The sequence below is a fragment of the Dasypus novemcinctus genome, chromosome 8 (genome assembly GCF_030445035.2).
Source record: "Dasypus novemcinctus isolate mDasNov1 chromosome 8, mDasNov1.1.hap2, whole genome shotgun sequence".
Taxonomy (NCBI): domain Eukaryota; kingdom Metazoa; phylum Chordata; class Mammalia; order Cingulata; family Dasypodidae; genus Dasypus; species Dasypus novemcinctus.
Genome location: NC_080680.1, coordinates 6,923,621 through 6,995,709, shown reverse-complemented (window position 1 = coordinate 6,995,709; position 72,089 = coordinate 6,923,621). Strand labels below are relative to the sequence as shown.

The 72,089-nt window shown below is 40.4% G+C and overlaps 1 long non-coding RNA gene across 1 annotated transcript; it reads left to right on the top strand.

The window, feature by feature from the left end:
- Positions 1-14,240: 14,240 nt before the first annotated feature.
- LOC111763566 (uncharacterized) lies at positions 14,241-34,329 on the top strand. The gene is made up of 5 exons (XR_009186718.2): positions 14,241-14,403; positions 23,483-23,591; positions 24,460-24,666; positions 26,517-26,633; positions 33,836-34,329. It is a non-coding gene; the product is annotated as an uncharacterized lncRNA (long non-coding RNA).
- The last annotated feature ends 37,760 nt before the right edge of the window (positions 34,330-72,089 follow it).

Here is a 72,089-nt window from a genome sequence, read left to right as displayed (position 1 = left end):
GGTCTGTTTCTGTGTCCACAGCACCTCCCTAGCCCAGGGCTCTGCCTTATTCACCTTTATGTCCATAGTATCCCAACAAAGTACTTGACTTATGCTTAATTGATGTTCACAAATAAAGGAAAGAAACAAGCATGATAGGAAAATGGATACACAATGTTTGGTTCATCAGTGATACCACGGCATTTAGGCCTCGAGCTCTCCTTTTGATTTTGGCACAGTGATCTCGTCAGGTCAGGAAACTGTCTTGGAGACAAAGAGTTTGCATGACTGTGTGAGCTGGTGGTAATGGAATGGAAACCTTGTCAGAGATTTACAGATTGAGACTGTCTCCATTTTTTTTTCTTTTTTCTTTTTATCTATTTCCCCCTCCCCCCATTGTCTGCTCTCTGTGTCCATTCGCTGTGTGTTCTGTGTCTCCTTGCATTCTTGTCAGATGGCACTGGGAATCTGTCCTTTTTGATTGCATCATCTTGCTGTGTAAGCTCTCTGTGTGTGTGGCTGTGCTTTTTTTGCACATGGTGGCTCTCCTTGCGGGGTGCTCTTCTTGTGTCAGGGGCACCCCTACGTGGGAGGCACCTCTTGTGGCACAGCACTCCTTGTGCATAGCAGCACTGCACATGGGCCAGCTCACTACACAGGCCAGGAGGCCCTGTGTATAGAACCCTGGACCCTCCATATGGTAGGCGGACAATATCAGTTGAGCCACATCCATGTCCCTGTCTCCATCTTTTAAAAAGCTGCCATTTTTGGAAGGAATTATTGGAATCATGCCTCTATTTATGGATCCTCTAACTGCTAAAATCTGGAGTTTTGTCAAAGGATTTTTTCCTGCAACATAAAAATATGGGTTTATTGTGTTAGTCAATGTCAACAATTGAACAACTATCAAAAGCAGTAACTAAAGCCTATCTGAGTTTTGTGGCTAAGAAACTAGAGCCAGCTTTCCCACAGAATTCCCGTCTTGATTTCCTTTCCAATTCTAACCTGCAGCTACATTAGATCATTTGAATTAAGGAATCATTCATGGGATTTCTCAGCCTAGGCAAACTGCTGTAACAGCAATCCCATATTTCTCTCTCACACTGTAGCCCAACATAGGCTGTACTCACCACCCAGCTTAAGGAATAAAGCCGTCCCAGAAACATATGCCCCCATGAACCTTTACCCCCACTGAATCAAGCCCCTCCTCCTAGGAAGATTGTGTTTAAAAATCTGTATCACAATATTTAAGCTTCTGAGGTTTTACAATATGTTTATTCTCTGGTAGCAATAGTGACCCTACTACTTTTGTTTCAGAATTATACTGAATATTTCTGTTTGGTGATTCTTCCACATGAACTTGAGAATTGGTTTGGTTAGTATGTCTCACCATCAACTAAAACAAAAACAACAAAAGCAAAAATGGATATTTTAATTTGGATTCCATTAAATGTATAAATTAACATAACTGTTACCTTAATGACATTGAGTTTGTCTATCTAAAACTAATTGTTTAAGTCTTTCACATCAAATAAAATTTTCTTCATGTAATTTTTGTACATTATTTAAAATTATCTTATACTATTAAATCGTTTGTTGTTGATGATGTTATGCAAATGGAGTAGTTTCTTCCATGTATTGTATCAAAGATTGTTGATATCAAATGTATTTTTTGCATAGTGTAATCCAGTCTACCAATAAAATTCTGCAAAACAGGCAAGACAACACAACTAGGCATGCAGTTTGCATAGATAAAGATTCTCTTTTCTTCTGCAACTTTAATGTAGGCTATTAACTCAAAGCTTCTTATCAGAGGTACATTCAGGGCAGAAGTATATTGGACATAATTGTACTGAAGCTCTGTTGATAATTACAGAACTCCAAGAAGGCTGATCTCCCTTCATTCATCTTTTTATATTCTAAAAAATCCATGGTTTCCTGAAAGAAAAGTTACATCTGTCAGTGTAGAGGTTATGTAATAATTCTGTAATAACTTATTCCTTAGAGTCAAAAATTTTTTTGAGAATTAATTTACTAAAGTGACAGAAGGGAAAATAACATCTCTTTCAAATTTGGATCACTAGTGAAAGAAGCAAAATTAAAACCATGATGTCCACTGTGCGTGTGTGTGTGCTTAACAGCTTCACTGTGATTTAATTCATATAGTGTAAAATTCACCCATATAAAGTGCTCAATTCAGTGTTCTTTGAATTGAGAACAATTCAACAATCTAGTTTCAGAACATGTTTATCACACACCCCCAAACTCTATACCCACCAGCACAAACTCCACATCTGTCACTTGCCACCTTGACTAGCCCCTAGGTACCAACTAATCTACTGAGACCTCTGTAGATTTGCCTCTTCTGGAAATTTAATATAAATGAAATAATATACTATGCAGTGTTTTGAGACTGACTTCTCTCATTAGCATAATGTTTTCAAGGTTCATCCATATTGTAGAATATATCAATACTTCATTCCTTTTTATAGTTAAATAATATTCCAGTGCATGGATATACCACTTTTGGTCTATCCATTCATCAATTGATAGACATTAGGGTTGTCTCTAATTTTTACTTTTTATAAAGAATGTTAGGAACATTTGCATGCAAGTTTTTTGTGTGAATATATGTTTTAAATCCTCTTGGGTAGATATCTATGAGTAGAATTGCTGGCTCTTTTATTAACTGTGTTTAGCATTGTGACAATCTGCCAAACTGCTTTCCAAAGCAGCTGCTCTGTCTTATATTTCCATCAGCAATGTAGAAGCCTTCCAATTCTCCAGACCTTCACCAGCTTGATATTTTCTCTCTCCTTTTTTCTTTTTCTTTTTTTTAGGAGGTAATGGGTATTGAACCTGGGGCCTCGTTCATGCAAAACATGTACTCAACCACTGAGCCACACACACTCCTGGCTGTGTCATTTTTATTTTAAGCATCCTAATAGGTGTGAAGAGCTTTTCATTGTGGTTTTGGAGTGCATTTTCCTAATGACTAATGATTTTGAGTAGCTTTTCATGTGCAAGTTGAATATATTTTTTAATATATTTGGATATAGTCTTTGGAGAAATGTCTATTCAAATTCTTTGCCCTCTTAGAATTTGGTTTTTTTTTTTTTTTTTTTTTTTGGCTTTTTGGCTTTTTGTTATTGATTTTAAACATCTTTGTATATTCTGAATGTAACTCTATTACCAGATGTATGCTATGCAAATATTTTCTCCCACTCTGTGGTCTGTCTTTTTACTTCCTTGATAGTATTGCTTGCAGATATATTGAATTCCAACATATCTGTTCTGTTTTTGTTGTTGTTGTTGTTGCTGATCCTTTTGATATCATATCGAAGAAACCGTTTAGTAACCCAAAGTCAGGAAGATTTCCTCTAATGTTTTCTTCTAAGAGAAAAAACTCTTTTTGAAAATAAAACAAACAAAAGATTATGTATAAATGCTTAAATAAACAGTATTTATACTCTACTTAAATTTATGAAGAAGGAATTTGAAGTTTATTCTTATTGGCTTAACATTTGTCGAGCAAAGTCAAATCCTCCATATTTAACTTCTATAAAGTGCTTGAAATTTTCTGACAAACTTAAAATATGACTTTATACTTCTTAATACTGAAGACTGATGAGAGGAATTATTGATGTAGAATAGACAGTGGAAAAATTGTGTTGTATGTTTTCCTCTACTTTGAAAAAGCCATTATATAGAAGTCCAATTTGTAAAGTGTTCTACAAATGTTACTCAGATCTCTTTAAAACTGCGAGAAGCAAACGTCCCACATTCTTATGATTGTTTTGGTTTGTGTGCTCAGGAAGGAGACTAGAAGTCCCATGTAATATAAACAATGGGTAGAGAGTTTAGAAAGCACCTGAGTTCCTTTGGAGGTGCTGTGTGTGGAATGTCGCCCCTACCCCGTCACCACCTTGATGACTGATATTTGTGTATAATGAGACAAAACCATCTCAGAATAGTCTGGGTCCACACTCCATCTGTAAAGGGGGCAGCTGACAGGCAATCACCTGCAGGACCACAGCCTGGGCCCCTAGTTTAGATGGCCTTTCTCTCTCCCCCTTTCGGTTATTAATTTATTTATTATATATATATTTAAAGATACATAGATCACGCAAAATTCAGTTATTAATTTGTAACAATATTAGAAGTGGTTTTATGAATTTCTTGGTTGCCAAGCCTTCATGCTTCTCCTCCTCTCTGGCAGCTTCCTCTGAGTCAGCAGCCCATTGGATTAGGCTGGCTAATCTCCTGACCTTCCAGCAAAAAGAGAAACTGACAGATTAGACCCATGTGGCAAAGTTCCCCTGCAGGCTGAATTAGATGATTGTGCTGACATTTGTAGCCATTTCACTGTTGATGGCTCCAGACTATATGTTACCCAAGATACCCCTATTCGTGTGCTGTGGAACTGGAGCTTGACTGCCATTTTCTAATTCCAGATCCCATTCGATAGGATTTCCTGAGCAGGTACGTGTAACCCAATTCAAATGTGTTTTATTCACCCATGGAATTAAACAGAGTAAAATTGCTCCTGGTGATGGATTCTGTTATCACATAGCAACAGGCAGACATCTGTGACAGAGGCATTGTTGAGTCTGCAATAGCTGAAAGTCAGCTGATGCTGGTGTTAAAGAAGAATGTGAAGCTGGAAGGAAATCGCTCTGTGCTGATTTCCTTGGTGAGACACAGCCTGCCTCGGTGTTTCAAATTTCATTCCTGTTCCCTCGGGCTGGAACAGACTCCAGCTCATTAGTGAGTGCCTGCTTGCTAGGTTATTCTAACCAGGCAGAGCTCCCTCCTGCTACAGTGCTCAGTAATGAAAATGCATATGGTTTTTCCTGCCTATTTGCTGAAGATAGTATGGCCTTTCTGGCAGTAAATATGAAAACCAATAATTGTTTAAACATTGCATAGGCAATGCCAGTATGAAGTAGAAAGAATTATTGATCCCATTCTGTTATTTGTGATGGTTGCTTTTATACCAGCAGTAGTTTGCTATTCAATGTATATGATACATAAAGTATTTTGGGCCCATATAATTTTCTATAACAAATGTTTGCAAGTAGAACTAGCCAGAATTGTGAGCAGTTCATGTTTCTTATTAAAATCCTGTCTTCTCTCACTCAGGTAACTGATTTCTAATTCTTAATTTAGAGACTATCCCAACATTTTCAAAAAAACAGTTATGAATGACTGATAGCCACTCTTTCCAGCCACCAATATTCTCCATTAATTGGTACTTCTGAATAGGTACAGTCCAGTGTTCACTGAAGTCCTGAGTAGAAAATCCAATAAATATTTGCTGTACAAATGATTAAGTTGGTTAATGATTATGAGGCACTATAGTGCTTTCTGAATACTCAACTTTTTAAAAATTATTTCTTTTTGTTTCAGTACGTGTTTCTTATTATCTCTCTTTTGTTAATAGCTGTTTGTATGAAAATTTTTGTAATTAAATATTTAATTTTTCAAAATATTATCCTTCATGTATCAAATCTACTCATGCCAGTAGGACACAAAGTACAAAAAAAAAAAAAACAAAACATAAGAAACACAATAAATTTTGGAGTCATTGTCACATTTTGAAATTTCTAATTCTGAGCAAATGTAAAAATCATGCTTCCTTTGTTCACAAGTCATAAGAAACATTAATTTATTGACAACATCAGTAGACTCTCGGGCTGAAAAGCTGTGAGGAGGACAGTGTAGGTGCAGCTTTTGAAACCGTGAATAAGAGGAGTCAGTGATGAGGCTGTCATACTTTGTCTCTTCTTTTTGCCCAGGAGGTGAGAAATATGAGATATCAAGAAAATGAAACAAAAGAGAAACTATCCCATGTAGAGGCTCCACACCTAAATGAAGAACAGTAAAAAATAAGAATAACTTCAGAAGTATTTGAGAAGAATGAGAGCGATTTCTTTAATCTGGATATTGAAGAATTAGTAGCTACAACACACTGGAAACATACGGAACACAGTATCGTGATCAAAGAACTGACCACCGCAAAGACTGAATTTTACTGTAAGCAAATTTTTTAAAGAAATGAGGTGGGAATAGACAGATTCCATGTTTGGACTGAAAAAGGAGCCCTTTTTTGAATATAGATAATGATGTGGGCTATGGGTGGAAGGCTCTTTGTCTCTTCAGAAATAACTAAGCTGTTTGACTTGTGTCTCTTCAGAAATAACTAAGTTGTTTGACTTGTGGGTGTGAAACGGTAAGAGGCTGCAGTCCTGCTCTTAGGGACCAGCAGGCTCCAGTCCCAGGAAATGTTTAACAAAGCAAGGGCTATAAACTTTAAGTATTTAGGGGAAATGCAAAAACCAAGGCTTATCTAAAATGTCTGGAGTCCTTGCTAAAAGCTTACCTAAGATGTGAAAGAGATATATGCTAATTGAAGCCTATTGAGAACTGAAACAAAGGGACCATTTGGCCTTTCCTCTCTGTATAAAAGACGTTTGAAAATCTTGTTCCGGGCTCGGGATTCAAACAGAAAGCTCCCGAGTCCGGCCGGCCGTCAATAAACCATTTTCCTTCTCAAAATCATTCCTGAGTCCTGGCCTCTCTATACTCAAATAATTGAACTTCTCTTAAATTCCACAACATTAATGGCAACCACGAAGGGACAAAAATGAAGGCCAGAGACGGTAGCATTTTGCTGCCCCTTCCAAATCCCCGAGGAAGCCGGGAGGACTCGGGTGAACCCCAAATCTGGGCGCCCCTGGATTAAATTTAATCCAGAAAAGATGTGGGCTCCACCAGAATCTTCCCGACAAAATCAAGGGGCAATGGAAGGTCTGAAGAGAAAGATTCTGGGAACGAAAAAGAGCTCCGAACAGGGAAGAAGGTAAGACGCCCCCCCGGGTGAGCAGAGTCTGGAAGGCCCTAGCTTTAATTGCTAGGAAGGGGAGGCTGATCACCTCCCGAGAGAACCCTAGTAGCCCCAGAAGGCTGGGGGGAAGCCGTTCTCTCTAGGCTTGGGAAAAGGAGGAAAACCAGGGAAAAGCCCTGGTGTTTTGGGTTTGTCTAACTGCATGTTAGAATCTGGTACTGGTCTTATATCCACTAAAGGAGTGGAGTCTCGATTTTAATAGGAAGGGTATTTATAGGTTCGAGTCCTAATATCCTGGAAATTGGTCTAGATTAAGGAAAACAAAACTTGGTTACAGGAAAATGGATCGGCTTGTGGAGCTTGGTCTGGGTGTAAAGTTTAAACAGTGGAAAAGTCTAGCTGAAATCTTTTGTTATGGTGCTAATTTGTGAATGAATTTGCTTTATACCAAATGTTAAGTGTTCTGAGGTTTGTGATGGCTGTGGGGGCAGCCATGGTGAAAATAAATATATAAACTTGTGAGTCAGATTAGTGACCTTTGTGCTTCTGTCTGTGTCAGCTCAATGTTAGTGTTGGAGTTGTGTCCTTACATGAAGTAGAATTACAGCTGAGCTGGAGCCCTCCCTTGCCATTGGCAAGGGGGTGAAATGATTCTGGGGCAAAAGCTGAGGAGTCTAGATGTTTGTGCATGTTCTGGTGTCTTGTCTCTGGTCTGGCCCTTTGCCGGGGCTTGGAGGCCATCTGTGTCCGCGCCAAGCACCCAAGTTTGTTGGGGATGTCCCAGTCAGGGCGGCTGGGTTCCTGGGAGAGTTGCCAAATTTGAGTAGGTTCTGTCTGCCCATTTTGGCTGAAAGCTGGAAAGGGGGGAGCGGCTTGCCCATTTCCAGTGAGTCCACCCTTCTATTCATAAGCCGCATTCCTGTTTCTTGTGCACCCGACTGCCTGGAAGGGGGGGAAGTGAAGGAGGTGAAAAGCAGAATCAGAATAAATGCAGTAAATTTCCCTCCTTAGGGTGTCAAAGCCAAAATACGTTTGCATTCTGCTCAGGTTCTTAGAAGGTATTGTAGTAACCTTAAGTGAGAGAATGTGTTCTGTGAAGGTAAAATCTGTCTTAAGGGTATAAATATAAAGGTTTTACAAAGCATTGTTTAAGGTATTTAAGTGGCTAATTGCAGAAAGTCATTATTTAACAAAACTGAATTGATAATAATAATAATAAAAGGCAATTTTATAACAAACTTATTCGGCAGCCAATCTCCCCTGCTAACTTGCTTCCAAAAAAACTGTTTCTGGTATTACATGCTACTAAGTATTTAAAGAGAAGAAAAGTTCATTATTTTAACAAACTTGTTTAGTATTAATGGCAATTATATGTTGTAAGAAGTTTGCCTGGTAACTCAGTATGTGGGATATATGGAGTGTGTTTTTATTGTTAAGGAAACAGAAGATGATTTTGTCCTAAGATAAAATGATTGATTATTGGAAAGAGTAGAGTGTGGGACAGAACCTGAATGAATACTGAAAGTGTAGAAGGTTTGTGGAAGGGAAATTTTTATGATTAAATTGAGTAAGATCAATATATAAAGAAAATCTTTTATCAATAGCTTCTTGTGCTTTAACCTCATCATATCCTCAATGTTTGAAGAAGAGTCTTACCTCTTTTAAAAGAACATTTTATGTTCTAGAAATCAAATCCTGAAAAGTAGCCTTTTATTTCAAACTAACTGCAAGAGATTTATTCTTTCACTTTAAAGGAAAAATTAAAGTAATGGTTAAGTTCATTTAATATGTTATAAGTTGAATGAAAGGTATTTAAAGGTGTTATAAAATTAATAGGTTTTAAAAAATTAATAAAAACTGTAACTAAGAGTTAAAATCATTTATAAATGCATTTATATTGTAAAACAGTGGAAAGACAATAACTGAGATTATAGCTGGGTGAATTTAGCCTGAAACTATTATTTAAGTGTAAATTCTACACTAACCTTTCCTTTGTTTATGGTTACTTCAAGCCTAACCTCACCCTTTGCCTTTGCCTACGGTTATTTCATAATTGAGAAGAGCTGGGACAGCACTGTCTCCTCTCCTGGTATTAGTAACCCTTTCTCTCATGAATTCAAGTGTAAACTAAATAAATTGCTGCCTGATAGAATAAGGTTAAATGACCACTGGAGTTTTATTATCTCCAAAACCAAAAGGGGGGTGGAGGGGGAAAAGTCTCCTGCCTTGACGGTCAGTGTTCCTAAGAGTGGCAATTCATGAGAGAAAGCAGTCTGTCTCCCTGAGGCTTCAAATAGCCTCAGTAAATATATATAAAACTAATCTTGTTGCTTATCCAAAATTCTGCTAATTTCAAGGTAAAATATAAAGTTCTAAAACAAAATGGTGCTAAGGCATTGAGAACATTTTGGTTATTACAATCCATTAAGTAAGAAAGAAAATTCTTGTGGTAAACTGCATGGTCATAGTGCAAATTAAGAAGAGTTTCAAAAGTCTTTGAAAAGTTTAAAGTAACTAAAGTCATGTTGTTGTGTCAAACTATTCATGTCTGCCTATTTGCTCAAATTGTTAAAAATTAAATATGCAGTTATATTTATAAATATTCTTAAAGCCCAAATTGAACTAAGCAGGATGAAAAAGTCATAGAAATCTGATTATGGAAACAATTGGGAAAGGGCCTCCTCTTTGCAAGAGCTTTTAAGGCAAGACTAGGTGTGGCAGATTAAACCTATCTACTAGGCTAGGGCATTAAGAATCAGTTTGCCTGGTAATTTCCCAGTTTAAACCTTTGTCAGCCATAAATTGGAAAAAAAAAAAACAAAACAAAGATTAGGTTAATTTTCACAGAAGAAAAATGTTGATGTAACCCGGCGGCCTGCTGCCTCAGTCTCCCACTCCCGGGTTGGACAGCAGTGGAGGAGACCAGTTTAGGCCAGTCCTATGGGCAGTGGAAGGATGCCCAAGAAGGAGCTAACTAAGTCGGTGCCATTTCAGCACTAAATTCTATTCCTTATTTGAAAAAGGGGGGAGCAGGTAAAAACTAAAATGGTTGGAATGTGATAGAAGAAGCAGTTAAATCAAACTTTTGCGTGGGAAAGTTAAATCTCAGATAAGCTGTAACTTCTGAAGTATCCAATCTATGGAAAAACAGGAAGAGCTTGCATGCTAGGCTTAGGGGTATAAATTGTGTCATTTCTCTTTGTTCGTGGCACCAGCCATATCTGGCTCTGCACCCCTTCTTGCAAGATTGAGAATAAATTATTTTCTTCTCCACAATCTGGTGAGCCTTAATTCTTCCAGAAGATTTCTTTCCAATGAAATAAAGGTAATTAGTGGCTCTATTAACAAATTTCAGTAAGTAAAGGAAAGTCCATAAAAACTATGGAGAGATCTTTCCTGGGTTATGATTTTTAAAAAAATTAAGTAATTGTGTAATGTGTTTTGAAACCTGGAAGTCAGTATGCATGTGTTTTAAAACCTGGTAGTCAGTTATGCTTTTAAATTAATAATTTTCATAACTTAAAGAGAAGAAGTTTTTAGCTTCCTGTAAGGGAAAAAGAGAACATTCCTTGCATAAACTATTATGGTTTCAATTTTATTTAACTTGAGTGTAATCTCCCATAGTTAATTTATAAACTAAATTAACATATGTACAAAATCTTTACAGTAATGGAAATTGTAAGTGAAAATTGTAAGTTCACATTGGTGAAATTAGGCTAAAGGGAAAAGATTGTAGATATGCTCTCTTAAATAGAGAGTAAATTTCTTTCATTGGTAATTGTAATTTAGTAAGTTTATTTAAACATGAGGTGTCTAGTCAATGCGGTTATAGTCAATTATAAAGAGTTTGTAAAACATCTTCCAAACTGAAAATGTTTAAATAATTCTAGTTGTAGAAGTCATTGTTAACTAAAGAAACTTAGATTGGTATTGGTAGCAGAAATAACTTCATGATAATAAACCTGTCTGAAGGCCACTGCAAAATACACATTTAAGTAAATGGTAATAAAAAGTTGTCTTGATTCTATTGGAAAAATTGTTTTCATTCTAACAATGAAAAATAATATTTTTCCTCTATTACTAAAGTAAAGCACCTACTGTTATCTTCATAGTAAAATTGTGTAAGTAAATAGTCATTTGATATATGTATTGCGTTAAGTTGTTTAAAATATATATAAAACAAGGAATAAACTTTAACATTGTCAAACTCTTGTGCATTCGAACCAGGCCTTGTATACATTACAGGTGGCCTCTCCATGTGAGTTATTGGCTAGGCTGGTCACTGACCCCTCAATTAAAAATATGTGCTATATCAGTCTCTGGTTCTGCTCCTGAAGTCGATGGAAACTATATTGCAGTTTCAAGCTCCTGCAGCCAATAATGACTCGGTACAGCCAAGTGTACAATGGATATCGCCTCCAGACTGGCACTGTTCCATGGTGCCAGAGAGCGCTATGCACCGGGCTAGTAGAATACTGGAAAATCTCTCTAAGATGAAGGATGCTGCAACTTGCTCACTGCATTGAAGAACATGCTAAGTGGAGCCATGATACCAGGAGACTGTAAGTAAAACTTGAGCACAATTGGCATTATGGCCTGCTCTCATGGAGAGATAACATGTAAAGTATTACAAACCTGAAACTCAAAACTAATAATGGCAACTCTGAATCCTTATGCATTAAGTAATACATTAGTTAATATTAAGTGCTGTACTTTTATCCTGTACTAAATATATGCCTAATAATTGTAATGTTATCTTTTCTATTTTGGATCAAGTGCAGAAGTATATTAGACATGTTAAATTCCTGGTAAAATCATTTTCTAAACAGTTAATAACATGTCTATAGAATAAGGTGGCAGTCTCAGCCAGTCTCAGTTAGCAAAAGTGAGGCTTGCTTGCTGATGGTGAGTCACCTATTGAACAAGTCAAAATTGCTAGAAATTGTACAATGAAAACCAAGGTGTAAAAATCTTTATTCTGTAGTTCTGATCACTCCCACAGGTGAAAACTAAGAATATTTCCAAATTAGTGTTCTAATCCTGAGTGAAGCCAGTTGCCCAGGGAGTGCCAGTTCACCAGGAGCATCTGACAAAGCAAATGAGTGTCGATCATTGAACAGCTTGGAATGTGTCTTCAGACAAAGCTAAGTGTCTGTTGCAATTTCTCTCTAAAGATGGATAACTTAAAAAAGAGCGTATATGCTGTTCCCACCAGCTTTTGGGGAATGCCATCTTTATAGGCATCTAATCTTGTCTATCTCTGTAATCCAATGTGTCCTCTTTTAAAAACGGGTATTCCAAATTTTTAATTAAGTTTGTTTCTTTCAGAGTGAACATCTTATTAACCATATGAAAACTTCATCCAACTTCGTACAGAATGCCAGATCCATCTTCCTCCAGTTAAAATAAATTAGTAAGAGTTTTACACCTTATTAGACAATGACTACAGCCCATGGCCAGCAGGAAGCAGTTACAGAAAAGAGATCCTCTCCCTTCAGCACCCCTTTTAAGTTAAAGGTGTAAACTCTTTAAGAGTAAAATAAAAGTAATAGATGGATCTGGAACCTGACTGGAAATCCACGTGAGTGCCAGTGGCAACAGAATAACTGCAGGAGGCCCCTGCCCAAGATTCTGCTGTCCAGAATGAAAAGCTCTAAACTTCTAAAAACAGTCCTGATGCTGTACTAAAGACTGATAAATAATCAATCAAAACAACAAACAGCCATCCACCTCATAGCTCCAACAATAATTATGCCAAAGCTTAGCAAGTTAATCTTTGGCAGAAAGGGGGGAATGATGTGGGCTATGGGTGGAAGGCTCTTTGTCTCTTCAGAAATAACTAAGCTGTTTGACTTGTGTCTCTTCAGAAATAACTAAGTTGTTTGACTTGTGGGTGTGAAACGGTAAGAGGCTGCAGTCCTGCTCTTAGGGACCAGCAGGCTCCAGTCCCAGGAAATGTTTAACAAAGCAAGGGCTATAAACTTTAAGTATTTAGGGGAAATGCAAAAACCAAGGCTTATCTAAAATGTCTGGAGTCCTTGCTAAAAGCTTACCTAAGATGTGAAAGAGATATATGCTAATTGAAGCCTATTGAGAACTGAAACAAAGGGACCATTTGGCCTTTCCTCTCTGTATAAAAGACGTTTGAAAATCTTGTTCCGGGCTCGGGATTCAAACAGAAAGCTCCCGAGTCCGGCCGGCCGTCAATAAACCATTTTCCTTCTCAAAATCATTCCTGAGTCCTGGCCTCTCTATACTCAAATAATTGAACTTCTCTTAAATTCCACAACAATAAGACCTTTTGCTTTTGGGTGGGATGTCATAGTAATGAAGAGCCAATGCTTCCACTACCAACTAGAAGAAGTAGAATGAATGATAAAAAATTACATGTTTTATTTTACAGAAGAGAGATGAGGAAGTGACAGGATTGGATGAACTAAAATTGCAGAAAAGGGGAAGCTGTTCCCCTTTGAACTAATGATCTGTAATTTTTTTCCTGTGGCCAGGTTTGGCTAAGCAAAGGGCTGCTGCTGGGTAGAAGAGAAACTAGGATTTCTACAGCTCTCTGGAGCTCAACTCACAAAATTGGAGACTCCAAGGGGCCTAAAACATATAGCCAATTCTCCCCAGAAGAACTTGGCTGATTTCTGTATGAAAGGCTAAAAACTATACCATACCAGAACTTCTGAAGGGCACAATAAAATCTCCACTTGTCTCATGCTCTTAGGAAACAAAGATGGCCTCCCTCCCACCCTTCCAGGTGAAGGTGAAGCAAGCTTGAAGATGAAAATTGACCTAAGAAGAAGGTTCTAGGGGGAATGGTGAATTGGTATTTAGGAGCTCCAGCTCTTTTTCACATGGACGTATTGTGAGCTTTTGTCAGAAGGCCATCACTGGGGAAGAGAGGAATTAGGAGAGATTTTGGCTCTTGCATGGGATTGAAATGACAAAATTGGAGTCCTCAAGGGTGTTAACATACCTCCGGTTTCCTTGTCAAGAACCTGGTCATTTTCTTCAACATTTTATGTTAGAGTAGTTTTAGATTTAGGGAAAAGGTGCAAAGATGGTACAGAGAGTTCTCATATATCTTTGCCAAGTTTCCCTGATATTAATATCTTATATTACCATGGTACATTGGTCAACACCCCAAAGTTAACATTGGTACAATAGTATTGACTAACTTACAGGCTTTATTTGTATTTCACTGTTTTTTCCAAGAATATCTTTTTGTTTTTGTTTTTGTTTTGAGACCCAATCCATGATACCACATTGCATGCAAACTTCATGCCTTAATCTCAGAGCTGAAGCAAATTCTCTTTCTCTGTTTTATGCAACCTTGAACATTTTGAAAAGCACTGGAAAGTTATGTTTTAGACTATTCCCTACAGTGAGCTGATCAGATGTTTTTCTTAAGACTCAGGGAAGAAGACCATAGATGGCTATCCTTTCTCCTTGCATCTTACAGGGGTATAAGACATTAGCCTGCATTGCCTCTGGCAGTCACTCGGCTATGTGGCACCTGCCAGGTTCCTCCAATGCAGTTGCTGTTTTCCCAGTCCATACTTCATTCTTTGCAGGTGAGTTACTTAGTCCAGTCCACATCCATCTTTCCTTGACTACAAAGGAAAGGTGCAGGGAGAACTTAGGATGGTGAAACTGTTTTGTACAGTACTGGGTGGTAGGTACATGACTCCATGCATTTGTCAGGACACACAGACTGGCACACCACATTGTGACAAATGACTGTAACTCCCTCCTGGAGGATGGAATAGTTATATATATTATTTGAAATTCATCTGAAAGGAAGATGATTAGCTTTCCTCCATTTGTTTTCTTATTCAGTTATTAATTTATACCTATATGGATTTGTGTATATTTATTTTATTCCTTAGGTTATCATCCAGTAATAAGTTTTTTTTTTTAACTCAAATCATTCCAAATTTTCCCATTGGGGGCTTGTTCAGGCTACTGTGTTCTTAATGACATGCCATTATTATTCTTATTTTTGTTATTATTTGGGTACTTCCTTACTTTTTTGGCATTAAGAGATGTTCCAGGCTCACCGTGTATTTTCTCTGCCCCAGACCTAGAATCAGCCAAATCTCCAAGGAGCTCTGGTTCCTTTTATTGCAGGATGGTATTAGAAACCAAGAACTAGGCTCTAGGCATACTTGTCTTTCCTGGAATATTGGTACTCCTAGGCCATCTCAGCCAACAGGGCTAGAAAATATATGTATGCCTTCTACCTTTTATGCACACATATCTATATTTGATTTTTATATTTACTCATCTGCATATATATTAAAATGAACTTGGGTTTCCACTGATATCTCCAACTCTAATTTGGGACCCCAAAATTCATTCTAGCATCCTTCACCCCACTCTTTTTCTCTGATTGTGGGACACCTAACTTCTATCATCTGTAATTTGTTCAACCCTAGCAAACAAGTAGTTCCAGAATTAGTAATCCCTATCCATTTGTAAAATAAATTTACCAACCAGAACACAGTGTTTATGTACAGTGGTTTTGTCCTTTTCTTTATAAAATCTAGACAGAACACCATTATTCTCAGTTCCTTATATATCAGATGGTTTTCCCACCTTATTCATTGAGATAGGTCATACATTTGAAATAGAGTTGCCGTAATTTGTCACAATGTAGTATACCAGTCTGGATGCTTTGACAAATTGCATAGAGTCTTATATCTACCACACAGTATCATGCACATCCATCACACTAAGGGTTTCCCCGTGCCTTTCTTTTGTTAGTCAAATACTTACCCTCTCCCAATCCATAGCAATCATTGATCATTTTTCTTTCCCTCTAGTTTTGTCTTTTCCATAAAGTCATACATAAATGGAATTACAGTATATAGTATAACCTTTTGGGTTGGGCTTCTTTCACTTAGCTAAATGTATCTAAGATTCATCATGTTATTCTGTGCCCCAATATCTCATTGCTTCTTATTTCTGAATAATAGTCCACTGTATGGGGAAGAAATGCTTACCCATTCATCTGTTAAAGGACATCTTGGTTGTATGGAATTTTGGGTGATTTATAAGTGAAACTATCACAAACATTTATGCACAGGTTTTTGCACCAATACAAGTTTTCAATTAACTTGGGTAAATACCTAGGAATGGGATGACTGAGTTGTATGGTGAGTGTATGTTTAACTTTAAAAGAAACTGCCAAACTGTCTTTTCACATTCTTACCACAGTAAATGAGAATTCCATTGTTCTACATCCTTGCTAGCATGTGATATTGTCATTTAAAAAGTAACAATACTAATTGTGGTACCTCGTGGATAGTTTGCATTTCCATAATGACCAGTGACGTTGAGTCCTCTGCTATACGCCACTAATATGTGTATCCCTACTGGCTAGCATGTTACCAGTGGGGGTTGGGGGCTGGCAGGGATTTCTGATTTTTGCATTGATCCTCAGTCTTAAGTACTCCTTCTGAATCTGGAGGAGAGGATATGGCCTTCGCTAGTGTGTCACCTAATGCCCCAGTTGTCAGGCTGGGCCTGGCACATATTCACGGCCCTCCCCCAGAGGCAGGACGTGCCCTTGCCCAGCTTTAGGGAGTTTCTGTTTAGCACCCTGGATCAGGCTTTGACTCTTCCCTCTGCAGCGCAAGGCTTTGTTCATCCGGGCAGATGGGGGAGGGATCTGAGCAGAATTTTGTGGTGGCCTCCATTCCCCTTGCCCAGCAGCAAAAGGATTCCACCAGCGGCAGCTTCATGTTTGACTGATATTCCTTCTGCAGGTTAAGACCCATCCCCCTGGGGGTCAGGTGGGATTCTGTCAGTAGCTGCTGTTCCTCCCCTCCCGGCGCCTTCTCCAAGACTCGCCTCATCTTGCCCGTGGGTGTCTGGTGGGCTTCCTGAAAGAAAAGCATGCAAAGGGGCAAACCTTCCCCCTAGAAGCAGCCCCCAGGGGCCTCACGCTCACCACACAGCCGAGGCTTTAATTTGTGTAGCATTCCTTATTTAATCTTTCTGTTAGCGTAGATGGTGTTTCCTGACTTTTGTCTCAGGTAAGCGAATGTTACGGTCAGTGGAGTGTTCCTCCCTGCAGGCATTTGTCTTTTTAGATTTTGGGTTCCTTGTTTGAACTGTGTCCTCAGTTCTCTCATGGTTTCATAAAAATTCATTAACCTCCAGTTTTTCAGTTTTGTTTTAAACCCCTCTTGTAAAGATGGGAGCAATGTGCTATTTCTAGCTCTCTATAACTCCTAGCTAAAACCAGAAGTCCGGTTGTCAAATTTTGAAGCTATTGGCTGATAGGCTACAGGAGTAAGCTAAAACAAAACAAACAAACAAACAAAAAATTAATTTCTCAAACCTATATTTTGTAATTTTAGGTATTGCAGTATTTTTTTAAGGCAGTAGAACCAGTATTTTTTGTTTATTTACTTATTTCTCTCCCCTTCCCCCCACCCCACCGTTGTCTGTTCTCTGTGTCTATTTAGTTGCATCTTCTTTTTTGTCCGCTTCTCTTGTCAGCTGCATGGGAATCTGTGTTTCTTTTTGTTGCGTCATCTTGCTGTGTCAGCTCTCCATGTGTGTGGCACCACTCCTGGGCAGGCTGCACTTTCTTTTATGCTGGGTGGCTCTCCTTACAGGGTGCACTGCTTGCACGTGGGGCTCCCCTACGCAGGGGACACCCCTGCGTGGCAGGGCACTCCTTGTGCACATCAGTACTGCGCATAGGCCAGCTCCACACGGGTCATGGAGGCCCGGGGTTTGAACCACAGACCTCCCATGTGGTAGGTGGATGCCCTAACCACTGGACCAAGTCTGCCGCCCAGGTATTGCACTATTTAATTCTATAAGGTTCACTTCAGGGCTATGATGTTGAAGGCCCACCCATCTTTTAACTGAAGTTTCAGGAAGTCCTCACCTAGGGATAGAAATGAGCTGGAGTGAACTGAATCTTACTCAAATTGAAGTTTATTATGCATCACCAACAGCCCTGGATCAGTTAATGTCTGCTGCAGTTTCCACTGCAAATGCAAGAAGAAAGTCCTGGCGCTTTCTGTCTGTCTGATTGTGGCAGCCAAGATTGAATGGGTGAAGAGAGGAAATTCTGAAAACATGGGGAAGGGGAAATAATCTTTGCAACTCAGAAATAAACTTAAAAACAGAAAGAACAACAACAACAAAAAAGAAATTTACTAATTGGATTGAGGGGCCACTGTCTCATTCTTCCTGCCCAACAGAAGTGGATATAACTCAGTGATGAAAGACGCTGTCTGAATTCTTAATTTTTCATCCAAAATATGTGGTATATGAATAAAAATGGCAAGACATGCAAAGACATAAGATAGTGTGGCAGAAAACCACAAGAAAAAGTAAGAATGGGTAATAGGAAAATTCCCACAGGTGATCCAGAGAATGACATTAGCAGGTAAGGATTTTAAAATAAGTGTGAGTAATATGTTAAAGAAAATAGAGAAAATTATAGACTAAAAGATGAATGAATAAAGATTTTTATCAAAAAATTCCATTTTATATAAAAGTTAGTTTCTAACTGAAAAATATATCTGAAATTATCAACAAAATGATTGGTTTACCAGCGGATTAGACAAACCAAGATTACTGAACTGGTCAGTAGAAAATACCCAAAGTAAAACAGAGAATAAAAAATAGAAAGAAAAAAAAGAATAAAGAACATGAGAAACATGTGGATCATGTACAAAAGGCCCACTGTTCATGCAATTATTGTCTCAATAGAAGAGAAGAAAATGGGGCAGAGGCAATATTCAAAGAGATATTCTATCTATAAACATTTCTTATATTTTCAAAAATATACAATTAATATTTCTACTAAATTCAAGGCAGAATTAATAGTACTTTTATTTAACTGAATGCTTTTTCTACCATAGAGCAAATGAAGCTGGCTATGTGCTTTCAGTATTTCTTGAAATTAGAGTCTCTATTTTTTTACTAGAGCTGTAAGTTATGGCCTTGGAAAAAATCTAAGAAAATTTTATTGTTTTTAAGTCAAATGATAATTATTTAGAAAGAAATGATTGTTGACATATCTATTATGAAAGCATGATGGTAATTAGATCTAAGATTTTTATCCAGGTCCTAATAAATGGTATGCTTCTGAAATAATCAACAAAACCCCATATTGACCATTGTAAATCATTTATGAGCAAAAATAAAATCACAGAGCTTAGATATATTGAAATTAGCAATAATATAAATGAAAAACTTACATTTGGTAGAGAAAATCAGCACAAAATAATATTGACAAAAGACAAGAATTTACCTGACAAAGATTTTATTGAGTAAAAGTTGTCAGATGAATAAAATATTTTTCAAAAAATATATGAGATCCTGAATAACTGCATTTAATTGAGGTAATGACCGTAGATTTAAAAAAACAGTACTATAAGTTAGAGAATTAAATTTGATCAGTAAGTGAAATCTTTCTGTAATTATTTCAGAAAGTCATTGGAACTAATGACAATGCTTTCAGTGGAATAAAAACAACTATATGGAAATTGAAAAGATTTTAACTGCATGGAAAACTTAAATCAAGGAATAGGAAATATTAATTAAATGACAATATTTTTTATGAAAATGTCTCAATTTTGAAATAATTTTGATTAAATTTTTCTATTCATATGATATAATATGAAATAGCAGGATCAAAACATGAATTGGATCAAAATGACAGGAACAAAACTATGGAAACAAGATTATCTTGTAGCAACAGACTTGTTATCCTTTGCCTTGAAATTTGGAAGACTTTCATCCTTCTCTGAAAATTAAACAGAGAGACAGTACATTAAATTTGGGCCCAGGATCTAGCTGTGAAGACTTGTAAATCACTGTTTCAGGAAAATTCAGCACTTTATATCAATTTCCTTTCCCTTTAACAATCTTAGCAATTCTCAAGTCATTTTTAGGGTCTATTCTATCTTAAACAAGTTACTGTGAAACTTCCTCCACACTTAAATTCCCATTTATTTCTCAAATCCATTTGAGGAAATCTAGAAGTATATTTTGGTATTTCAGAAGTGGCAAGATCACTTAAAAACAGTATTATACATCTTACTAGTTATATGATTTTAAGCAATTATTAAACATTGTTGTGACTTAATTGCTTTACCTGTATTACAGCTCAAACATTCATTGTAAAGATTAAATAGAAAAGTATTATAGGACACTTGGTGTTTTAGTTTGTTAAAGCAATACCAATGCAAAGTACCAGAAATTGTTTGGCTTTTATAAAGGGGATTTATTTGGGGTAAAATTTACATTTCCAACAACATAAAAATCCAACTCAAGGCACCTTAAATAGCTTCTCCGCAAAGTCAGCTGCCACGTATTGAAGCAAGATGGCAGGCAATCTCGGCCAAGGTCTCTGCCTTCCCCTCCGGGCTGTACCATCTCCAGGAGCTCAGCTGAGGGCAGCCAGGTATAGAGCTTGTCTCTTACCAGGCTTCCTCTCTCAGGCTTGGTGCTCCACTTTCTTCCCGAGTTCAGCTGCAAGCCATCTGGCATATGGCTCATCTCTCCCCTGGACCTCAGCTTTTTGAGTCTCTCTTTTCTGTAACATGCCAGAATCAAATATGATGCCTCCCTTTTTCTGTGTCTCCATTTTTATCAGACCATAAAGAGAATGGAGACCCAATCTGGCTCATGCCTTACTGACAGAATTAAAAGGGTCTCACACCCACAGATTCACCAACATAATCTTTTTCTTTTTGGGATTCATAAATAATTTCAAACTACCACACTTACTATGTAATTAATATCCATTTGTCATCCTTCCCATAGGATAAATTGTGACCCAAATCTAGTTCATTAATTCTTTTTTTTAATAGACCCCATTTATTTTGCTTCCAAATGCCTTTCTATTCATATTCTAATGACAGTATTTTAACTCATGAATCCAATTGTTGAAATCATGGTATCTTACATGTGTAACTCTCAGTGAGATGGCTCTTTGAATTGTAATGAATAAGGTCAGTCATGATACTTCAACGGCCGTGTGTTGTAAGGACACACATCACACAGAGAGGCAAGATTATCAGGGAACTATGAGGATCCAGCACAGGTCAAGAGCCTGAGTCATCTCACGGACTCCTGTGTTGGGTGACTACTGACCTTTCCCACAGTGTAAGACTTTCAATGGCCATATGGCAGCATCATAAACTATAAGGATGACTTTTCAGTCCATAGTTATCTTTCCTTTTATACTGTGTGCTAGTTAATGAGCTAGGTTGAAATAGAGAAGGAAGCTAGGTCGATTTTTAGTTCAGAGAATTTTTAGTTTGGTTTCCTTTTAATTTCTAAGCATAAGTCAGAATACAAGATAGGACATGGAGTGTGGGAAATAAGACTCTGGCACCTCTGATGAGCAAAGGATCTTGTGGAGGTGATGGCTATCTTTCCTAATTGGCAAGCTGCTAGATATTGTCTAAGAGTAGCTTCAATAGCAAAGGGTATCAGCAAAAATGTGGCATTGATGAGTGAACCAGCATGTTCAATAATTCCTTTAATGTTCTGTAAAATTGTAGGGGAAATGGCTGTAGCTCAATCGATTGGGCTCCCGTCTACCATATGGGAGGCCCTGGGTTCACATCCCAGGGCCCTTGTGAAGGCAAGCTGGCCTGCACCCACAGAGAGCTCATGGCCTGTGCCCATAGACAGCTGAGAGCCTGTGCCTGCAGAAAGCTGGCACAGCAAGATGACACAACAAAGGGAGACAAGCAGACACAGAAGAATGGGTAGCAAATGGACAGAGAGAGCAGACAGCAAGCAAGCCACAAGGGGATGGAAATAAATAAATAAATAATAAATCTTTTTTAAAAATTTGTAAGTGGCAGTACACCCCAAAGCAGGGTACTTTTAACAAAACCTGTAACTCTGAAATTCCAAACTGTGGAACAGTTGGGAGAAAGGGCAAGGAAATGGGAATCCAGAAACCCAAGTTATTTTTTAGCTATGTCACTTAAATGCTCTAGATGAATGCCCTCATCTGAGTACTAGGAGAATTGGAGTAGACACATTTTTCAAATTCAAATACCTTCAAGTATCAGACAAGTAAAGTAAATAATTGATAATTATTTGCCAGCCAAGGTGAATTTTCACAATCATGATCTCTAGACATATGCAGGAGTTACAATGTTTTGTCTGTGCAACCTGTCCTATCTAAATACATTAAATATTTCATTAATATTAAATATTTAATTTAACTAAAATAAGTCTCTGGTAAATAGTAATTTGTTGGATCATAAGGCTTTCCACATTAATGAAAAAATAGGGTATATTTAAACTTTAACTTAAGATTTTGTCATTTTTCATTATCATTAACTTAAAGGAGCATCATAATCAAAAAAGCTTTTTTAAAAATGTTTGATTTTGAAAGATTTTCAAACTTACAGGACAGTTACAAAAATAAAATAAACCCAATACAGAGAACTACGACATACCTCTATCCCTCCAGATACCCAGATCTACTAATTTTAACATTTTGCTACATTTCTATATTACTCTATATATCCATCAGTCCCTATGTATCTATCTGTCTTCCTATCTATTCATCCATCTACCAGTCTATCAAGTTTTCAGTCCATTTTCTGAATAGTTGAATGTAGTTTGAGTACATCATACTCCTCGAATGCTTAATACTGACATGTAAATTTCCTAAGGATATTCACTTAAAGTCTTTCTTCTAAGTTCTTCATATGCTCCAATAATGTCCCTTTGAGACTTTTCTCCACCCTTACCTTTACTAGATCCCATCCAGGATCATATATTGCATTTAATTGTCATTGCCCCTTTAGTTGCTCTTTCTTATCTTCTTTCTCATAACATAAACTTTCCCATCTCAACCACTGCATTCAGTGGGATTAATTGCATTCAAAATAGTGTGATTCCCTCACCAATTTACCATCTTCCCAAAGAGAATCCCTATACCCATTATGCATTTATTCTCCATTCCATCTACTCCACATTCTTGGAAACCTGTACTTTACTTTCTTTCTCTATGAACTTGCATATTTTCCTATATTTGCTTTGTAGTTATCATGGGGCTTAAATATATTCTAAATCTATAAAAATTTTGTTCACTTTGATACTAACTTAACTTCATTATTATAAACAAATTATGATTTTATACTCTTGTTCCCCCAACTTTGGGTATTTATTGCCACAAATGACATTATGGGTCCAAACCCACTGATATATCACTATGTTTCATGCCTTTGCCTTTTAGATTCTACAGGATGTAAAAAGTGGTGTTACAAACTCAGAATAAAATAGTATTAGCATTTATATTTACCCATGTTATTACTCTTACTAGAGATCTTTTTTATCTTGTGGTTTTGATCTATTATCTATTGTTTTTTCCTTTCAATCTGTAAAACTATCTTTGGCATCTCTTGTAGGGTGGACTAGTGGTGATGTACTATTTTAGATTTTATTTATCTGGGAAAGTCTTAATCTCTCCCTCATGTTTGAAAGACAGTTTTGTTGAATATATAATTCCTGGTTGGCAATTGTTTGCTACCAGCACCTTAAATATGTCGTCTCCTTGCCTTCTTGCCTCTGTGGTATCCTATGAAAAATTGGCAGTTAATCCTATTTAGGCTCCTTTGTATGTGACATGTTGATTCTCTGTTTCAGTTTTCAGAATTCTCTTTATCCTTGGAATTCAACAGTTTGATCATTCTATCTGTGCAGTTGGGAGTTTATTGAGCATTTTGGATATGTAAATTCATATCTGTTAAATTTGGTAAGTTTTCAACCATTATTTCTTTGAATATTCTTTCTGCCCATGTTTCTTTCTTCTCCTAGGATTTTCACAAAGCTTATATTGATACATTTGATGACATCCCACATGTTTCTTGGCTCTATTCACTTTTCTTCTTGCTTTCTCCTCCTCAAACTGGATAATTTCAGTTTCCTTACCTTCAAGTTCACAGATTCTTTCTTCTGACAACTTCAATCTGTTATTGAAACCCTCTAGGGAATATTTTATTTCTGTTTCTGTGGGTTTCAGCTCTGTTTGGTTCCTTTTTATAACTTCCATCTGTCTATTGGTGTTCCTTTGTGTTCATCTACCATTTTTCTGTTTCCTTCTGTTCTTTGGCCATGTTTTCCTTTAGCTTTTTGAGCATATTTAGGACTATTGTTTAAAAATATTTTGTCTGGTATGTCCCAGCTCTGGTTCTCCTCCCTGATGGTTTCTGAAACTTTAATCTTTTCCTTTACTTGGTCCATTGCTTCCTACTTCTTTATATATTTTCTAACCTTTTGTTGAAATCTGGACATTTTAATTTTTTTATGCTGGACTTTGTACTCTGAGACATCTGTTCCTTAAACTTGTATCAACCTAGCATGACAGAGCTTTTCTTGAATGCCAGGACCTAATTAATAAAAAAAAGAAGATAAAAATAAAATACCTTTCCAGTCTTTGCATATTGACCTGCGGGAGTGCTCTCCTTCAGAGCTCATCCATACAATGAGTTTAGGGAACAACTGAAGGCCAGAGCAGAGCGGGCTGCCCTGTCCCTTCTGCATGTATGTCTTGTGTTGGGCATGTGCATGTGGCCTTAGAAATGCCCTCATTTGCACAGTTCATAATGTTCCCTCTTCCCTAGGAAACAGTTTCCACATGGTCCCAGGCACTGCACCACCTGCCCTGCAGCCTGCAGTCCTCTGTCCCAGGCAGCATGACCTGACTGCTCTTCCACAGCCTTCTGGAGGAGAGCTCTGCAAGCTGCCTCCACCAGCAGGGCAAGTTCCGGGGAGCAAATTGCATAGGATACCAGGAGACAGATTTGGCCAGACGTGCATGCTCCCACTAGGTACACAAGGGTTACTCTCATCCTTATGGTTCTGAAAACAGAGGCCCACATTGGGAGAGCGGGCCAGCTCCACACCAGCTGGAAAAGAGTGGGGGTGGGGCAGGCAGGGCTCCACTTGAACTATTTTCAGGAGCTTTAAGAAACATGTTTCTCCAGGTCTTGCTGATTGTTCAGGGCTTCTTGGGGGAGGAGAGCTCTGAAGCATCTCACTCCACCATCTTGACTGTGATGGGGCCCCAGAGAAAGTCTTTAGCCAAGTTATACTGTTTTTCTAGTTTTACAACTCCTAGTCTTTTAGGGTTTTATTTCTAAAATGATGAACAACACACAGATATTTCAAGGAATTGTGAATCAACAGTGTCCAAAATTATGCTGGTGCTTTATCTCTTTACATAAAATCTGGATCATATGTGCATACAACTAGGTCTGTTTTAATTTCAGTATTATCTCTAGTATTTAATTATTTACCTGTTATATTGAGGTATAATACACAAACCATAAAACCACCTTTTAAAAGTACAGAATTCAGTGTTTCTTACTATATTCAGAGAGATGTGCAAGCCGTCCTCCTATCTAAATTTAGAACATTTTCATCATCCCATAAGGAAAGTCCTTATCCACTAGCAGTCACTTCTTCCCATCCACCACCTCCCACCCCTTTACTCAGGCTCAGGAAATCATTAATCTATTTTCTGCCTTGTATATTTTCTTATTTTGGGTGTTTCATATAAATGGGATTATATAGTATGTGATATTTTGTGACTGGATTTTTTAACTTAGTATTAACATTTTCAGAGCATCTATATTCCATAAAGTATCAGAACTTCATTCTATTTTATGGCTGAATAATATTGCATTGTATGGATTTATCACATTTTGTTTATCCATTTATCTGTTCATACACATTATTTTGTTTCCACTTTTTGTCTGTTATGCTGCTCTGAACATTTGTGCAGAAGTTTTTGTGTGGACTTGTTTTCAGTTCTCTTGGGTAAATATCTGTGAGGGGAGTTTCTGGACCATATGATAACTCCATGTTGATCACTTTGAGGAATTACCAAGCTGTTTTCCATTGCTACATATTTCTGATAGTCATACATGAGGGTTCCACACCTTTGGCAACACTTAATTTTGTCTTTTTAATTTTAGACATCCTAGTGGATGTGAAGTTGGATCTCATAGTGGTTTTTATTTGTATCTCTCTTATGGCTAAAGATGAACATATTTTCATGTACTTATTGGCCATAAGTATCCTTATTTGGAGCCTTTGCTCCTATTTTAATGGGATTATTCAGCCTTTTTTGTTGTTGGAATTAAATTTTCAGATGTCAGAGTAAATGCAAATAATACTCAAAATCATTTATATAGGCACTCTATGTTTACATTTCCAACTCCAGGACACTAGTGAGGTGTAAGGATATTTGAGCAAAATTATCACCACATCACTAAAATTTATAGTCTCTGTGGGAAAGACAAAGATTGTTGTAGCATGTGAGAGGAAAAGAATCATTCACAGTCCTTCTCAAATCTCCTACAAACTTAATGTATATAGGCTAATTTCTCAAAATTGTAACAAAATATATTAGAGTAAGGTTTTACAGTTAATTGATACCTATATATGGAAAACATTTTCTAAGCACTGGAAGAATATTTGACATAATGCATGGCATCCTAGCAAGATTATGTTGGAAAGGGAGGCACATTTTTGGATTAAAACTATTGAAGTATTATAAAATCAAACTCTTTGATTTTCAGCACATGTACGTATAAAGCCCATCTGATTTCATTAGTAAAATGAAAACCATTTACAAGCTTTTAAGAATATTTGGATATGTGTTTTTCCACTATAGATGAGGAATGATTCACTTCAGCTCAGATTTTTCTGCAATTTCATCCATACCTGTCTTGGGACTACCTCTGAATTTATGTGCTTCTACAGGCAAAAAATGAACCAACCCTGTGGCAAGGTATGCTTCCTGAAAAATGAGCAGTCTGTGTTGTGCATGTAAGACTGATGCTTATTTTAACTGAACAGAGTGAATTTTGGTGGTTATTCATACATATCTTCATTACAGTAGCACCAATAAAATGTATAATGGCTCTTTCCTTCTCTTCTCTGTACTTAGAGATAAATGAAGAAGAAATCAGTTGGAAATACAATTTAATTTGCTTGAAAAAATAATCAGCTCAATGTCAAAATAATTCTAATATTTTATACTTTAATATTATGGATAAAATTTCAAAACATGTGTTTTGAGTTTATTATCTGATAATTTTTATTGAGTAGTATTCAGATTAACTATATTGATGTACAATTTACATGCAATTAGAATTGACTCATTTTAGCTGTATGGTTAGATGAGTTTTGACAATACAAGCCCTGTGTAACCAGTACTGTACCCAAGCTAAAGTTCATAGAATGTGTCCCTCTCCAATCAACTCTCTTTCCCATGGAACTAGAATCATGCAGCAGATGGATTTTGAGTCTGGCTTTTTAAGTTGAGAACAGTGCTTCTGAGGTTGATCCATGTCATTACATATATCAAAATCTTCTGAAAAATCAGAATTCATTATTACACATCTTCGAAAAGCTTGGGTCTGCATCGACTACATCTAGATTTCTATGAGAAATCTCATCTTTTAAATGTTTGCTGCAAATTCAGTATGAGGAATTAGGTGCATCAATATTGTGTGGGTCAGCCAGAGTCGACAGTGACACAAATTACATGCATGAGCCGCGTTCAGCTTCTGGGCTATGAGTGTCGAGGTCTGCAATGACTTAGTTCTACACCGAGTGCAGCTGTGGTCAGAAGCTACTTCAACATGGTTGGAATGGGCTCCTCAAAAGGGAGGTGACTCTGGAAGGCAGACTCCCGGGCTCCTCATGGGAAACTGCAGATGGCTCGGGGGTATCCATTCATCCAAACCAGATACCCAATTGATGAATTTTCAGGCTCTGATTTGGCATATTATACATGTAAATCAAGGTAGTTTTGATGCTTATTGAGTGCTTACTCTGCACAAGGCATTGCAATACATTGTCGAGACAGCTCATATCTACCTTCAAAATCCAGAGCACTAGATTCAAATGAGTGGATTATCTACATTATACTTTATTACTAACTTGGTTAAAATATTTCTTCCACATAGTAACAAATTATACTACCAGCCCATAATGTTCAACATACATAATATTCATCACAGCGCCATTTGCAACAGCTAAGAGTCAGAAAATCGATCGCTAGAAGCCTTGTAATTGACCATGTGGTCCATGCGTGCTCTGCAATTCCACACAGCAGTTAAAGGTGATGCACTTGATTGTGTCAGAAATGAATAGGTCTTAAAAATAAAAATAGGTTGAATGAAAAAGTAAGAAACAGAATAAAATGAATTCCAAAATGCAGTACCACTTTGTAAATTAAACTCACATCACACAACTTTAGGTATCATTTAAGGACATGTGTAAGTGTATGGAAGATTAATTGGAAGAATTCATGCATGGCAGAGTAGCTAAGATTGGGGCAACTGGATTGAAATGCAGAGTGTTAGGGGGAAATGATGAAATAAAACAAATGGGGAGTACTGTCCAAGCTGATGAGGCTCCTTTGACATAATGTGGGGATGTGATTGTTTCAGTTCTGGACATGTAAGTCACCACAAACTCTCTGCAGTTCCATATTACACAGACGGTATTGGGAAGCTTCTGTTGGTTTCTTGTATAGATCCTTCCCTCTCGATCAACTCCCCAGAAACTCTTCAAGGTCTTGTAAACTATATATTCATGCTTCTTCAACTCTGAGAATTTGTCTCTGAGCTTTGCTCCCTGACCTCTGCTGTGACCCTCCTGTTTTACTTAGTTTGCTTAGTTTCTCTTCCCCTACTCCCTATCTCCCTATCCCCTTTTATAGGATATCTCCAGAGAAGAGTCTGGCTGGACATTGATCTGCAGCCCTCTCTTCCCCTGCAAGACACCCCTGCCCTCATCTCCCCACCCCTGCCCTCATCTCCCAGATGTCAGCAAGTGAGTCATCCCCACTGTGACCACCTACCCTTTCCCAGAGTCTGAGGGCTGGTTCTGTCCATGATTGGACATCTGCTTTTCTCCTCTGATGAAGAAAGCACCAGTGGGAAGTATACTTACATACAACATTACATATCATCTGGTAATTGACAATGAATGAAATTTCTACCTGTTATCCATGTTATATCCATGTTAGTTTAATGTCACAAGAGAATGGGCAAGTATGTTCTGGTTTAATTTAGTTGGTGCTTCACTGAGAAATGGGACCTTGTGCCAAACTGTGGTTTGTAATGGGACAGGCCTGTCTGCTACATTTGGTTTGCCAGCTATTGAAGTGGACTGGGCCTGTGAGCACTGAGAGACACACGTCAGCATGAAGGTTTCACCACAGAGAACTCATTTTAAAGAGGGGCAAAGCCATTACTCAAAGAATAAAGCTCCTAACAGAGTCTAGGATGTCCTTGGAATCAAAGGGATGGAAGAGATGCCAGGTCTGAGCAGGGGGACTGGAGGCACCTTCATTAGAATGAACAGATTTCAGGCCAAAAGTCCTGATAAAGTTGGAAGAAAATGAACTGTGGAGACTCAGAGGAGTAGAAGGGCAGGTGGTCCAGACAGGGGGTAAGGTTTTTTATCTAGAAGATAAAGACCCCAAAATGGATAGTCTAGACAAAAAATATGAATCTGAAGATTAGGGTCAGAATAGGGACACATCCCAGACTATTGCTGAAGGGGTCAGGGAAAAAGGAGTCTCCATCAGTCAGGTGCTACTCCCCAAGGTCAAGGGAGGGTCAAGTGGGTAGACCCAACTAGAGGTAAGGGGATGAGTTGGGCCAAGTGATCAAAGTTCACAGTCAGCCTTTCATTAGGGTACAGTAGGCATAACCACAGATACAAAGACAGCCAGAAACTGAACCCAATTCCTTTAGCCAAGATCTGGATTTAGGTTCAGAAAATCAGGAAATAACTATAGCTTCTCACTCTACTGTCATGTCTAATTAATTGGTAATTCCATGACTACTAAACCTCGGAGTCTCCAAGACCAAATCCTCACTTCAAATTCATGTCTCTCTTCCTTGGATTAATTACCTTGGGCATTCATCACTTTGACATGTAATTTTTAAGAATTAAAAATTCATAGCTTAAAACTTATGTAACAAGAGCATCTTGCTTGCTCAGGAAATAAAAAAAAAAAATTACAAATGCCTAGCATTTTTCTATTGGTTCCATTCAGAAGTCATATTGGATAAAAAAGAGAACTTTTGAAAGCTGCAAAACTTAAAGCACTTCCACTTTTTCTTTTACTTGTTTCTAAAGGTTGTTCATTGAACTGAGTCCACAAGTGACATTTCAGTTCATCAACTATCAACGCAAATGTTTTAGGATGTGCTCTTTCCCAGAATTTGAGAAAGTTAAAGTGTGTCATCAATCTGTTACTTGTCTTCCAGAAAGCCAAGAGCAGTTGAGGTTTATGTGCTCAAAGTAAAACTTAGAGTAATAATTCTAGCACTTGTAGGCACTTAAACATTGAATAAGATTTCTTCAAATGGAAAAGAAATTTGTAGTTTTTCAAATCTTAGCCAAGTCCAGATTTTAAAAATTGCACATGCATGTGTGATTAGGCTAATGTGTCAACTCGGTCAGGTAACTGTGCCCAGTTGTCTGGTCAAACAAGCACTGGGCTAATTGTAATACAAGGACATTTATGGGCTTTTGTCATCAGTGAGTTTACTACATAGGTGGCTGATTACATCTACATTCAGCAGGGAGATTGCCATCAGCAATGAGTGACATTTTATCCAATCAGTTGAATGTCTTAAAAGGGGAAGTAGTTTCAGCATTCAGAGAGAATTTCCCAGTTCGTCTTTGAATAGCCAATGCCACCTGGGAACTCATCAAGGACGTTCATTGGACCTTCACTGGAGCCCCTGGTTGCACCTGCCTGCAGAATCTGGACATGTGCACCCCCACAGTCACACGAGAGAATTTTATAAATTCTCATACTATTTACAGATATCTCCTGTTGATTCAGTTTCCCTAGAGACTCCTGACTAATACAGCATGTGACTTTTTTTGACTCACTATCACAGGTACAAATATTTTAAATTATTTTGCATGGTGAATGGGTGTCCTGATTCCGTTGCTTTCAGAACCAGTTCTAAGAGATAAAAGCTTCCTTAACTCACTGAGTCTTTCCTTTGCTGTTTCCTCCTCAAGATGCCCCTTTTCTCCCTTCATTTACTAACTACACCCGTTTCTTCCCAGGAGCAGTTCTAAAGCTGCCCTGACTCCCTGCTCCTGGCAGGTCCCTCTGCTGTTGCAATTTCCAAGTTCTGAGCCCTCTGTTTCAGTTATGGCACAGGTTGAAGAACAAGTTTCTTTTGAGATGATGTGCTATCTCTTCCACTTGACCACAGGTTCCATTAGGACAGTGGCCACTGCTTCACTTATTATTGGATCCTTAGTTCCTAGTTCAGTAACTGTTTGCTAAAAGGATGAATGAGTGTGTTGTGCACGCTTCTCTCTATGTGCGTTTTTCTGTCTAGCATGATCCACAGGAGGCTAGAACACTGCTGGAATAATAAAAGGGCATATCGCTTTGGGAAGGAACTCAAAGGGAACCCAATGTAGAGTGTCAGAGCCCATCCCATTCCTGTGTAGTAGATTAGATAGTGAAACCCTGAGTGGTTTTGCCAAGGACAGGCTCTGAGATAGTTTTTGAGTAAGAAACTCAGGCAAGAGGGAAAAAGAGCTAGAGGATTAAAGTGTTAAACAGACTGACACAGTGGAGAGAGGGGCAGATCCTAGGCTTAGACCAATGCCTATGAAAATAGGTTTGGATATTCCTAAAGATGAACAAAGAGTTGAGCTGTGGAGGTCCAAGGAAATGTCTTTCATCTCAGGGGCAGGAAATCAGTGAATCTGAAGGCAGAAGAGCAAGCATAGCAATAGAGAGCACCATGGGAAGGGCTCAGTCATTTTTCCCTGCATGGAAGTTGGAAACAGTCATATCCAGTTTCAAGCCTTTTTCACTACATCCTAATTTCTTCTAGAAATTATCCCCAAACTGCCAATGGCATACGTTGTAATTACTCATCTTTTTGGAGGTGGTGTAGGAAATTGAGCAATGGGTTTGTCAAGCGATTCTCCAGCACTGCTTTGAGGAAGGATAGTCCTGGATTCCTGGTTACCAAGCGTCCACCGAGAGCAGTGAGGAAACAGAAAGATCAATAGAATAGCTGATGGAAGTGAGCTCCTTCTTTAAGGAAAGGTGGAGGCTGGCCCCTTGATAATAGGTGAAATATCATGGGATGCACGGATGAAGATGAGAATGCAAGGGATTGTGGCATGACACGGTATCTCGTTGGTAAGTAGGAACAGGTGCTGGCAGGTGGAGGCCCAGCTGGGCAGTTTCTCTAGTTTCTGAACAGCAGCACAGTGTGGTCAGATCTGTGACTCAGGGTGACAACCCACCAGCATAGGTGGGTATGAAAGCAAATAAAGACTAGCGAGGATGAGACCAGCTGAAGCAGAACATAAGCCAGTTGAAAAAATGACTCGTTTTTTAAAGGAAAATTCTACTTTTCTATAGCTTATGAATAAACTGAATGTGTAGTTTATTGAAAAATGGGGGCATTCTCAAAATAGTAGACATATGAATGGGGGGAGGGCTGACTCCCAAGTATCCATCCCACCTACCAGTGTGCCATGCACAGCTGGATCACCCAGGAGGTATGGAAATAGTTCTCACTGTGTGTTCGATGAATGTGTCCTCAGACTACCAAAGAAGGCAAAAATAAAATAGATACATATGGTAAGAATCGTTTTTCTTCACTAGACTCTCTTCATACCTGGTTGGTACAGAATCTCTAAACAGTAACATTAATTTTATGATCTGACAGCTCTTCCTGATAATATCTCCTCCAGAACTAAATATATCAGCAACCTTCTAGATTCGGCAGTGTGAAAAAGTGCCTGTAATTTGTATTACATGGGATCCATAAATTGAGAAAACAGGTTAATTTTATCCTAAAAGGAGATTGATTGCTTCAGTGTTTACCATTCTAAATACAATCTTTAGGATCTAACATAATTGATTTCATGTTGTCTTTTCTTTTGATTTAACTGTGGAGAAAACAGAGTAATCACAAGATTCCAATTTCACTGACAGGTTTTTAAGGGTTAGGACTGTGGAGCTTTAGGATGGAGTGTTTTTCACTATTTGTATTTGTTCATCATCCTATAGATAGATTTTTACCTACAGATAGGTACTTATATAATCTCTAATTGGTAAAATTGGGAAAATATTATGCCTTGTTACTTTCAAGTTGCAAAAATATTTGTGTAGGGAAAATAAAGAGAATTGATTAAGAAGTGGCAGGAGGACTTTCTGAGAGACAACCTACAACAGTTCTCATATAGAGAGGACAACTTCCCATAAATGATTCAACTAGAAATCGGCACAATCACACTTGAACCCAGGTCTTTTTGACCATTAAGTCCATGTTTTTTAACTGCTGCATTACACTGCCTCCAATAAAAGCAAGGAAATGCAATATTTAGATATTTATTCCTTTTTTTAATTCAGAAGACTTTATTTAGCACCAGGATACCAGAACTGACACAATGAAAGTAAACTGAAGTCTGTCCTAATGGATTCATTTATATATATATTCCATGACCATGAAGTAAAGTGATGAGTAAGCTCTACAACCCCATTTTTTTAAGGCTTCCTCTTTTCACAATTTTTTGTCAACCAATAGTATTAGTGCAAAAGACATAGAAAGCTATTATGGAAAATGTCAGGAAATGGATGCTTTAACCATTAATTTCTGTTTCCAAGCCTACATATGCAGTTTTGAAAAGGCTGGTCACCACAAATTTTGTAAGCTAATAGTTTTTAAACAATCCAATTTTCCCATTAAGAACAGTTCTAAAAATTGTTTCATACCTCACTTCAGCCCTCAAAAACTTATCAAAGTCCTAAGGGGCCAAAATGGTAAAAAAATAAATAAATAAAGGGAACTTATGAGTTCCTCTAACTGTAAAGTCCAAGAATATGTCGGTTTCAGGTATAGTAGATCAAGATTTCACTTCCATGCTCAAGGATTTTCTCAACCCAAGCGCTCTGCACTTCTGCCTTCACAGGTGGCTGGTTCCCTCATGGAAGTCGAATATGGACATAGATGCTTCAGGCCCAGCATCCACGCAACAGGCCAGGCAACAAGAGATGGACCTCATCACCCAGCCATCAGAGAAAGGCCTGTCCCCCCTCTGCCTGGACCGCTGGTCCACAGGACCACCCAGCACACCTGTTTGGCGTAACAATGAAATCTGCCTAGGTCCAGCTGAGATGGGCTCTGAAGCTGAAAGTGGGGTCAACTCCACAACAACTTCATGGATACTTCTGTCCTGTGGAAGAAAAGCGGTGGCTCCTACACATGTACAACAGCAGGTGGTAGGCAATAGGCTTACAACTTTAGGGAATTTCTAACCAATCCCCCAAAATAATGTCTAATTGTTTTTATATAATTTCTCCCATTTAATGGAGTGCCATTGACTTGAAACTGTGGGTGTAATTGAAATGATCATCCCAACTGTGTGCAATAAAAAAACACTTACTGAACAATTTCAAAGGCTTATTATAAAGTGTTTATATATATATATATAAACACTTATTATAAAGTGTTTATATATATATATATAAAATATATATAATAGTTTTCATTAAAAGAATCTTTAGTTTTAAAAAATAAAGATTTAGAATGTATTTTCATTCAATTTGTTTTCTTTTGTTTGTTTTCAAAGAATTTTTAAGCTTTTTTTTTTTAAGATTGACTGCTATAGTCTGAATGTTCTTATCTGCTTAGTTGGTTACTTTCTGGGAAATTGATAAATTCTGTTTGTTTTGTGAATTCAATCACAACTCTACATTTTATAATTTTGGGGGGGCTCACAAAGGCTTAAAAACTAAACATGTAATAAGGAATAAATTAATGAAGTCCATTCTCCTATAAGAAAATTCATTGATGTCCACTGATGCTAATTGCAAATGAACCACAATGTAAAAAGAAATACCCAGTTAAATTTATTTGGTAAGTCATCCTCTTAGAACATAAAATTGTAGATTAAGATGCTAACTTTTCTTCATGAAGGTTAAATATTCAAAAGACAACTTAAAATAAAACTTGCAATAGCCCTTTACTTCATTTGCAAAATAGCATCAGAAACCAAAATTTTCTGATGTAAGTTTTAGAAATAATGAATTAATAATTTTTGACATCTCCCATATAATACTTTTGATTCTTTGAAATTCCATTTTTGTAAATATTATATTAAATTGTGTTTGAGTTTAATCAGAGATTGACTAATAAATCCAGTAATATATGAATGACGATAGAACTGCAATCTTCTCACTAAGATATTTGATAACATCTTACCTGGAAACTTTGGCTAACTGGAGCTCTGATGATTATGAAAGCTCCTTGTCCAAGAATTCAAGAGGAACAATGAGGATTAGGAGAGTTTGGCTCAGCAAATTGAGGCAATGTTTAAATAACGGAATATTAGACTCATAGGACAGAGATAAAGTTGAGAGGTTTCAAATCCATGAATTTTCTGATGACTGCAGGGGGGTTCTTTGACTTGTCCAAGGTCATACAACCCTCACTGGTCCTCAATCCCATTCACCCTTAACTCTGCTCCATAACATCAACTGAATTCCAAGCCCCTTCCTTGCCTGTCTCTCTAACCAGGCCCCCTTCTTTAAAGCATTGTAAACTTTTTATACAAACCCCAATTCATTGGGGCCCTACATTAAACACAAAGTGATGTACTTGATTTAGGAAAGATGTTGGGCTCGTTCCTAAATAAGAGGTATTCTGCAAATGCTTACTAGCTTTAGGAGACTTCCATGCATTTTAAGTACTTTAGAATGTACTCTAAAATTATGTAATTGGAGATATTCCATTCAGATATATTCCCCACAAAATATTTCTAAAAGAGATCTTAAAGTCAGATGATATTGCTGTTCTTCTACTCCAACAGATTTATTGAGCCACATTACTCCAAGAAACAGTTTTATGGAGAGTTTTTTAATGATTGCAATTCTTCTCAGTAGCCTTACTTTCATATCATTAAATGCATAACACCAAATAACATGTGTAATTAGATTTGGAGAATTTCATTTTAGGAATGCTATCTCTAGTCACATTCGGAATCTCAAAGTGATGATAACGTCTCTTGCAATGTGGTATATATGCTTGGTAAGTGTGAAGGTTTCACAACTTTGTATAGTTGAAGGGACACCCAGGCCTGCAGAGAGCAAACTCAAATAGACTATTTATTTATTTTTAATTTTTTCAGGAGGTACTGGGGATTGAACATGGGAAGCAGGTGCTCAATCACCTAACTACACCCATTCCCAAGACTTTTATTTAAAGGAAAATGATTCAGAATGGCAAGAGAACAGAAGGACAGGCAAGCTTGGGGGTGGGAGACATCCAGGTGCGAGCTCTGCAGGTAAGACTGTTTGACCTCTAGCTGAACCACCAAATCCATGTGACAAATCTCGGCATTGAGAGAACACAAGGCAGATGTTCTCAGTGGGTTTTTATGCCTCTCTGTTTCTGTAGGCAAGCCGGTGCTCTACCTGCTTATGCCAGGTGAATCCCACTGGTAAACAAAGCAGCCCTGGGGACTGCAGGGGGGTTTCAACTTTAAACAACATTTCATCAATCCCACCGCCTTTGTCGTGACAAAGAGTCAAAATCAGGCATCCAGGTGTTGCGGAGATCTGTACAGTAGGTACCGCTGCTCTTTCTTTGCAGAACCTGATGCACGACTCTGCCCACGGTGAGCACCCACCAAACCTAGGGGTGGGTGAGGAGAGCTGGGGGAGCCCCAGCCAGGCGCCACGTCTGCCGGCTAGCCCCCTCTCCCTGGGCGTGTGTTCTTTCTGAACATCCGGCCCTTCATCTGCTACCTGGGGTGGGTGGGTGGGGAGCGGGACCCAACGATCTCTAGGCCCTCCTTACCTTTCACATTTTGCTGTCCATTCCACTAGTTCATAAGGGAAAAGTCTTCTCTCAGATAGGAAATAAAGACTAATTCCCTTATCCTAATTTGCTAATGGAGTTGGTTTCTTTTTAAATTATTTAGAAACATCACCTTACTATATATTGATATTTTATCTAAGAAATAAAGCACCACCGCAGGCGCTGACTCCCACCTGTGGTCCCGCGGTTGAGGGGAAAACAGGGTCAGCTTCCGTCACAGGCTTCTTCTAAACCAGGTACTGACTCGAAAGTAAAAATCGCTGCTATTCTACTCTTGTAATTTGTTCCAAATCCCCACCATTTCTTACTTTATTTTTACTTTACGATCGACTTTAACCAGGATGCAACTATGTAATAAAGCTATTTCAAAATAGCTTTTCTTTCAAAGAGGAAACGGTTTACTCTTTCAAAGTATTTTTTTAAAAAGGAAAATGTATGTCACACATCTTAAAACTTCAAACCCAAATGCAGATAGATTCATTCTAAAACCAATTCAGAAAGAAAGGCCGAAAGCTAGATGTAAATTTCAAAAATGACTGGAGACTATTTCACAAAATTCCCAGGTTTTGTTTATGAAGCAGCACATTAATTTTAATGCAAATACCGTCTCATCATCACCGTTGTGGCAGCATTAGGATGAGCACTGGAAAAGGAGTGGGGTAGGGGGAAGTGGGTAAACTTAATATCTCCCTAATATGCCATTTAACATATAGGGGACGAGCAAGCTTAATGTATTTAGCAGGTTTGTTCATTTCATCAAAATATTTATTGTTAACCTACATTTTAGACAGAGGCACTGTTCTAAAGAAGCTCTCCACCTCCTGTGGGATGTTAGTTCCAACCCTGCATTATTCATCCATGAAAGCCTTACAGATAAATGAGGACAGCAGCTTGGGGGAGCCTGTGTGGTCAGTGGTGGAGTGCCGGCCTCTCACATGTGAGGCCTGGGCTCAATCCCTGGCCCTGATATAGTCAAAAAAAAAAATTTTTTTTAAGTTTGAAATGAAATCATTGAAAACTCTACTAACATTGGTTATAAATGTATAGGTAAATGAAAAAAAACAGTAAAATTACTGTTTATTTACTGTCCTGTAATTCAAAACATTAGAAACATTGAGCTGTAAAATGTTTTATTCTTGGTAAAAATCTTATTAATAGTAGAATGAACAGTGCCTGTTTATTTTTCTTCTCATATAACTGACAATACCTTGGAAGAATTATTATGCTCTTGTCAAAGTTTGGATCAGCTTCCCACTTTTACCCTTTGTGAATTCAATGTTATGAAATATCTTGGAGAGTTTCATTAATGTGAATTTATTTCCTTATGTACAGCAAAGGGCAAAGGGTTTAAATAGTTGGACCCTTACCAAGTCCTGTTCTGAGGCCAATAAATACTCCAGTTCTGAGAGAAGACGGAAGGTTGGCGGTCCCGTGCTCCTCTCTATTAATCCTCTCCCACTTGTGGGGTTGCCTGCACGCCAGAGCGCCGAGCAGTTCATCTAGGTTCCTTCCCTTCTACTCAATTTCACATTCTTGTTAAATTTCTGTAATTTATAGGAAGTTGTACATTCTTATAAATTGGGGAGCTGTGATTTTCTTAAGTCATTTGTATGTACGTAGTCTCACTGGTCTTTTTACTACATTAAAACATTTTAAAACTAGTTCTTCCTCTTTTTCTATTTTCCTCCTCTCCCTATTTCCACCCAAAGTTGCTGGCTCTATTGTGTCAAAGAAACAGCAGTGACCTTGTAGGGAGAGTGAAGGTCACAGCTGTGGCCACCCAGGGAGGGTACGGGGCTCTGACTGGGTGACCAGCTACGCCCTCAGGTTCAGTGACAGTGGGAGGAACTGAAGAAGTATCGATGAGAAGAGAGCATCTGGGTACGTTTCTGTATTGAAAATCACACAATCTATTTTTATTAGATCAAGTAGAGAAATAGAATCTGCCACCTTTGAAAATGTTTTCCAAGAGAAAATACAGTGCATAATGCATTTGAAAATACCTTGCACATATATAACTCAGGAAGTTAAAAAAATAAATAAAACCATCACAGAATATATGGGAAACACATTTTTAAATATCTTCCTATTGTTCCTTCAAATAGTGTAGAAGTCTAAGAAATAGACAAGTTCTTATTGAGTTTTTGTTTTTATTTCATTCAATTACATAGTAGTTTGGCATTGTCTCTGCGTTGTTCTGCATAAGTAAGATGAATTCATTCCTTCACTTCTCCTTTAATCTGGGAATTCTGAAGGAAACTGGACGTTTAAATGCACAGTACACGAGCTCTCCTTATGGATGAGTGAAGGCATGGCAGTGTCCTGGCTGGAGCTCATGGCCTGCAGCCCTTCAGTGAGTGTGAGTGGTCATGAGGTTGCCACGCAGAGAGCGCTGGAGTCTTAACCCATTCACGTTCTCTTGCATCAGTGACATAATTTTTACTTCTAATTATATCTCTTTGGGAAAATATTGTGTTTTTTGGTTATGTTTTTGAATATTATAAAAGTGCTTAATTTATCATACATTTATTTAGTAGACATTATTTCTTACAGACACCAATATCTTGCTCTGCTCTGGTTAACAATGTTAAAAATCTGGTGACCAGGTTCTCTATAAAAGACAATGGAAAAAAGGAATATAATAAACACAGCAGGGTGTTTGCACCTTGACTTCCCCCCTCCCAAATAAATCATAAATGATGGAGAAATCATGATATTTGCCATTTTCTAGTTAAGTATTTCTGACAAAAACCATAATTAAGCATTATCATCTTCCTCTTTCCTGATTCCAAAGAAAGGACCAGTGCCCAGGGAAAAATACACAACAAATAATGTCTTTATTCTTCCCAAATAATAAAATTAGAGCAGGAGTCAACAATTGTAATATTGTTTTTACACAGGATCCATTACTCCCACTACAATATGAAAGTCCTTTGAAGACCCAGCATTTCCCACTGCAGCTCCAGAGCACAGCAACAGTTGAATGAATGAATGAATGAATGAATGAATGAATGATATGCTCTCTCTTCCAGGTTCATTTTTTTTTTTTAGATTTATTTTATTTATTTATTTCTCCCACCTCCTCGTTGTTTGCATTTGCTGTGTCTGTTGTGTGCTGGTCTTCTTAGGAGGCACTGGGACCCAAACTCGGGGACGTTCAGTGTGGGAGGGAGCTGCCTAATTGCGTGAGCCACCCCCACTCCCTCCAGGTTGCATTTCGGATCACCCAAACTGAGGGTGACTCCTGCCCCAGCTCTGCGTTTCCCCAGCCCTGGTCTGCACCTGGCAATGGTGCTTAGAGCTGTGGGTGTCTGTTTCCCCCTCCTGCCTTCTGGGCTTCTTTCTCCTTGCTTTCTCCTCAGGCCTCCTGCAGCTGTCACCACTGAGGGCTAGATGATGACATTCTCCTGACCCAAGTGGCAGGTGGCAGTCCCTGAGTAGTCACCGAGGCTGTTGTCTATTTCCCACTTAGGTGTGTGGGAATGAAGAATTAGAATGAAGAACCACCTGACTCCTTAGATTCACTGCGAATTTGCTTGTGGCTGCCTCGTGAACCAGCAGACTTAGAGCAGGCGGCGGCTTCGGAGGTCCCCACATGTGCCTTCTGTGGCAGCTGCTCCCAGTCTAGAGCCCCTCCTCTAAGTCAGTTCCAGGTGGTGGGCCTCTGAGTGTGGTCCTCTTGATCTGGTGCTCTGTGCAGCCCAGGAGCCAACAGGGGAGAGTTTTACTCCAGCCTGTTTTAAACTAAAGCTGCCTGCACCTTTCCTCAAGCACCCAACATACCCCGAGGGGCAGACACCCATAACTGGTACAGATATTGTGTTCAAAAAGGGGTGGGCAGTTCAGGCCTGACCTCTCCCGGTTTAAGGGGTGTGGGGACTGGAGGACCCTCTGGGAGCTCTCTAGACCTGCAGAGCCCTGAGCTCCAGGCAGGACACCTTAGCACCTTAGGCACTTTCTCTTCCTCTTTCCCTGCTCCTTCCTCTCTTTCCTTGTCCTGTGCTTTTCTTCTTCATGCCAATTATCTTTCTTTTCCTCCCTGTTCCTATTTCATCTACAACAGAAAGGATCTGAATTACCAGGAAATCTAGATCTTGTAGAATTCTTCTGCTTCCTTGCGTCCCTCTGTCAGCCAGAGCAGAAGACTCGAGAGTGGAGGTAGGACACTCCTGCAGCTCCCCACAGACCACAGACCACAAGGTGCTTTCTTGGCTTCAGCCTGGAGCTCGGCGCTGAGAGTTCTCAAAAACTAACCAGAAGGTGTTGAAGAGTTTGGAAGACCAACATTTCCTCCTTTATCTGCACTTTCTGCCATAACTAGGACATTGTTGCTTTGATTAGAAACTCATCAGACCTCTCATTTAAGTTTGTTTAAGCTCTAATGAATTCAGGATGTGAGTTATTATTCTGAAGACATTGACAGCTTAAAATTTAAGAGGATCTTCTATGTTAGAAGGGATCTTTTTAAAAGAACAGATCAGAAAAATATGTCTGAGAAATTCTTAAAATAGATGTAAATTTATATATAAAAGTGTTATGTTTAATAGTTTTGCTTATTTTGTTTTGGTTTTTGTTATTTTTCAGCCTTGAAGAAATATAAAATAGTAGGCCCCTGGAACAGAATGAAATAGTATCAGTAAATCATTGGCAAATTTATTTTTTGAATGGCATGCAAGCAAGAAAACAAATTAAAAAGTAAGGATTATTGCCTGAATAAGCCTAGCAAGTAATAGATTGTAGAGATAAGAAAAACTTGCACTGCCTGAGAGAGCTACGAAGGCAAGCATAAAGATTTATATTAAAAGATGACAGAAAAATCTTAGAAGGAGAGATGGGAAGCAGTTTTTAGCTGTATCAGTAATGTTCATTTATTTTAAAAAGATTCAAAATGTTAACATTTGTTAACACTGGGCTATTTTGGGGTATGTTTGAAAATTTTATAATTGAAGAGCATGATAATGATGGAATGTTGATGCAGTTTTAAAAGAACTAAGATTACTTTATAAAAATAGGAAGTTCATATGGTGCATATACTTATAAGGAAATAAATTATGATGGGAAATGAGGGGAAGTCAAATCAGGATTAGAAAGACCTCAGATAAGCAGAAGTGTAGATGCTCAAGTAAAAACAGTTAACTTTAGCACTGGGAGGAGAGAGGAACTCATTTGGGAGCCGTCTCATGCACTAGTGGGTCACTTAAGTATAGAATGGTCATTTCACGTCTAGGACACTAAATGACTACCTGGATGAGCTTTGCTGGGACTTCTAGCTTGCCTTAATGAGCTCACAGCACAGACGCCGCCCAGAGCCTCCAATCCTCACAGGACAGAAAGGGAGATTCTCAGAAGCTCTGACAAATCTGCAGGACCCGCAAGGTCCAGTTTGGGCGTCACAGCCTGGAGCCAACGTCACAACTCTAGGCTCCCATCTGAGTGTAGGAGGTCACGGGGGGCGGGAGTTAAACTTCAGTTCACGATTAAAGACTGACCCATGAAGCTGTCTTCCCGGAGCAGGAATCACGTGGGGCCACCGCGAGAGCTGCCTGGCCCCTGCATGCCCTGAGGACACTCTTGTGAGTGGACCTACGAGGGGACGCAGCCGTATCCGCAGGGCGATCTGGCCTGCTGGGTGGTGAGACGTGCAGTCCCATTGTCCTCCCAGGAGACTCAGGCCCTGAGACTTTCTCAGTGAAGTTTTGTCAAAGCGAATCAAGGAAGGTTTCCTGTGTTCAAATGCATGACAATCCAAATCAGAAACAAAAGGCCCCAGGATGCTTCGCCAACAGAACGTGCCGCTTGCGTGCTGGGGCGCGGGCTGCAGGTGCGATGCGAGAAAGAAGTAGGAAAAACAACAGCTGTCGTAAGACGAGGTCCTGTGGACCTCAGAGAGAAGGTGGCCGTTTGCCAGCAGCGGCCTATCACCAGTGGCCTGGAGACAGAGTCTGGGCCTGACTTGGTTGAAAACCTCAGAGAGCGGTTGACCGGAGAACTGCCCACCTGTGGAGGGAGAGAGACGAGAAGAACACCTAAAAGTGAAGCCGTGAAGACGCAGCGACAGCAAAGCCCTGGAGGATTCCTCCTGCGGCGTGGCCCTCGCCTCACTGGAGGGGTGCCCCCCGGGACGTTCCCCCATCTCTGTCGGTTACAACAAGCCCACCCTTGGTTGTCCCACTCGCTGGTTATCACTTTTTCCATTGAGCCAAAGCTTTTCTGTCCTTCATCACTTCATTTTTACTTCTCACATTTATGTTTCTTTTCCTACCCCCATTCATGTGGATCATGTAACTTCTTTCCCTTCAGCCTGGAGCTCCGTGGAGGCAGGGGCTGTGGAGCATTTATCTCTGCATCCTTGGTTCCTAATCCCCGGCTCTGCAAAATTAACGGTAAATGGAATTGCCACGTGTGACTGCGGGTGGGGTAGAGCCAGCAGGCGGGTAGCTGATTAACCATGAAATCTATAAATAGCGTATCTACAGTAATCCTCACCCACGTTGCAGCGTTAGCCTCGTAGGTAATGAAGCGGCCACTGAGTGGGGCCTGGAGACGCGAGGTGCTTAAGATCAGCTTCATGAGACGCTGCCTCTGGCAAAACCAGGGGTGGGACCTGGCAGGTGCTGAGCCAGCCTTTAAAGGAAAGATGTGCTCCTACCCCATAGGAATGCGAATCATCGAGATGCTTTTGACATAAACAACAAAAACTTACCTTGTGAACTTTAATGTCTTTTTTTGAAAAAGAAAAATAAAGCACTGCATTAGCACACAGTCCAGACAGCTGCGAGTCCCCAGGTCTGAGGAAGATGGCAGGCAGGGGCTCAGCCGCCCCTCCCCTGGGAAGTCCTGCTGCCCCTGGGTTCAAGGAGCAGATTGCTTGGAGAGGCTGGGAGTGGGCCAGCTGGCTAGACGTTCTCTTTTTCTTTGATGAACGGGGTAAGAAGGCATCCCAGGCTACAGAGGCAGTGGTGAGCGGTGTGGCTTCCCTGTGACGTGGCTGCTACCACAGTTTGGAACCCCCTTCTCTAAGGAAGGAATTAGACTAGACCTGGCTTTTTCAGCTTCCTTCCAATCTTCTGTGTCCATTTCTTTGAGGCTCGCTCCCCTCTTCCCTCCCTCTCTGTCCTCCATGGACCTAGGAGGCAGGGAAGAATAGAGACGCCCCTGCCCAGCCCGGAAGCAGGTGTTACTTGGAGCAAAGTACTCCTGCTGCTTTTATTCTTGACGCTTCTTTTAGAGCAGCCCTGGAAGTTTTTCAACAAAGCTCAGATTTTTTTTTTTCCAATCAAAATCCTTCTTGATACTGCATAAAGCACAATAGATGTTTAGTAATATTACGGTGAGATGCATCTTAATTGTATTGAGCTTATGACCTAAAAATGTTGGCGTTTGAACAGTCACCCTCCTGCCTTACAAAGTATTTGAAGTGGTGACGCACTGAAGTTGTTTTACTTGGTATTGTCAATAATTTATGTCTAGATACTCCTATTTTATGTTGTTTCAAAGTGGGACTATCAACATTTTGTAAATTTTGTAAACATTGGTAGGTTCTCTAGATTATGGGCCATTACTGGCTGCAACACTCCACTAAATGAAATTAGAGTTTAACTGCTTTTAAGCACTTCTGAGTATTTTTCACATTTTAAAAAACATATGTAATTACACTTGGGATAGTCTTCTCAATCTGGGTGAATAGTAAAAGGAAAGGGGGAAGTCGATCAAAGAGACCTGGGTTTAGAATGAACACTTGCCATCAGCCCTGTTTTGAACAAACAGGTGTGCATGTGTGGCTTCCTCGATAAATCTCATTTGAGAATCACAGTGACTTCACAGTCTTGAGGGGCTATTGTAGTCATCCAGCAACTTCTCTTCACCTCCCCTCCGCCAGCTAAGAAAACTATATCCACATTTTCTTCAGTGGAGTGGAATCTTCTCACTGGGGAAATCTTCCCCCTTGGTAGGGCCTTCTGGCTTAGTCTTAGATTCCCATCTCTGCACTTTCCCGGGCCCCCGTGGATGTAGGGATGATTCTGGAGTCGACAGCAGTCCTCTTCTGAATTCTGAACTTTTTCACCAGGCTTTTCAGACAGGATATGTGGTTTTGGGAAAGAAGTCGGCCTCCAGAAGCTGGTCTTTTCTAGCTGCCTGCAAAGCAAAGTGCTCTCAGACACGAAGGTCAGCTTTCAAAACTAAAGCAGTGGATTAGTGAACACTGCCTGAAAGTCAGAAGGTGCCGGGTTCCTTCAGGCAACCTCCCTGAGGTGTAGTTTCCTTGTTAGAGAGAAAGGCTGAGTGCACCTCTAGAAATGTGCCCCCGTGAGCACACGGTATGTTTTCTTTGATTGGATTGTGCTATACTTTCTTTGATTGGATTGTGCTTGTTATTTTGTTGTCTTTCCTGAGTGTTCTTTTTAAGTTAAACTTTTAGCAGCTTGCTTTTGTTAATGGAGTTTTAATTTTATTTTGGTGTGGAACTAATATTTAATTGCAATTTCTTAAACATCATAGAAACTTCAATGCACATTTTTAGGACTAGATTAGGGATTTAGAGTTAAACAGAACTGGTTTTGAAACTAAGACTCAATTATCAACTGGGGATTTGGGCAATTTAATTTCTGTAAGCCCTAGTTTCCTCATCTACATAATGGACATATTTATGTGTGGGGGTTGAAATCAGATAATCTATTTAGAGAAATGTGTTCAGTGCTTATCATAGATCTAGTGCCTGATAAAGGTTTTCAATGCTGTTTTTCTTTCTCTTTTGGCCTTTTTATTATCATTCCCTTCATTATCTCAGAGTTGTGCTACTGAGGCATGGGCATCCTTTCTTATCACACAATTTGTCTTTCTACCACTCTCTAGTTTTGTTCAGAGGTACAAAATGCCGTAACCTAAACATACACATTGTGTATTGATGTTGATGCAATGTAAATGATGGATCTTGCTTCATTTTCTCCAACTGGCTGAAACTCTGAGAAAGCAAATTAAAAATAATTTGTTGATAAAAAATTCAAAGCAAAAATGAGACGGTGTTTGCTGCTCTCTGTTATGGATTGAACTGTGCCCCTCCCAAGAAGGGCGTGTTGAAGTCCCAATCCCCAGGACTCCAGAAAGTGAACTTACTAGGAAGAAGGGTCACAACAGATGGACTTTGGCAAATTCGAACAAGGTCATGCTAGAGTAGGGTGGGCCTTTCATCCAAGGTCCGTATAACAAGGAGGACATTTGGACAATGACAATGAGACAGATAGACAAGTGCCAACTCAGACAGTACACGAGGCATGGAAATGGATTCTTCCTAATGAACTTGGAAGGAAGCATGGCCCTTCTAACTCCTTGATTTTGAACTTCTACCTCTGAAACTGGGAGTCAAAAACTTCTGTTGCTCTGAGCCATCCAGTTTGTGCTATTCTGTTACAGAAGCCCTAAGAATCTAAGCCACCCTTTCACAAATACATACACATCACAGGACCTGATACCATTCATCACCCATCAAAGATGTACAAATTTCTTATAAGTCATGCCTCATGTAATGTTACCGATATGATATCCCATAGTTCTTTTCCCTGTTCTTTATTCATGTTTCTAGAAGGTCCTGGACTCCTTACCTTTTTCATAACGTGATCTGAGAGAGGATGAACTTGAAATTCCCTTATTTTGGTGGCAATAACTTTCTTTTTTATTCCTTACTGCATGGAGTGGAGAAAACACTAATACTTTAGGCCCTCCTTCCCAAGTCTCTATCTTTACTTTCCCCAGTTCTCATGCACATTTGAGAAGAAAAAATTTTGAAAAACCAAGATGGATAAAAATTAGAAAAAAATAAAATTATTATTTGTTTCTTGAAAACACCTAATAATATTCTGAAAAGAAAAGCATTAAGAAGATTCAGTAATATGCCTCCCTATGAAATTAATTTCAAATATCAATACTTTTTTCAACATGTAAATAAATAATTTATTAAAGATAACAGAAAAATGGACCCCCATAGTTTCAGAAATAAAAAAATTAACAGGAAACATTACAAAATCTATATGAAGAAATATTCAAAACACCATTAAAGGGCATAAGAGAAGACTTAAATAAATTCCTATCTCTAAAGACTCTATATTATAAAGATGCGAGTTCTCACTAACTTAGTTCCTAAATAAAATGATATCACTCAAATTTTATATTGACATATTTATATGCATGAATAGCTGAGGCAATTGGTAAGCTAGGGATATGCATTATAAAGCTTGACTCTAGCTGTTCAGGAGTAGTTTATTAATGCAGATACCATTTAAGAGGTAATGGCATCCATAAATAAATCCAAATACATACACAAATATAGGATACAATGAATGTGGCAATTTGATTCATTGCAGATAAATGAATTGTTCAATACTGGGATAAACAGGTAGCCATCTGGAAATAAATAAGGCTAGATCTATGCTTCATACTTTATATCAAAATATAGCTCTGATTAACAAAAGATTTAAAATAAAAAGGCCACAAAGAAAGCACAAGACATCCTCCAGGAAAATGTTTATGTGTATTGTTGGCTTGGCCATGCATTTCTACTGTGAACAAGACACAAAACCCAGGTGCCACAGAAGAAAAGATGAAATTAGGCTAATTGAAAAAGCCAAATAAAAATAATGCTCTCAAAAGACTTCAAATAAGAATTAAGGAAAAATTTTATTATGTACAACACAGAGCTAATTTCTTTAGTTTATAAAATCATCTTACAAACCAATGAATAAAGCCCAAGATCTTCATATCAAAATATGAGAAGATATTAATAGCCAATTCATAAAATGAACTGATTTATGAATATATGAAAATACTCAATCTCACTTTGAAGAAATGCAAACTATAACAGAAACACGATGTTAGTCAATCAGATTTGAACAGGAAAAAAGATTTTTGTTGATACTGTTGCTTAGGACAGTGCTTTCTAAATTGTGGTGTGGTGTAAATTTATGTTCTTTATGTTTTATAGTTATGTATTTAAGATCTCTTAGCATGAAATGTAAAGAGCACATCTGACCCTTACAGTCTAGATAGTAATGCTTACCATAAAACTAAGTTCAGAAAAAATTAATAATTTTGAAGAAAAATATGAAACAAATAACACTTGACATTTACTGTGTGCCAGACACTGTGCCATGTGCATTATAGATATTTATTCAATAATCTTCACAACTGCCCCATTGTGCCCAATTTAAAGATAGGAGATGAAGGCACAGAGAGGGTAAGTCAGTTAAGCAATGTCACACAGCTGGCTATGAGGGAACAAGCATTTGAACCTGGCTGTCTGGTGCAGGGCCCCCTCATAACCACCTCACTACAGTAGAGGAACCTCTCCCTTAGGACTGTCAAGGCTGGTGGGAGCATAAAATGCCACACACCTTTGGAGGGTAACTTCTCTAAAATTAAATAAAAGCATCTAACAGTGCCCAGTTTTCAGTGCTCTGAAAGACGATAATCCAAAAGAAACAGTGCTTTAAGTCCCTTCAAGGTACTGGCTATACCAAGAAGCTGTTCCTTAATTTAAAGAATTAATCCCACAGGAACACTCAGAGATGTGCTCCTGAAGTGCCTGTGGGAATGTTGATTGCATCATTGATTACAATCATGATCCAGCTCTCTATCTTACAGAGCACCTCCATTTAATGGAATAATATAATGCAGAATTATTTCCTGTGAAAAGAAAGAGGCAAATACATTTATTTATTTAATGAACTTTAACCTACATTTTTAAAAAGAATGAAGAGAACAATGCATTTATTATGCTCCCCTTTGAAATTCCCAAAATGAATACATAGAAATATGTGCAGAATATTTCTGGAAGAATATATAAGAAATTGACAGCATTTCCCTTCTTTTGGTAAAGAGCTAGGGCCTAAAAATATGATATGAATAGAATTTGTAAACCACATAGATGTATTGCTTGCCAATTAAATATGAGATGTTTTTAAAGTTTAACGAGAGGGCGAGAAGGCTAATAGTGCTCTCTGCGATTTCTTTTACCCACTGAAATAGCCACAGGATATGTTGGGAGCAGCCATCTGCCGTGGCCCCTGAGTTCCCTGCAGGTTTTTGCTGTGTCTACTGGGAATGCAAGACCCTAAGTGCCCCAAATGCAGGCCGTTTAACATAGTGAGTTTGCTGCAAGTAGTCAAGAGAGATTCAAGAATGCTTCCCCTCAGATGAAGAGGAGGCGTGCACCTGCTGGCTGTAAAGCAGTGACCCCTCCAAGCTCCTGCAGTGCTGTCCACCACCTGTGTCAGCCTTCATCTGGACCCTTTGTCTTATTTTCATGAGATTTAGGGGTATGGGGCCCAACACAAGTCAGCATGAAGTTCAGGCCCCTGCTTTTGCCATGTTTTTTGTTTCTGACCCAGGAATCTCATGTCTCCCACCAACATCCATAAAACATAACGAGCTGGCATGTTAATGGAAAGTAGTTTCAATCTTGGACCCTTCACAGACCCTGCACCATCCCTGACAGGATGTAGACCGGTTGATACACTGGGAAGACTGATGAACATGGGTCATTGTCTTGAAATAAGGATAGGGCTTGAGATAAGTGCTGGGTCTTAAAAAGGGAATGAGAGAGGGTGGTGGATGGTCCCTGAGACTTGCATGGCATCATTGGATGTCAGCTGAAGAAGAAACTTTGATGGTCTCTCAAGTGGGACTGATCAAGCAGGACGGGAATGGGGAAAGGTCAGGGTGTCCTGATAGAGCAGAATGGATGGCAAAGGATTCAGTTGTTTTGTGTCTCCCACAGGTTATATGTCACTCTAAATTCACAATACATTTTAGTAGTATAAATCTTTTGGAAATGCAGTAGGTGGCATCAAATTCAAATTCAAATTCAAAATAGTGGTATTTTCAACAATAAATACACATCTTCTTCTATTTGTTTAATGGTTCCTGATACTTGTCCTTATCTGTGCCTCTGACCATTACATGGCATGGGGGGAGGAGACCCTGGACAAAGATGAACTTGGCCCTGTTCCTAAATTGGCTTCCAACAAATCGAGAGACCAAGAGCATGTTTCTCCATGTCCAGAGAATATTATCTGTGATTACAAAAGGAGGCGTGGGCTGAAACCTGGGATTGCCTTGAGTTGAATCCTATGAAATTGTTAATCTTGAAGCAATTGGACTTGCACAATGGCAATTTCATGTGGTTCAACTTACTAGATGATCCCTGATTCTCTAATGTATCTTAAAGTTCCTTATCAATAAGTATATTCACCTCTTCCTTTAATTTCCTATGTAGACCTTTTCTTCACACCAATGTTGCATGAGAATTTAGACTTAGGGAGAGAGTAGTGGTACAATAGCTTGACGGAAGCAAATTTTGAAGAATGCATAGTCAAGGCCTCTTTTATGCATGTAATACACTCCATCACACAAGGATGTGATGCCTGTGGAGAAATTCTTTGGGTACTACTGTGGATCTAAATTTTGAAAAAGATTCAAGGGCACGTACTCAGAAAAAGTTGTGAGCATGAAAGGAGAAAAATGGGCAAGGAAAATACCAGAACAAAACTTCAGACCTCTGTCTATAAAACAGAAAGAAAAGTTGTGAAAAATCTAATTTAATCTGCATTGTGCAATTAAAGTTTTATTTGGATTTGAACTTCCGTCTTCTATTTTCTCTTCTTTAATGCCCTTATTAATCATTCAAAGGGCTTGTCTTCCTTTCAGCACTTCAAACTCAATATTATTCTTCTTAAAGAGAGAGAGGGAAAAAAACCTGCTTGAGCAGTGGAAAGAGATCTCCAGGGAGCTATGGTGCTACATTCCAGCAAAAGCTTTATTAGTTAAAGTTCTCACCAAGGGAAAATTCAGATATAGGGAAAGACTCATATTTATTGTAAGGAAGTTTTGAGGAGAATTACCAAAAAAAAAAATTCTGCATAATTCAGTGCAAACTTATTGGGTAATGTATTTTCCGTCTTTATATCTCACAATAATAAGTGAAATGGTCAATAAATTACATTGCCAACAGATTTTCTATCTTTAAATTAAATAAACAAGCACGTGTATCAATTATTTAAGGAAGCACACAGTGATATCCAGACTCCTTTGAAAAATCTGCATGCCAAACCCTCCAAAGATTCTAAACTGAAAAGATTTAGGTCTATTCCATCTCATTCATTTCCTATAGGTAAATGTTTGAATGCACACATATTAGATTTCTCGATGAGTTATTTTAGGATGAGTGGTGATGGTTGTCAAATTCAAATCTTCAGAGTTTATTATCTGTCTGAGTTAAGTTCTCCACTTAAATGATGATTCAAAACATTTTCAGAAAATTTCTACCCAAAGGCAATTACATGGGCTGTGGACCAGCACAGCAAGTTCTAGGTTACATCTGTACTCAGGAAAATATATTATTTCTGGCACTGTCTAAATGCCTTCATGACACCTGCTTTGGGAATTGCCAAGGGTTTTTGGTAGTCAGAGGTCCTGTTGGATCACAAACTTAAATAAGGAAGGAAAATAAAAACATTTTCCTTCCTTATTATGACTTGCTGCCCTGCCTCATTCAAAATAAATCTGAAAGAAAATCATCTGTAGACTGACAGTGTGTTGAGAGGACACATATGTATTCTCTTAGATAAAGGACTTGAGCCAATCCCTAATAGCTACATTTTCCAATGAAACAGAAGTTCAGAAAGATTAAGTGATTTAAACATGGAGTTGGAGGTAACAGAGTAGGAATTCCAGTCTAGACCATCCAATGTTAAAGCTATTTTTCCCTACCATGTTGCAATCCTATGCTTATGTGTCCATCAAAATTGGGCAGAAGAGACATCATCATGTGCCTGGCTATGTGATGGAGCAATTGAGGATCACCAGCAGCCAGTCTTCAGGAACAAGGTTTCGTCTTGATAATGCCTTGATTTAGACATTTTCCTGGCCTCAGAACAGTAGCTTGTAAGCTAATAAAGTCCCATTGTAAAAGCCAACCCATTTCTGGTTTATTGCTTTCAGCAGCCTATATATATTCTTTGGTTAAATGTATGTTTAAATCTTCTGACCATTTTTAAACATTGGATTGGTTGTTTTCTAGTCATTTAGTTTTAGACATCATTTATTCTGGATATGTGTCCTTTTGTGATATGTGATTTGCAAATATTTTCTCCCAGTTTGTGGATTTTCTTTTCAATCTTCTTCTCAATTTTAATGGGAATGCTTCTAAAGTTTCTCCAGTAGAAGTGGTATTTGCTGTGAGTTCCTTTTTCCTCCCCCCACCCCTGCTGTTTTTTCTGTCTGTGTCAATTTACTGTGTGATCTTCTGTATCTATTTCTCTTTTTTGTCTTCTCTTCTTGTTTTTCTCCTCTAGGGTTCACTGGGATTCAACCCCTGGGGACCTCTGATGTGGAGAGAGGTTCTCTGTCACCTGTGCCACCTCAGTTTCTGCTGCACTTCACCTTGACTCTCCCTTTCATCTCTCTTTTGCTGTGTAATCATCTTGCTGCATGACTCACTTGCACAGGGACTGGCTCACTGTGTGGGCCCTTGGCTTGATGCACAGTCACTGACTTGCCATGTGGGCACTCATGTGGGCACTCAGCTTGCCACACAGGCACTGGGCTCATCTCATGGGCACTGACTTGCCATGTGGGCACACTTTCTCTTTTTTTCTTTATCTTTACCAGGAGACCCCAGGGATCGAACCCAGGTCCTCCCATATGGTAGATGGAAGCCCTATCACTTGAGCCACATCCACTTCCCTGCTGTGAGTTCTTAACAGATATTTTTAGCAGGTTAAAGAGAGTTGCTTCTATTTGTAGTTGCCTAAGACATTTTATCATGAATGAGTGATGCGTTTTACTGGATGTGTTTACTCAATCTACTGGATACTTAATTGGGTTTTATGATTTTTATATGTGGTATATTATTATTAATAGATTTTCTGATGCTGTTCATGTGTTTGCCAAAACATCTGTGTTTAATCATGATATAAGTTTGTGGAGAAACTTGGCAAACACTATTCCAGCCAAGTGATCAAGCTTAACATCAGCAGTGATAAGTCATGTTGTGAGCATGCGCCCTGGACAGAATGTGATGAGAAGGGTGTTTTCCCTCTGTGCTCTTCCTCCCCCAGACTCATAACCCTAGTCTAGCCATGAGAGACACATCAGACAACCCCAAATTCAGGGCCATTCTACAAACTACTTGACCAGAATTCCTCAAAACTGTCAAAGGCATCCAAAACCAGGAATGTCTGGGAAACCATCACAGCTCAAAGGAACCTCAGGAGACGTGATGACTGAATGCCATGGGGGATCCTGGATGGGATACTGGCACAGAAAAAGGACATTGGGAAAAGCTAGTGAGATTTGAATAAAATGTTGTGTGTTTGTAACATCAAAGAGACCAACACGGATGTATTGCTAATTAAATAATGTAAAATAAAATGGAAACCACAGGGAAAACAGGGTGAGGAGTAGATGGAACTCTCTCTACTATCTTTACAACTTTTCTGTAGATCTAAAACTTCCTAAATATAAAATATATATTAAAATGAAACATTTTAAATATAAAGCAACAAAAAAATTGAGCAGAAGCATCCTAAAAATTCACTGTCTCTGAGAATCAGTGCTAGCCAAGCCACACCTGAGCTTGCAGATGAGGCAGGACGCTGCTTACTGCGGGGAGCGCAGTGAGCCCTATGGAAGGGGAAAGGGCCAGGGAACCCTTACGGCTGACCTCCTCTATGACTGTCCTGGGATGTAAGAGGACTCAGTGGTAAGTTCAGTTAGCCACCACAGTCACCTAGTGGGTCCAAGTTAGGAACCAGGAGTGCTAGACAAAAGTTTCCTTAGGAGCCTATAAACAGTGCCCCAGGAGCGGCTGAGGATGCTGTTTACCACTCTGTATTTAATTGAATCTTTGAGATATAGGTGTTGAGCTGAAAATGCCCAGTGCTAGGTCTCTGTAGAGCAAATCAAGTTGTGAATAAGAAGCATCTACTTTAATCATGATTAAAACTTTTGAAACAATTTCAGTACTTAAAATCCACAATAGAAAAAGCTTTCTAGATGGCAAGGGAACAACAGAAGATTCTATTTTTTAATACATCCACTTTACTTGGAGTGCTTCATGTTAAAAAAAAAAAGTACTGAAAGCTTTTTCAGTGTTTTCATTTAGGGTCACTGCTTACACAGCTATACAAATTTTAAGAAAAATAGTTTCATGCAGAAACACCAAGAAGAAAGATTATACACTGTAGGGTGGCACCGTGTGGGAGCGCAGCGACAGCAAGGGTCGGCTCGTCTCCAGGCGCCGGTGCGAGTCGGACCCGGGTGGTGGGAACGGGCGTTAAGGCCCTCCGCTTGGGGTTCGGGCGTACTGCCCGCCCCTCTGCCCAGCTGCACCCGCTTCCCCCTCGGTGGCCTAACCCCGCCTCTCCCCCGAGGGCCACCGCCGCGCCATGACAGCCCCGCCTCGCTGCCGCCGAGAACCCTGGCTACCCCGTCTTCTGCCCACAACCAGTGATGCACCCCTGCACGAACCTATCAGCCGTCTGCCGCCCCCCTCCCCTCCCCCATCTTCGCCCTATATTAACCGCTGTACTTCCTGAATAAATCAGACTTGCGCACAGATCCTGGTCTCCTCGGTAGTCTTCTTCCTACCGCGCGTCCTCCGCACCTTGCCGGCCCCAGAGTGCCTTCTAGGAAGGCCCCTCCATGTGTTGCAGCCCTCCGCCCGAGCCCACACCGCCCCTGCAGTGGCCCTCTGGGTGAACCCACACTGTGACATTTGGCGTCCAACGTGGGGGCAACAACTTCCCGGCCGGACCCCCACACGCCTCGCCCACAAGGTAAGGACCCCTGTCTTCGCTAGGCCCTGCCGTCGGCGCCATGGGCGGCCGTCTTTCCTCCCACCAGGTGCCTCAGGTTAGGGCCCTTGCCGGCCTTTTAGACACCAATCATATGAATGTCTCAGTAAAGCAGCTCCAAACGTACTGGGACCTTTTGCTGCCTTTCAAACCCTGGCTCTCCACTTGCCAGCTGTGGGACCCCGACACGTACACTAACCTCATTGACCGCATCATGGCGGCTATGGAGTATGAGAACAAGCGTTTTCCCCCCAGCCTTCTCCCCATGCTCATCGCCATTCGCTCGTGCCTCCAGGGCACCCCCGTCAATCGGGATGTTTTCCACTGCACCTGTGGTAAGAGCAAGGGAGAGGGGTCTCAGTCAGACAGTGATTCTGACACCGAGTCCTTGTCCAGCTGCCTCAACAACGCCCTGGACTCTTGCCTGCCCAAACCGGACGCGCCTACCTTGCCCCAAGATGGTGAACTTCCGCCTTCTTCTTGGGAGGATAAAGGGAAGTCCCTCCCCCTATACCCACCCCCTCTGGCCACAGCGCCATCTTGGCCCCTGCCGGAAGAGGAGCGGCCGCCATCTTACAAGCTGCCTACCCCCTGGGGCAGTCCACCATCTTGTGAGGCGCCGCCATCTTGGGACGAGCCACGTTCTCGCCCCACCCCCTGGGCACCCCCCACCGTGGATCCCTCATCCGCCAGAGTGCCCATGGGTACTTGGCCCCCGTGGGCAGAGGCGCATCAGACGCCGCTCTTATACCCGCTGAATGCCACCCCCTCGTGGCACCATCCACAGGATTGGTACCCCTTTACAGCCGACGAAATAAAAAACCTCCACAAGGCTGTTAAAGAGGACAGCCTCGGTAGCCCGTACGCCCAACATTTGCTTGAGGAGCTTAGCACTCAGCTCGCGGTTCCGTATGACTGGGTTTCCCTCGCTCGGGCCATTCTAACCCCTGGCCAATTCATCGACTGGCGTGCTCACTTTACATCAGAGGCAGAAAAGCAAGTGGCACACAACGCCCGTGTCGGGGCTCACCATCCCCCGGACGCTTACACAGGCACGGGCCAATTCACCAATCCGGCCCAATATCACAACACCCCCCCCCGAGTTCTGGCTCCAACTTCGCGAGCTGGCTTTACATGCTTTCCACAGCTGCTCCGCCACCAGACCTGAGCCACTTGCCAAGCTAGTCCAATGAAAAGACGAAGACTTCGCTGACTTCGTATCCCGGGTTCAGGAGTCCTGCAAGCGCAAGGTCCCTGGCGAGCGTGCGCAACAAGCCCTTGCCCGGGAACTCATTCTGGAAGGGACCACCAATGCCTGCCGACAAGCCATCCTACCAATGAAGGAAAGGGGAGTACACAACTGGATCCTGGCCTGCTCCCACATAGACCCGCAGGCCACCGCGCTGGCTCAGGCCATAGCCACGGCCATGTCCCTCTCCTCCAACTGCTTCAAATGCAGAGAAAACGGACATTTTGCCCACGAATGCCCTCATGCCGCCTGACCACGACCATCCATGAACACACCTCGAGACACCGGAGGAGCCAGACCATGCGCGCCTCCCACCCCATGTCCCCACTGCGGCAAAGGATACCATTGGGCCCATGACTGCCGCACTGCCAACAGCCAACGGCAGCCTTTAAACGTGAGAGGGGGCAGGCCTCAGCCCCACCAGCAAGAGGCCGCTCATCCACGCCACCACCCCCTGCCGTAATGTGGACCGTTCCACTGGGACCCAAGAAACCAATAATGGAGTTAGAGGTTGAAGGCCAATGATTTGAGGGAATCCTTGACACCGGGGCAGAAATATCCTGCTTCCCAGAAATAGCCGCACACAACTGGGGTGTGCTCCCCGGCCCCCACATCATTGGAGCCACCGGAACAGCTCCCTCATTCCAAACCAGCTGAGATCTTATTTGGAAGGACAAGGAAGGCCACCAAGGCACCTTCCACCCCCTTGTCCTGCCCGGCATCAACAATATCCTCTGGGGCCGGGATGTCCTCTTGAACTGCGGAGCCATTCTATCCACGGCTCCCCCCCAATGATATACGCCACTGCTCACATTACACCTCCAGCACCCACTCCTCTTGAATGGGATACCGAGGAGCCCATTTGGGTGGAGCAGTGGCCCATCTCATCCCAGAAACTGTTAGTTCTCCGAGCTCTTGTCTATGACCAGCTTGATGCAGGACACATTGAGCCATCCACCAATCCGTACAACTCACCCGTCTTCGTCATTCAGAAGAAGTCAGGCAAGTACCGGCTCCTCCACGACCTGTGTGAGATCAACAAGCACATCCGCCCAATGGGCTCCCCCCAAATGGGGTGCCCCCACCCCACGGCTATACCTAGACACTGGTGCGCCGCCACCATCGACATCAAGGACTGTTTCTTCTCCATTCCACTGCACCCAAAAGACCATCCAAAATTCGCCTTCACGCTCCCATGCACCAATCACCAAGAAGTAGCTGAGCGTTACCAATGGCGAGTCCTCCCGCAAGGGATGCGAAACAGCCCGGCCATCTGCCAGCTTTATGTCCATAAGGCAATTCAGCCATTAAAGAACTTTGCATACATTGTTCATTACATGGACGACCTTCTTGTGGCACATGAAACCCCCGGAGGCCTCCAAGCCATCGTCACGGCATTACTGCACCATCTCAACAACCTTGGCCTACAAGTCCAACAAGATAAGGTACGCATGGAGCTCCCCTTCACCTTTCTAGGCTTCAACATCCACAACACCATCACGCCTACGGCCCCCCAACTGGCCATTCTGCAGAAGCTATCTCTGACAGAGCTACAGCAAATCTGTGGGCACATCAATTGGCTCCGTTCAGCTCTCCCGATCACCACCGCTCAACTACAACCCCTCTTCACCCTCCTGCAAACCGACCAAGACCCTCCGCAGGCCGTAACAAAGAAAATCGCTATTACCTCGGCTGCGCAGGAGGCCATCCGAGCTGTCAATGATGCCCTGCAAGAATGCCAACTGCAGCGTCACGACCCCAACCGAGCCATCTTGGCACTGATCCTGCCTACCACGGGTATGCCCACTGGGCTCCTCTGGCAGAAGGGGCCCCTTCTCTGGCTCCATACCACCAAAAGCAGGCTCAGAAAAATCGGCCCACAAGTCACCCTCTGGATCTCCTTGGCCATTGACCTCGTCCGGCAATGCACCCACACATATGGTACTCCCCCTGACACCATTGTGTGGCCGCTTGATGCCAAGAAAACCACCGCGCTGCTTCTGTCCAGTCCAGACATGCAAGTCCTTGCGGAACTCTTCCATGGTGAATTTGACAACCACTACCCCAGCCATCGGCTGCTTCAGGGCATCTCCCAGTTATCCTTCATCCCTCCGCCATACCACCCCTTCCCGTCTCACCGCCCCTACCCACATGCCACCACCGCCTTCACTGACGCCTCCAAGCACAAGTTCACAGCTGTCATCTACTCGCCTGGTACGTCAGAGCCTCAAATACTCATCCACATCAACATGAACTCTGTCCAGGTAGGAGAGCTCCAAGCCGTCGTCCTAGCTCTCTGTGCCTGTCCCGACAGACCCCTCAACATCTTCACCGACAGCCTGTACACCTTGCAAGTCTGCCAAGTCTTGGCATTCACCACGTTTTTTCCTGCCAAAAGGCCTATCGACCAAGCACTCCTAACTCTCCAGAGTCTCTTGGAAAACCGCACGGCGCCCTGGTACATCGCCCATGTGAGGAGCCATTCTGGCCTTCCTGGACCTATCGCCGCTGGCACTAACCTTGCCGATCAATCCGTCCAAGCCCTCCCAGCCTCAGTAGAGCACTCAGGAGGCCGACCACCCGCCCCTCCACCTGGCGACCTCCTCAACCAAGCCAAGCTACTCCACTCTCGATTTCACTTCTCTGCCAGGAGAAGTTGTTCCCGGAACTTTCCATCCAGGCCTGCAAGCACATGGTCAGATGCTGCCAAACCTGTGCACCCCTTCTGCCCCTTGGGCCGCTACAGCTGCAAGGAGTTAATCCGCACAGGCTATGCCCCAAATGGACGTCACCCACGTGCCCCAGTTCGGCAGGCTCAAGTATCTCCATGTGGCCATCGACACCTTCTCCCACCTGTGCTATGCCGTTCCCCTCCCAGGAGAAACAGCCAAGCACTGCATTCAGGCCCTCAGACAAGCCATCCTCTTCATGGGAGTCCCATGGAACCTGAAAACCGACAATGGACCAGCATATCGCAGCGCTTCCTTCGCCGCGTTCCTGAGGCTATACAACATCACTCATCACTTTGGAATTCTGTTCAATCCCCAAGGTCAAGGCATGGTTGAATGCACTCATCTCTTCCTTAAGCATCTTATTCAAAAGGAAAGGAGCAACCATCCCCACCACACACCTGGAGAAATTGTCACCTCTGCCTTAATCCACCACAACCTCCTCTGCTTTGATGAGGATGGCCTTTCCCCAGTACATGCTCATTGGGGCCCGTCCTACCGGCCCACACAAGCCCCCCTTGTTCAGTGGAAAGACCCCAAGACTAACATCTGGTCAGGGCCTGCCCCCCTCCTTGCCCAGGGAAGGGGTTTTGCTTGTGTCTTTCCAGATGACGCCGCCCAGCCCATCTGGATCCCAGGACGCCTCATCCGGCCCACCACCGCCGAACCGCCTGACCCGGAGAGAGAAACGTCGCCAGTGACACCTCGCCCCTCGGATGGCCATGATGACCCTGAATGCTGAGCCTGACCCTCTCCGCCAACAAGTTCTGCAGCTACTCCACCTAGCCCAAGCTGAAAGGGCCCGGCGGCCGCCGCCACCCACCTTCACCCCCCCCAAGACAGGCTTCTCGAACGCGCTGCCTGGCGAGGCCCCCCCAACAAAATGAGCACTGGCTCTTCCTCTTCCACCTTCTTCGGCGCTTAATAAAAGAAAAGGGGGAAATGTAGGGTGGCACCGTGTGGGAGCGCGGCGACAGCAAGGGTCAGCTTGTCTCCAGGCACCGGTGCGAGTCAGACCTGGGTGGCGGGAACGGGCGTTAAGGCCCTCCGCTTGGGGTTCGGGCATACTGCCCACCCCTCTGCCCAGCTGCACCCGCTTCCCCCTTGGTGGCCTAACCCCGCCTCTCCCCCGAGGGCCACCACCGCGCCATGACAACCCCACCTCACTGCCGCCGAGAACCCTGGCTACCCCGTCTTCTGCCCGCAACCAGTGATGCACCCCTGCACGAACCTATCAGCTGTCTGCCGCCCCCTGGCCATGCCCCCTGCCCCTCCCCCATCTTCACCCTATATTAACCACTGTACTTCCTGAATAAATCAGACTTGCGCACAGATCCTGGTCTCCTCAGTAGGCTTCTTTCTACCGCGCGTCCTCCGCACCTTGCCAGCCCCGGAGCGCCTTCTTGGAAGGCCCCTCCGTGTGTTGCAGCCCTCCGCCCGAGCCCACACTGCCCCTGCAGCGGCCCTCCGGGTGAGCCCACACTGCGACAATACACAGCCTTGCATCAATCTGATTCCTAACAGGATTAACATGAAAAATGGGAACTGGCTGAAACATTAGGAGTGCAATTATAGATCCTATAAATCTATGGGACTATAAGATCTTATCGATCAAAATATGCTCTGATCACAAGGCTTGTTCAAGATTTGTCTTTGAAATGTACTGGAAGCAGACAGTTATACAATAAAATTGATAGATTGAGCTATAACACTATCTTAGAAATGTTCAATATATGAGCCACTTACTTTGGCACAGTCTTTATCTATATTTTATGTTCTGTCTACAGAACCAATTTGAGGCAAAATAGCAAAGTGAGCAAAATTAGTCTTTTGTAATTTCTCTCTTACCTTCTCATTGCTTCTATATATATGCATATTTAACTCAATCTGCATCAGTTTTCCTTGGGAGTAAATGAGGCTAAAATGCAGACCCCCTGAGGAAAACTTCTTCATCATCTACTTTCCAGAGCTTAGCATAATACCTGGCTTCTGATTGAATAAATGTTTATGCATGGATAAAAGAATGGCGTTAACTGAGAAGTACCTACAACAAAAGAGTATTTACATTTTAAGAGAAACTCTATGAACCTGAAAAACGTTTGAGCACCCACGTAATCAACACTAGGATGATGGCACTTCATCGTCTAGAATGGGGAGGCTAGAGATGATGACGACCCCACTTCTCTCCTGCTGGAGGGATCTGAACAGGAGCAGGACCCAAAGGAAGAGTTCCCCATGTCCCCCCATCCTTCACAGATGCCCTAGAATTCCAATTAGAGATTTGTTTCATGTACTAAGTGAACATATTTTGGAGATTAAGATTGCCAGTCCTGATTAATGAAACTTAAAGATCAATTATAAGTCAGTGCTCCTTAATTTGATCAAATATTTCCTGACAGTCCACTCTCTAGTGGGTCCTGTGACTGTTGGAATGCGGAGAAGTTTTAGCAGGGAACTAGGGAAGGCCATACAGAGGAGGTGCTATCTGATCTACAGAGGAGGTGCTATGTGCCCTAAAAGCTGAATGGTTAAAGGAGTCAACCACGGAAGATCTAGGGCAAGAACTTTATAAAATAGAATGGAGAGTAAGGCTAAATATCAGGAGATTAGATCAAGCTCAATGTTTAAATCTCAAAGGAGATGGACTTCTGGGGAAGGGTGGGTCTCAGATGGAAAAGGGCGGTGGCTGAGGACTGATGACTTGCAGGTTACCAAGACTGTTGATCTGTGAAACAGCAGTGTGAGGAGAATTGCAGAAGAGTATGTGGGGTGGTTTGGGGCTGTACAGAACCCAGTAAAACATGTTCTTAAACTTAATCCATCAGTCTGAAGAGGCCAGCTGTCCACTACTGAAGCCTCTGAACCTAGAGACAAGGGGCTGAGGGAGCGATGAGGATTGCATATTTCCATCGATGATGTTTCCTCCTATTCTTGCGGAGTCCTCATTCTATTTTATATTTTTAATTTTTAAAGATTTATATTCATTTATGTTACATAAAATTTACATAAAAATATAGGGGATTCCCATATGCCTCAATCCGTCCCCTTCCTACCCTTTCCCACATTAACAACATCTTTTTTAGTGTGGTGCATTTGTTATAATTGATGAACACATATTGAAGCATTGATGCTAACCATGGACTAATGTTTTATTTATTTATTTGTTTGTTATTAAATTGTCTTTTAAGGTACACAGATCACAAAAAATGTTACCTTAAAAAAATATGAGTTTCCCAGAGATTGTATTATAATTTACACTCTTGCCCCACATAATTTTACAAGTTATGACAAATGTATAATGGCTTTTATCCAACATTGCAATGCCATGCAGGACAATGCCAAAGTTCCAAAAATGCCCCCAAATTACACCTATTCTTCCCTTTCCCTCCCCTCAGAGCCTCTGGTGGCCACTGTCTTTAAAGCAATGATAAAATTCTTCCATTGTGAGAATAATAATAGGTCTATAATAGAATAATAATAAGTCTATGTTAGTCCACTGTTCATGGAATCCTCAAGACAAGTGTGGGCCTTCTTGTCTGTCCTTCTTTCATGGTGATGTGCTCAGCTGAAGTATTCATGTCTGTCCCAGATACACTCAGAACAAAACTGAAGAAACTGAATAACAGACCACAATATGTAGCTTTCGAGATAAAGAATCATTTTATTAAAAATTATATGGGCATTTCAGTAATAAGTTCTAAACATTATGTAAGTGAAGTCCTCCTTCCCAAAACTTATTCCATTTAATTTCTATTATATATGTTTGAGGAACCATTGTATAATTTGTTAGAATAACAATTCCTTGGTTAAAATTCTATTTAAGATGTCAATAGTGCAATACCTTCAAATTCAAATGAATTCAAATAATTATGTATGGATATAGATATATTTATTTAGATACACACATTCAAGCATTTAAATATGTTTAAAACAACATGGAATAGATATTTTATTTTGTACATAGAAGAGTTCTAGTTATAGATTAAAGTCCTGTTAAGTGATCCTGTTTGGAATGCTAAATGGAAAAATTATAACTGGTTGCTAAACTAATTATAATTTTACAACTCATAGTTAAAGATATATTAGAAGTGTCAAGAAAAACATACACTTAGATGAACTTTTGTTCTTTAATGTAGAATGATTTTCCCACAGGAGCACATTCTCTTTATTTGTGGGAAAAAAGTTGGTTCAAAGATGTGTAAAGTATACAGTGACTAATCCACACTCTCAATCTGACTTTGGGAACAGATGACTCCTTGGCACAGAGCTGGTACTGCATTCAATGGTTATCCCCACACCAACTCCAAACCCTAGGCCTTAATGCAGAGAGAGAGATTAGAAAGGCTTTCCCCACCTTCTCACTAGGGTGCCTGCCCCCTGAGCAGGGAGCAGCCCATATCAACTTTGAGTAGATGGGCGAACTTCTGGTCAACCTATGCTGTGAGTGACAAGGGCTTTCAGCCCAGCTGCCATGAGTTTGACTTTGATTTCTCATCAATTCATTCACAAAATAAGATATATTCACAATATTTTTGCTATCAGGACATATCACAAAGTTGTATTTTTAATGCAAGGAACCCATTTTTCTTGCTTTGGTCACTTAGACCTTATAGTAAAAAATGAAAAGAAAAATGCAAATTTGTAAAATAGAAATGTATGTCTTTTAAGTACCTAAAAATGATATTCAGAAAAAGTTGCCAACTTGGATATAGATCTAGGTATGAAGGTTTTTTTTTTTTTAAACAAATGCTTAGTCTAATGGAAAACAATTGTTTGACCTTTTGGCTTTTGAATGACAGACTCACAAAAATTGTTCCTTTTATATTTGATGGATGGAACCTTGTATTAGTCAGTCAAAGGGATGCTGATGCAAAGTACCAGCAAATCTGTTGGCTTCTATAAAGGGTATTTATTTGTGGTGGAAGCTTACAGTTACAGCCATAAAGACAGAGTTATTTCCCTCACCAAAGTCTGTTACCACATGTTGCAGCAAGATGACTGCCGACATCTGCAAGGGTTCAGCCTCCCTCTTCCTCTTAAGACTTAGTCATCCCAGCTTCTTTCTATCTCACCTACAGGTTGGGATAAGTCACTTCTCTCTTCTGCAGTTCATTCCTCTCTGGGCTCGGCTGCTCTGTTCTCTCCACAGGGTCAGCTGTAGACTATCAGATTCATTCTCTTCTCAGAGCCTGTCTATGGAGCCTCTCTATTCCTCTGTGTTCTTCTCTTGTGTGCTGACTTCCAGGGGTTCCAGCATACAAAACTCTAATCTCCCTTTTCTGTGGAGCAGTTCCTCTGTCATGGCCCAATAAAAGCCTTAATCATTATTTAATCAAGTAAAAGTGAAAACTCTGAATCCAATATAATCTAATGTGCCCAGAGGAAAAGATCAGTTCACAAGCATAATCCCATATCTATTTTTGGAATTCATAAACAATATCAACTGCTACAAACCACTAGAATCTTCTTTTACCTCATTTTCCTACTCTTGAGGGAATTTTTTTGCCTTTTGTGCCACACCTAATGACATGATTACCAATGCAAAATTAAATGTCACTTAGGAAAGGAGGGAAGGAATGAAGGAAAGAGAGAGGGAGAAGAAAAGGAAGGGAAAAAGGGGAAAAAAAACCTATCTGCTGAGTTGTCTGCTAAACACTTGACATGAACCACTATTTCAGCCAGTCCTCACAAAATCTCTATGAGTTAGGTATTTTGCATCTTCCGAAAACAGAAACACAAACACAGTGAGATCGAATGCATTGTCTGAGGTCTCACTACTAAGAAGCCAGAGGGAGGCTTAAGGTCCAGGCCCTGGTTCCAGAGCCCTTCCTTGACCCCTGCACTCCACTGCCTGTTCTACAGGCCATCCCTCCTCCAAGAAAGGCAACAGTGCTAAGGTAAATGTGATGTTTACTACTGAAATGTAGGTGGTTGTGGTGGTTTAGAGCTATGTACCTCAGGAAAACATGCTCTGAAATTAGATCCATTTCAGAAATTACATCTGAAATTAGATCCATCATAATAAGATCTTTTGATGAGGTTACATCAGTTAAGGTGTGGCTCAGCCCAATCAAGATGGGTCTTAATTTTGTTACTGGAGGCCACTCTTTAACCCAAACTCAGCATGTAGATGCATTGCCTTCCTCCCAGCATAGGACATGACTCCTGGGGATGAGCCTCCCTGGTGACAAGGGATCACTACCAAGCACCAGCTGATGATGCAACTAGAAAAAGACCTTGAATAAGGAGGTCAACTCAGACCAGCAGAATATCTCAGCCTACATGTAATATCAGGTGTTAAAAACTGCTTTTTGACTTTGGATAAAAGGGGGAAATGGAAAGGACAAGTGAGTCTATATGGCTATGAGTCTCCAAAAAAGAGTCGGGAAGTCATCAGAGGGGTGATGCTTATGCATGCCTCAGCAGAGTAGCAGAGACAGCCAAGGTAGATGGAAACCCAGGCGTTGGTTCTCCTGAGGGCTGCAGAGATCCACAGGTTCTATGGTCATGGCAGATGGCTCTGGAGTTCCAGGTCATGTGAGTTTGCCCTACTTTGGAGTTTGTGTTCCTGAATGTGATGGAGTTGGACTCAGATATGACCTTTCTACACATACCACCTCTGTTACTTTTACCAGACCTGTGGTTGGTATTTGTGTTGGTGTATACTCAGGAGACCTGAATTTCTGAACTGTCCATGTGACAGCCAGGTCCTGGGCCTCAGCAGACTTGCAGCTCCTACCCTCTGGTTTCTTGAACTTACCATGGCCAGTTGACAGGGAGGTGAAGAGGGTCAACCACCACACCAAGGAGCCAAGAGTGCCTACAGCTGCAAGCAGGAGAATTGCAACCATCATCCATGTGGAATCTAAGCTCCCTCTTGATGTAAAGAATGATTGGACATAATCATCCCAGGCTCCATCCCAGGAGGAATAGAGTATGGATTAGAGTGGACTTACTGGTGTTCTGCTGGGAAACTACTGTGACTATTTGACTTCATCCTTTCCAATTTGAATGCCTTTTATATCTGGTTCTTGCCTCAGTGCTCGAGCAAGTACTTCTAAGACAATGTTAAATAGTAGCAGAGACAATGGGCATCCTTGTCTTGTTCCTGAGTTTAGAGGGAAGGATTTTAGGATTTCTCCATTGTAAACAATGTTGGCTGTAGGTTTTTCGTGTATACTCTTTATCATGTTAAAAAAAATTTCCTTGTATTCCGATCTTTTGAAGTGTTTTTATCAAGAAAGGGTGCTGTATTTTGTCAAATGCTTTTTCTGCATCTATAGATATAATTATGTGATTTTTTTCCTTCAGTCTGTTTATATGGTGTATTACATTGATTGATTTTCTTATGTTGAACCATCCTTGCATACCTGGAATAAATCCCACTTGGTCGTGATGTATAATTCGTTTAATGTGTTGTTGAATACGATTAGCAACTATTTTGTTAAGTATTTTTGCATCTAGGTTCATTAGAGAAATCGGTCTGCAATTTTCTTTTCTTGTGATGTCTTTGTTTGGCTTTGGTACTAAGGTAATGTTGGCATCATAGAAGGAGTTCGGCAATGTTCCTTCTGTTTCGATTTTTTGGAATAGTTTCAGCAGTATTGGTGTTAGTTCTTTCCGGAATGTTTTGTAGAATTCACCTGTGAAGCCATCTGGCCCTGGGCTCTTCTTAGTTGGGAGATTTTTAATGACTGATTCTATCTCTCTGCTTGTGATTGGTTTGTTAAGATCATCAGTTTCTTCTTTCGTCAATATGGGTTGCTTATGTGTTTCTAGGAATTTGTCCATTTCCTCTAAATTGTCATTTTTGTTGGAATATAGTTTTTCAAAATATCCTCTTATGATAGTCTTTATTTCTGTGGGGTCAGTGGTGATATCATCTTTCTCATTTCTTATTTTGTGTATTTGCATCTTCTCTCTTTTTTTCTTTGTTAGTCTCGCTAAAGGTTTGTCAATTTTGTTGATCTTCTCAAAAAACCAGCTCTTGGTCTTGTTTATCTTTTCAAGTGCTTTCTTATTTTCTATTTCATTTAGTTCTGCTCTTATCTTTGTTATTTCCCTCCTTCTTCTTCCTGTTGGGTTACTTTGTTGTTGTTTTTCTAATTCCTTCAAATGTGCAGTTAGTTCTTCAATTTTTGCTCTTTCTTCTTGTTTGATATATGAGTTTATGGCTATAAATTTCCCTCTCAGTACTGCTTTTGCTGCATCCCATAAATTTTGGTATGTTGTGTTATCATTATCATTTGTTTCAAGGTAGTCATTGATTTCTTTTGAGATTTCCTCTTTGACGCACTGTTTTTCTAAGAGTGTGCTGTTTAATTTCCAAATCATGGTGTGAAATCTGGGCCTCTGTCCCTTGCAAATTTCCAGCTTGACTCCACTGTGGTCAGAGATATTGTTTTGTATGATTTCAATCTTTCTGAATTCATTCAGCCTTTCTTTGTGGTCTAGCATATGGTCTATCTTGGAGAATGATCCATGTACGCTTGAGAAAAATGTATATCCTGCTGTGTTTGGGTGTAATGATCTATATATGTCTATTAGATCCAGCTCCTCTAATATATTGTTCAAATGTTTTGTTTCTTTAGTGATTCTCTTTTGAGATGTTCTGTCCAGAGTTGATAGTGGTGTATTAAAATCCCCCACTATAATTGTAGATGCATCTATTCTTTCACTTAGTTTTTCCAGTGTTCGCCTCACATATTTGGAGGCACCCTTGTTAGGAGCATAAATATTTATGATTGTTCGATCTTCTTGACAGATTTTCCCTTTCACTAAAATGTAGTATCCTTCTTTGTCTCTCACAATTGTTTCACATTTAAAGTCTATTTTGTCTGATATTAATATAGTGACTCCTGCCCTTTTTTGGTTATTGTTTGCTTCTATGATTGTTTTCCAGCCATTCACTTTCAATCTCCATGCGTCTCTGGGTCTAAGATGTGTCTCTTGTAGACAGCATACGGATGGGTCATATTTCCTTATCCAATGTCTCAGTCTGAATCTTTTGATAGGTGAGTTTAATCTGTTGACATTCAGTGTTATTACTTTCAAGGAATTGTTTGTGTTAGCCATATTTTGATTGTATTTGTGTTTGTCATATTTTGTATTTTTTTCCTTCTATTTTTGTCTTTTTTTGTTGCTCTTATAGTCTCCTCCAGCTCTGCCTGTCCTGTTTTTTCCTTTCTTCCTGCAGAACTCCCTTTAGAATTTCTTGAAGGGGAGGTTTCTTGTTGGTATACTCTTTCAGTTTCTGTTTATCTGCGAATATTTTGAACTCTCCATCATGTTTGAATGCTAGTTTAGCTTGATAGACTATTCTTGTTTCAAAATTTTTTTTCCTTTAGTACCTTGACTATATCATACCACTGCCTTCTTGCCTCCATGGTTTCAGATGAGAAATCAGCACTTAATCTTATGGAGCTTCCCTTGTATGTGATGGTTTTCTTTTCTCTTGTAGCTTTTAGGATTTTCTCTTTGTATTGAGCATTGGATAATTTGACAAGTATATGTCTTGGGGTGGGCCTGTTGGGGTTTATGACTAGTGGAGTGCGCTGTGCTTCTTGGATATGTACATCTGTCTCCTTCAGTAGATTTGGGAAGTTTTCAGCCATTATTTCCTGCAACACTCCTTCTGACCCCTTTCCCTTCTCTTCTCCTTCTGGAATGCCTATAATACCTATGTTTGAGCGTTTTGCATTGTCATTCAGGTCCCTGAGTCCTAGCTGGATTTTTTCTATCTTTTTATCTACTCCTTCCACTATCTGTTTGATTTCTGATGTACTGTCTTCCACATCACTAATTCTCTGCTCTGCCTCTTCTAGTCTGCTGATATTGGCTGCAAGTGTATTTTTGATTTCTTGAACTGTGGTGTTCATTCCCATCATATCTGTTATCTTTTTGCATATGTCTGCAATTTCCCCTCCAAGTGTTGTCTTCATGTTGTTAACCTCTTTCATTACTTCATCAAATTTGTCGGTCATAAATGTTCTGAGATCTTTCATTGCTTGTGCAAAGTTCTGCTCCCCTTCCTGATTTTTAGTTTGTTGATTGGATTCAGCCATGTTTTCCTGATTACTGGTTTGATTTGTAGTTTTTTGTTGCTTTCTCATCATCATTTTATCTTGACGGGTTTATTCAGTTCCTTAGCTTCTTTGTCTACTCTTGGAGACTAGTTAGCTGTTGTTTTTGCATAAGTGTTTATATCTTCTCTTTGTCACTTTGTTCTTCTTATTCTAATTTCTTGTTGCTGGTTAAGTTCACTTTAGAGGAAAGTGTTAGTGCCAGGGAAAGGCAATTGTGTAAGCAAGGAAAACGTGTAAAGTAGTATTGGTGATATATGTTAACAAAGCAAGAATATGAGATCTGGGAGGTTGGAGGTTAGATTCGTGTAAATTGTGTAGAGTTATAGCAGTAGGTAGAGTACCTATTATGAGGTAGATGACTGAATATGGGAGGAATATGGTATGCGCTAAAAAACTATTGTTTTCATGAGAGAGGGAAAGAGAAAAGAAAGGTAATAGTTTCAAGAGTGGATAACAGACAGAACACAAAACAGAGGTATTAGAAATTAAGAGTTAGACACTTTATGGATCAAAGAAAGGGTGGTGGGAGGTGGAATATAGGAGAGACAGTAGATGATGGTGGATATCAAGATGTAGGGGAAAGGGGATAGTGTTGGTAGCCTAAGTCAGTTCACACAGAAATGAGGCAGTGGAGGATGTGAAAAACCAGCAAATGTGAGGTGTTCCCTGCAGCACTTTTTGTATAATTGAGTTAAAATGAAATAAGTAGAAAAAAAATTTTTTAAAAAACCCCTAAATAACTGAATAGAAAAAAGACTTTAGGGGATACGCTGGGAGAAAAGACTAGGGGATAATGCAATAGTAGCAATCAGGACATTAAAAAAAAATAAAAAAATAAGGTAAAATGAAAATAAAAACAAAACAAAATGAAATGATAAAGAAAAAACGCAAACGTTGAAGGCTAGGGCATTCAAGGATCTCCGATAGATCTCAGGGCATGATGGATTCAGGGGTGGAAAGTCTGATTTATTGAAGACTCAAGAGGTGTGAGTCTCAGGTATGGGCCACCAGAGTTTAGGGGATTCAGACCTGGCAATGTCAAATCTGGTCAACAGGAAGCCTAAGAGCCCCACAGTGTAACACAGCCCTCAGGGAGCCCCGCAGCTGGGTGTCAGCCTTATAGGGGAAGTCAGATCCGCAAACTCTATATTATGTCTGAACCCTGCAATTCACTTACTCAGTAGGGTTTGTTTTAGTGGATAAATCGACAATTCAGCTTTTGGACAGCTCCCACCCTGTGATTCCAAAAAACAGCCAGCTGAGGGCGCCTCTACACCACAGTCAATTTACTGAAGCAGATCCGAAGCCCGCCCTGGGTTGGGTTCCGGTTGGAAATGCCGAAAACTGATTCCAAAACCGGCATTCCCAAGCTTCGCGAAATATTCCCCAATCGGCTTCCTGACGTGTCCCCCTCCCTCACTGCACCCTGAAACTACCTCCCAATTACGTCCCTTTATTACTAAGAATCTAATTTCGTTGCATATCGGCAGCCGGGCCTGAGGGGCGGGGCTCCAGGCGGAAGCTCTATTATGTGTGTCCGCAATCAAAAATTCCCCTGCTTCACAAAACACTGTCTCCCCAAATCGATTCGCAAAGGTGTCCGTTCCCTCAGCCTCTCAACAGCCCGCCCAGGATTCGCGAATTCCCCAGCACCGCAGAGCCGCCAAAAGCGCAGCCGGAGCGCCGATACCGCGGTTCCCCCGCCCCCCCAAGGAGTGAGCAACCCGTCTGCCGGTCTCACCTCCGGGCAATAGAAGCCAAATTATATCTTATAGACCAATCCTCTCCGTTACCTTTCCACCAAATCGATGTCCAGACACTTCCTGCCCTGCAAAAATCCTGAAAAAGCCCGGCCTCGGAGAATCTCCAGCGGTGCCCAGCCTCCTTTTTCCACGAGAGACCGCAAGACAAGTTCACTCAGACACCATCTTGGCCCCTCTCCGGGCATCTTTTTATTACTTCAGATCTTAGAAGGAAAGTCTTTTACCATTGAGTAGGATGTTAGCTGTGGGTTTTTTGTATATGCTTTTTATCATGTTGAGGAATTTTCCTTCTATTCCTATATTTCAAAGTGTTTTTTATCAAGAAAAGGATGCTGTATTTTGTTAAAAACCTTTTCTGCATCAGTAGAATGATCATGTAATTTTTTTCCCTTTGATCTGTTAATGTGGTATATTACATTGACTGATTTTATTATGTGGAACCATCTTTGCATACCTGCGATAAAACGCACTTGATCATGGTGTATAATTCATTTTATGTTTTGTCGGGTTCAATTTGCAAGTATTTTCTTGAGGAATTTTGCATCTGAGTTGATGAAAGAGATTCATCTGTAATTTACTTTTCTTGTAACATGTGACTTTGGTATTAGGATAATATGAGCATCATAGAATGAGTTAGGTAATGTTCTCTCTTTGATTTTTTGGAAGAGGTTGAGCAGGATTGGTGTTTATTCTTTACAGAATGATTGGTCAAACTCACCTGTGAAGCCATCTGGTCCTGGGTTGCTTTTGCTTGGGAGGTTTTTGGTGACTAATTCAAATTCTTTACTTGGGTTTGGACTGGTGAGTTCTTCTATTTTCTCTTTCATTAAAATTGCTTTCTTGTGTGTTTCTAGAAATTGGCCCATTTCATCTAAGTTATCCAACTTGTTGGTATATAATTTTTCATAGAATCCTCTTATGATTCCTGTGAGGCCAGAAGTGATGTCCCTTTGATCATTTTTTATTTTATTTATTTGCATCTTCTGTCTTTTTTTCTTTGTTAGTCTAGTTAAAGGTTTGTCAATTTTGAAAATTAATCTCAAATAAAGCAGCTTCTGGCTTTTTAAATTTTCTCTATTTTTTTCCCCTCTTACGTTCATTTAATTCTGCTCTAATCTTTGTTATTTTAGTCTTTTGGTTTGCTTTTTGATGACTTTGTTGTTCTTTTTCTAGTTCCTCCAGGTGGCAATTAGGTCTTTGATTTTAGCTATTTCATCTTTTTTAATGTAGGCATTTAGGGTTATTAATTTCCCTCTTAGCCCTGCTTTTGCTACAACCCATAAGTTTTGATATGTTGTTTGCTTTGAGATATTTATTGATTTCTCTTGAAATTTCTTCCTTGACCCACTGATTGTTCAAGAGTATCTTGTTTAAATTCCTTATATTTGTGACTATTCCAGTTCTCCATCCCTTATTGATTTCCATCTTCATTCCACTGTAGTCAGAAAAAGTGCTTTTTGTAGTTTCAGTCTTCTAAATTCATTGAAACTTTTCCTATGATCTATCATGTGTTCTATCCTGGGGAATGCTACATGAGCACCCAAGAAGTATGTATATCCTGCTTTTTGGGTTCAGTGTTATGTATATGTTTTTTAACTCTAGTTCCTCTAACATATCATTCAAAATCTCTGTTTCTTTATTGATTCTTTGTCAAGAAGTTCTGCCTATTAATG